The sequence below is a fragment of the Capsella rubella genome, unplaced genomic scaffold, assembly GCF_000375325.1.
Source record: "Capsella rubella cultivar Monte Gargano unplaced genomic scaffold, Caprub1_0 scaffold_7, whole genome shotgun sequence".
NCBI classification, from domain to species: Eukaryota; Viridiplantae; Streptophyta; class Magnoliopsida; order Brassicales; family Brassicaceae; genus Capsella; species Capsella rubella.
In genome coordinates, this window is record NW_006238917.1 from 13,328,678 (window position 1) to 13,400,372 (window position 71,695).

Here is a 71,695-nt window from a genome sequence, read left to right on the forward strand (position 1 = left end):
TGTTGTGAGGTTGCAGTCTTTTGAAGGTGAAGCAAGCAAAGTTCATGTTTTTCCAAATGGTTACGAAAATGATCCTTCTTTGGATTCAGTGAGGTACACTGTTTCTAATGCGCATTATGTCTTGAGATGGTTTATTTAGTTGACTCGATGATTTCTTATTGTAAATCTTTATCAATGATCCTGCAGGTCAGAAGATGTTTCTCTGAAGTATGAATATAACCCCCAGCTCTCTGGTAGTGTTAATGACGGTTCGAGGCTCAAGATTGGTATTGTCGGGTTTGGCAATTTTGGACAGTTTCTAGCGAAAACAATGGTCAAGCAGAGTCACACGGTGTTAGCATATTCCAGAACTAACTACACTGATGAAGCTGCAAAGCTGGGTGTGTCGTATTTTTCAGACCTTGATGATTTATTTGAAGAGCATCCTGAAGTTATTCTTCTCTGTACGTCTATTCTTTCGACTGAAAAAGTTCTCAAGTCACTCCCATTTCAGAGACTGAGGAGAAGCACTCTTTTTGTGGATGTGCTATCCGTAAAAGAGTTCCCGAGGAATTTATTTGTTCAAGTTCTCCCACAAGATTTTGATATTTTGTGCACACATCCCATGTTTGGACCAGAGAGTGGTAAAAATGGATGGAACAATCTTTCCTTTGTGTTTGATAAGGTTAGGATCGGGCTGGATGATAGACGAAAATCGAGGTGTGACAGTTTTCTTGATATTTTTGCCCGTGAAGGGTGTTGTATGGTGGAGATGTCGTGTGCTGAACATGATTGGCATGCTGCTGGATCACAGTTTATCACACACACAGCGGGAAGGCTTCTGGAGAAGCTGAGCTTGGAATCTACTCCTGTTGATACCAAGGGTTATGAAACATTGCTAAAATTGGTGGACAACACTGCTGGTGACAGCTTTGATCTTTACTATGGACTATTTTTATACAATCCTAATGCAATGGAACAGCTTGAGAGGTTTCATCTGGCTTTCGAATCATTGAAGAAACAACTCTTTGGACGACTACATTCTCAACATTCTCATGAGCTCACTAAATTGCCTTCGCTAAAGCTGACTACGCTATAGTCAAAATATGGTGTTCTCTCTTCAACTTCGGTGTAGCTATAAAACTTACACCGAAGTTAATGTTCTCTCAGTCTTGCTCCTTAACTACTAATTTTTTTATTCCATCTTCGCGCATTACTATTCTACACGAAATATGGTGCTTGGGAGAAATTGTCTGGTCTTTGAAAGGCTTTGGTGTAAGTTTCTCTCGTTTTTGTAGCTTTATTTGACCCTTTAGTGTCTGTTGTGTCTTTTGTCCTCCATAGGGGCATAAATGTTAAACAGAAATAAAATGTAAACAAAATTTTGGGATTGGAAATTGTTTTACTTATTTTATTTAGTTCAAATAATTTGAACTCACAGATTTCAATGCCCAAAGGTTTATGAAAGAAAGGTACACTTCTTTCTTTTTCTCTAATCAAATAACTGAATGAAGGAACTGTCTTAAGTTCCATATGCAGCTACCTAAGCACATGCAGGTACAACAACACTCGGCATATGCACAAACACAATGGAATATGGAGCTATTGTTATCGGCTCTGTTGAATTTATATGTATCGGCTCTATTGGAGGTATGTCACCCATTGAATTAACCTGAAGAGCATTTCCATTGAGTAGCATAGTCTGACTGTGTAAGTTTCCATCCTTTGCTGTCAAATGATACTCTTCTCTTTGGACTTCGCCATCGCTATCCCAAGAAAGTTGGGAAGTTGCTCTTTTATAAGACTTCACATGCTTTGTATGTCTCAGACTGAAAGTGTTATTTAGCTCTACTTTCGCTAAAACCGTTGTAGTGTTGTCAAGGTTCATCAGTAAAACTGTGATCCCTTTCTGCATGATGAAACTTTAGAAGTTATATCGGGAAGTCATCGAGAGTAATGCCGTTTTTGTTTCTTGTATGGAAATTTGGAAACTCGACTTACAGATTGTCTTGCACAATGGGCGTATGAACGTATCTTTTTGGTTCCGGAAAAGCTTGTGAACAATGCCTTTCTTCCCATAAGTTTTCGCCAGATCAGAGCACTGCATATTAACAAGTAGCATAATTTGTAGTTAGTGTTAAACACCAGTTTTATGATGACATAGCAAATTCGTCTGATTGTTATTTTGTTACCTGTAATAGTCTGGATTGGGTGTGAAATTAGTAGTATTTAGCAGCCCGTAGTTTCCTCCGATCAGAGACTGTCTACAATATGTTTTGGTATCATACACTGATGCCATACCAAGCTGGTCCAAGTACCTACCATCACACAACATTGTCATTAAAAATGTTTTAACTATATTGCTTATGATAAGCTTGTTATCTTGCTGGTTTATCTATTTCTTACCAGAAACTATACACGAAAGCATTAGAGACAAGATTCCGCCCGCTGTTGTAAGCACCACCAGACTCACCAACCCATGACACGGCCTTAGTTGAGGACTTTTTGATTACGTTCTTGAGGCTGCGGAACGTGTTTGCCTCTTGGTCCAGATACGAAGGGTTTAGAATCTTTTCTATCAGATGTTCATCTACACCTAAATCAATCAAAATTCAAGTTTACTTTCCATTCAGGTGATTGAAAGGGAAATGATGAACCTGTGGAGTATTCAAGTTACCTGGACCGAGGTCGTAGATGTGGTGAGTGGTTGCATTGAGAGAGTTTCCTGCTTTTTTCAGGTATTCGGAGAACCAAGCATCTTCAAAGAAGCCACCCGGACCTATCACCAACGGCATGGGACTCACATTCTTGTAAACCCGGTTCACAACATTCCTTAGATTTATGGTATCTATAGCATACTGATTCGCCGCAACTCGTGTACCAACACCACCTCCACACAGCTCATTGCCTATTAACAAAAAGCAAAACCAGCTTGAAGATGTGGAGAGAATTCAATCACGCTTATGCATTCTCTCTATAGCGTTGTCATATCACTTACCGAGCTCCCAACCGTCGACGGTGTAGTTACTCTGTGCTGTATACCGTATAAACGATTCAGCATTAGTCGAATCCCAGGCTCCTACGGCTTCACCTTTAGGATTTATCGAACGCCCGGAGAGTGCATTCAGTCCAAAGATGATTTTAGCTCTGATTCAAACCATAAGTAGGTAAGGAAAGAAAGATAGAGAGAGGACAAAACAAAGTTGGAAAGAAGAGAACGTGAATGTACCCAGTTTTACTAAAGAAAGCATTAAGCTCTCCCCATCTATGCATAGGAAGACATCCTTGTGTGTAACCAAAGATAATTGAAGAGTTTTGGGTAAAAGGAACACAAGGTTGCTTCTGATCTGGTGTCTCATATATCACCAAGTCTTGTAATGTTCCTCCTATTCTTATTTTCAATGGAGCAAATGCTGTTTTTTTTGGGAAAATTGGGAAAACAATAGTCAAATTCTGACATAATACATATACTATAGTAGGAATGTAATTTTAGATTTTCTTACCTTTAATTGCATTCTGAAAAATAATGTTGTTCAAATCCTGCAAAAAAAAAAAAATCAATAGCTACATAAATAAAATTGAATATAATGAAAAAGACAAGGAAATTTTCTTACTTGGCACATAAATTAATTTTGACTTCTAAATTCCATAAATGGTAAAAACTAATACTAAAACGAGTTTTGTATTTTCTACAATTGGTTAATTCTATTTTCCAAATGCAGAGTACCTAAACAATTTGTTTATTTTTTTTTTGGTTTCATTAGAAACAAAACACAAGTTGCAATGTTGTTATCATCGAGAAAAAAACATCAAATAAAAATTAATTATAAAGAAAAGAAAGAAAAAAAAAAAAACAAACCAGATTGAGAATGGAAGCATGGTCCCAACTACAAGTGCCGTAGTCACATTTTTCCGGTGGCCACCAGTCTAAGGTGGCGCAAATGAAGTCTTCGTCTATAGTTCCAACGGCGGCTCTTCCGTAGACAAACACTTTCCCGGTATTATCTTCTTCCACGGCGGAGCTAACAGTGTAGTCCAAGAACTGAAGCACACAACAAAGGAAGAACAAAACCTTGAAGAACCAGATTTGACGACAACACTTTTCTCTCATTTTATTTTCTTAAGAAAAATGAGATCTTATTTTGGGTGTTTATATTATGGAAGACAGACATATATACTGAAAAAGAAGTTGAATTGTATTTATTTGTTTTTGTTTACTTGACATTTAATGTAAAGTGTTTTTTTTTTTTTTTGTTAAGTCCTTTAATATAAAGTTTGTTAAATCCTTTAATGTAAAGTAATATATTAAAAATAAATAAATAAAAGGGGAACTAATTAAATGAAGTATATCTCTACCTGCACAACTTTAAACTTTTATAAAATTGTTGCTTTTAAGTTACATGAATCTCTTACTTACATGCAAAGGCTTTCACGGACTAAACTCTTTTTTTTGTTTTTGTTAAATGATATAACCAAATTAATGTGTGGCTACTAAACTCTTAATATTATTACTTCTTACCTATTAATTATTTCATAATATTTGGATTTATATTAATAAATAATTATTTCTGACCTATTACTTATTTTATAGTAAATTATTTAAATTTAAATTCTTTTATAATTTAATACTTAATAAATATATATATTTATCTTATTTATTTATGTGTGGGAACTAAACACTTATTCATTTATTTGTTTTAATCTTACCAAAATTAATGTGTGGCTACTAAACTGATCTTAATTTATCCATCAAAACTAAACTTTGTGTTTATGAATTATAAAAGTCATACAATTGTTTTGAAAGCCAAATCGGCATAGTAAAAGTTAAGCTGCATGGAATCGGAAGAAGGTACGCGGAAACAGAAACGTTTAGAAACAGGTAGAAGCAGGTGGAAGCGTCTTTTCCCAGAACCGTGTTTCCACTGTGATTCCTAACGATTTTGATTCCGTTCTCGCCTTTGAAGCGAGAATCGGGGCTCCGACGACGATTCCGTGCAAGTTAGAGTCTGTAAAACAATCAGAATAAAAAAACTAAAAGTAAGATACCCATGCTTAGTGAGAAGATGTGCTACACGATTACAATTTCTTTTAACAAAAACGAAATCAACATTTTGAAACCATGAGGCCCATAAAAGTATATCATGATAAATGCCATCAATCGAAATATCGCACAACTAGCCATTTAAGATATTTGTAAGTACTTCACAATCTCTTCAAAATAAACAGATGTGATTCCCCCTACTCCATGTATGTTGCTGCTAAACTCTTACAGGGGTTATTGGATCATTGATTTTGAGGATTTGGAAATCCAACAAAAATTATATGTTATTCAATCATTGATTTTAAAATAACTATCAAAATCATGTGTTATTGGTTGTATGATTTATAAATACTAGTTAAAATCCTATGTTATTCGTTTAGTGATTTGTTTTTAGATTTTAAAATCCGTAGTATGATTTAAATGGATTTGAAAGAATTTGATAGTGTAAAATAAAAGGATTCAAATCCAAAGATAAAATGTGTTATTTCAAAATCCATGTATTTTGATTTCATAAATAATAAGGATTCACAAATTCGATGTGGATTAACAAATCAATAAACCAATAACACCCAATATAACCAAAATTATCCAAAAATTGAATTTTACTATATTAATTGTGAAGTACACAAATAAAAATAACCTTATAAATTGTAAGAATTAATTTACACTGAAATGTCACTAGAAAAAGTTTTAAAAGAAAAGAAAAAACTGAGGGTAATAACAATAACTAAAAAATAAATAAACAAATTAAATATATAAAATCGCAAGATAATCTATAAACTATAAACAAAATCGCTAAATAATCAAAAATATATTTTTTTGTGTGGATATACAAACACAAATACATGATACATAAATATTCAGTTAAATAATAACAAAATAATTATTACAAATTTATATCAAACAAAGAGTTCAACCCACAGTTTATTGTGGCTTATTACCTATTAACATATTAAAAAGATGAAAAAATGTCTTGTATATTTTATATAATTTTGATTACCTTTTCTATGTAGTACTTTATTTTTAATTGAATAACTTACACATCTCTACGTGAGCAATACCGACGAACTTAGAATATGTACATTAGTTACATTATTCAACACCCATTCCTACCATTTTTTTTTTTATGTTTTTTTTTTGTTATTTGAATTGCCTTATAATAATCTTATAAAATTTTATAAATATCTTATAAAATCTTATAAACTTATATTTAAAATAACGTCTTCTTATATATGTTCATACAAAAATAGGGATACTTATTACTAAAATAAATAAAAAGACAAAAAAACTTAAAATTGATAATTTGGTAGGATATGTGTACCTAAATGGATAATTAGTAAAAATTTGGTGTTAGAAAACGGTTTCAGTCCAAATTAAATGAAACAATTCTGTATTTATAGATTATGAAAATAATAAGTTTTAGTATAAAACAATTAAAAATTAAAAGTTTACTATAAAATATTTAACATTTAATAGTTAAGAAGTAAAAAAATAAATTTAAATACACACGCGGCATTGTCTCTTTCCTTCCATATATGACTCATCATTATTCAACATGTTGGATCAATTCAATCTACCAAATAATTCACCTCACATTTAACACTTTTGTCAGTTGAATTAAAATATTCAACACCTTCATTGTAAATAGGGGAAAATACAAGTTTTAACCTTTAAAATATCACTGGGTAACACTTTAAACCTCGAGAAAATTTAAACTAAACAAACAAAATTTAACTATTTCATGTCCACGAATGACACTGTTATAACTATTTCATGTTGACTGGCAACACTTTTTTCTCATTAAATATGATAGCCCAAAAAAAAACTAATTTAAGGTTTAAAGTTTTAATAAAATTATTTTGATGGTTTATAGTGTAAATGAAATTCTCTAGAGGTTTAAAATGCAATTTTCCCTTGTAAATAGTATTAGGTTGTAATATTTTACGGACTAAACTCTTTTTTCTTTAGTTAAAGAACAGAAAAACTTATATATAATATAACCAAAATCAATGTGTGACTAAACTCTTAATATAACCAAAATTAACCAAAAAATGTATAACTAATTAAATAAAATTAAAAAATGTTCTCGTATATTTTAAATAATTTTGATTACAATACTTTCTTTCTATTTGAATAGGTTATATATCTACTAAAGCAATCATTGATAAACTTAGGTAGTAACGTGTGGGGGTGGCAGGTGCACAACCATGAGGAGACTTAGGTAGTGACTGCTTTGGTTTGTTATTTCTTTATCTATTTTTGACTCAAATATCTCTATATATGTATAAATCTTAACTTGAATTGAACAAAGTTATTGGAAAATTATGAACTATTTAGTCTAAGAGCTTTAGTAAACATTAGTAGCAATACATAGTGAAAAATATCACCTATATATTATATATTAGAAATACAAATATTTATTAAAAATGGATTTGTTTCTTTTTTTTAGTGGTTATCTCTTTTCATTTGGAATCTTCAATAGCTTAATATGAGCATATTAGGTGAACGAAAACAGAGTTGTTGATATTGACATTAGACTGGTTATAGATTTCAACTGTTCTAGTTTTTTGGAATACGACTACATTAAACAACTAAATGAGTTGTATTATCATTTACCAATAAATGTCATATTAAATGTCATTACATAAATAGTATATGAAACTTAAGATAAGATGTGTTTGTATTATTACGGCTTTAAAACGTACTTAAGAACAAAGAAAATTAAATAACCACATCATAGTTATTACTAATAGAATTCGGTTTCAAATCGAGTACAATATAAGATCCATACGATTTCTAGTCAATTTCGATTTGGTTTTAGTTTCTCTATTTTCGGTTTGGTTTATTGGCACCTTCCATTCGGTTTTTCCACCTCAAACTAGTTATTATGATTAATCTTTAAGGGAGAATAGGGTTTCCATGAGGCTATTTGAGAGATGCGACCAGTTGCTTAAGCGATGGACCAATTGGGTTTGCTCACAATTTTAGGAGAAAAACATAGTTTCTTTGAACACACTCTCTTTATTAAGAATAACTCTCTTAATTAATTATGTTTAGAAAATAACTCAAAACTAAACACAAAGCTCTCAATGTTCTCACATCTAATTGTCACAACTCAAAAATTATATTTTTAGTGCTAGCACAACTTTGTTAATGTGGAAACAGGATTCACACAAAGGGATTTAACCGTGGTTTGGATAAATCCGATTGAAAGATGATCAGGTTTACAAGATCTAGAAGATATAGAACCTTGGAGATGAAGAACTAGGGTTTCGATTAGGGTTTATTAGAAAGAGAGAAATTGGTGGATATGAGAGAATTGTGTCTTTTCTGTATTAATGTTTCGATCCAGCAAAATAAGGGACAAACCCCCTATTTATATGAATTACAAGATATTATTTCCTAATATTATTAGGAAATCTAAACTTATTCTGATTAGAAACTTGCTTTTCACGCTTCGTCGGCGATCTATTGGGTCGCGGCCCAACGGCCCATATTCGAATGGAGATCTGGCCGGTATAATCGTCCGGTTCTTATCCGGTTAAATGTGGTTATGTCGTTGGTACCAAACCATGTACCAACAATAAGTCCCCCCCAGTCTTTGAATTCGAATGTTTATTCGATTTCAAAACTTTGAAAAGGGTATCTACATTTATCCCGGACTAGCATCGAATGGTTATATTTAGCGGAATGTCGTTGATCTCGACACGTGGAGATTTCCTGTGGTGCAGCACGTCAGGTCGGAACAAAGCGGCGCCTAGGTCATCATTGCTCTTCATAGGGTTTGTCGCCTATCTCTTTCGGCTATATATACCAGACTGCTGTCTTCGACTTCTCTCATTTACTTCCATCCTGTTGACAAGGTAATCTTGCTCCGCTCCTCCTCCTTCTTTGTTATTTATTCACTTGTATCGCATTTTTTTCTTCGTTCCATACTCTTCTGCCCAAGATGCCGCCGAGGAGAGAGATTCGGATTCCATCGGTGAGAAGGCTAGCCGATGAGGCAGAAACGTCGGGGAACCGGGGGCATCCGTCATCTGGTACAACAGGTCACGTCAATCGCTGCAACTCTGGAAACGCTCCTAGGTCAAGCGACTTAACCGCTGGACCGTCGAGCAGATCGTCAAGATCCATAAACAGGTCGCCTGTTGCAGGAGATGGATTCGTTCCTCTCAATATCTTTGAGGAGGACATCAGTTCCATTCTTGACTTTAACGGGCGAATTGGAGGGGATCCAACAAGGAGTGATGAAGCCACGGTGAGAGCAACGCTGAATGTATGCGGTCAGGCAAATAAGGGGGTGACGTACATAATCCCGCGTCCAAACCAGCGCCCATGGAATCTGCCTAAGGGGTACATATGCATGTACGAGGCGTACTTTAGAGACTGTCACCTCTGCTTTCCGATCTCGTCACTGCTGAGCTTGTATGCTCATCGCCGAAACTTGGCGATCTGTCAGCTTACGCCAGCTGGGGTGTGTAACTTCACTGGCATTCTGACGATAGCTGCTGAAGTCGGATGCCGTGTTGGAGTATGTCTTTTTAAGGTTATGACTACCTTGAAGCAATCAAAGGTGGCCGGAACATGGGTAGTGAACATGGCCCCGAGACATAATATTCTTCCAGGGAAGAAAACAAGTACTTTCATGACTGGGGGGAGAAGTATTTCTACGTCCGGGTCGACAATTATTCAATGGAGAGCCCGATGACTGGGCGTAGGAGATAATGGAACGAAAAACCTGGTAGGTTGTGTTTTACGTGTTTTGGAAAATTACGTTAGGACTGACCTGACCTTTCCTTCCATTATTTCAGCTCGTCCCGTAGCCTACGGACCCTTGACCGCAGAAATTCAAGCTGTGAAAAACGCTCTTTTGAGGGGTCCAAATCGCGAGTGGAAATACTTATCCCGACAGAGAGTAGAGAGAGCAATGGAGCAAGGAAGAAGACTTTTTCCGAACATCGCCGACGTCCTGCGCGAGTTCAGCCAGGATTCGCAGGTCGCCTCAGAGGCTGACCAGGAGGGAACTGAGACATTGCCGATCTCAGTTCCAATTGCTCCTGAAATGGAGGATGTACCTGACGGAGGGTAACCATGACGAGGTCAACATCCCTGATGAGACCGCGGCACCTGCCCTAGTCGAAGAATCCGCTCTTGGCGATGAGACGAGGGCTGCTGAGATTGTTCCTGCAGGGGCGCAACAGGAGGGGAGGAAGAAGAAGAAGAAAGATAAGGGGAAGGGATTGCCTGCCTCAGAAGGCGATCAGAGCCGTAAGAGGTCGGCGTCTGATGCCGGTCTTGACTTCGTCGACCAGTCAGTCGAGCCTTTCCGAGCGGTTTGGAGGAACGAGAAGACTGACAAGTTCACCTTCGACTACTTCGGCGAAGGTCCTCTTTCAATGAATTCGCTGGCGTCGGCTCATTTGTGCCGAAACATCAAGATTTCTTCCAAGGTCCTGCCTCCGCCGGAAGAGATGCTTTTTAAGGAAGACTACATGAGGATGACCCAAGGTAGTCGCATGTGTTTGTCTATTCGTCTTGTTTTAGCTATGGGCCAAAACATTTACCGAACGTTCGACCTTTACGCAGATGGTCGCCAATCCTAACACCATGCTCTTCAAATACCACGTTTGGGATGAGAGTCATGCAACGTCGGAGCAAGTTTTCGCTAAAATGAAAAATTGCTATGAAGACGGTAGGGCGAAGATTAAGGACTTGGCAGCGAAAGTAGCTTCCTTGGAGAAGGATCTCGAAGTGGAGAAGAAAAATGCGGCAGATCTGATGGTAGTGGCTGCGTCCGCTGAGGAGGATAGGAAGAAGGCGCAGAGCGATCTGGATGACGTCTGTAACAAGCTTGCGTCCGAAACGAGACGGTTTCGGAAGGATCGCTGGGAGAAGGTCGAGAGGACCAGGATCAAGGCGCAAGGTCGTCTGGATCGAGTCAGAGCCTATCTGACCGAACAGGGGGAGAGAGCTCGCCCTCATGAGGACAAAATCAACCAATCCATTGGTATTGATGAGATGGCTAAGGATTTGGTGAAAGAGGGAATTGTCATTCCGGAGAAGAAGATGGCGGAAATTGCTGGCTTGAGTAGGTATCTACAGGGACTTTACGACAAGATGTCGTCCCTTAAAGCTTCGGATCTCGAACTGCAGTGTCGTCGGATCAGCTTGGCTATGGCCTCCCGAAGGATGACAATCCGCCAGAATCGGTTCGGGATCCGCATGGGTCGAATGCCTCTCTTTTTCGGGCCGATCTGTCTTCGGCATAGGACGACCTAGAGACCAACCTGGAGACTGCCTCTTAAATCTGATTCCTCTTCCTTTCTTTCCTTCCTTTTATTTTTTGGCTATGAACTTGTATTTGGGCCTCGGCCTTGTTGTAATATTTGGACGGGTTCCTCTCTTTTTAATTTGATGCTGTTTTGATCTATCCGATTTTGGATTTTGTTTATTTGCATGATAGACGGTTTCTATTGCTTTTTGGAAAACATCAGTCTGTTTCGCCTATAAATACACCTTCTGAGGTCTTTTCTTGCTCATCGGAAATCCTATCAGTGTTGAATCATGGCGAATCCAACTCTTTCACCCTCAAATTCCTGTATCTCGGGTAATGCTGGTATCGATGTTCCAACATTTTCTGATGCAGAGGCGATCGAGAGAGGAATGCATTTTTACCCGAGTATTAGGGTTCCGAGAACTCTTATGTTCCAGGTTTCGAAACGTGAGAGGGATCACCTAGAGAGATTCTTTTCTTCGATTTACGACTGCCATCGCCACTACGAAGCGAGTTTACGACGGATCGAAGCGATGAGATCCAACGTTTTGCACAAGATTGATCTTTTGGAGTCGCATCCGAGAGAATGGGTCGCGAAAAGTTCTATAGGATTTCGGCTATGCCTATGTGTTTGGTTGACTACTGCGACGATCTGGCAAGGGATGGAGTCTCAGGATTGCGGAATGGTAGGGTCCCGGGGATTTTCGAATGTCATGTTTTCGTTCCGGGTTCGGTAAAGCCATTCTTTCTTCGTCCTTCCGCCAGTGATGACGAAGTCGAAGCTGCCAGTCGTTCGCGGATGAGGTATACATGTAATTTAGAGTTTGTCTTGTCCTCTTTTTGAAAAGTTTGGTTTATCTTGACAGATCGTCCTTTCATTTTTCGTGGTTTATGTAGATCGGGGCTTTGCACTGGGGTGAGTGTCGAGATCTACAGTACTACCGGTTGAAAAGGAGGAGGATTGATGCTCGTCTTGACGAACTGCGAATCGAGACTGAAGAGCTGCGATTGAAGCGCAGGAAAACGATGTCGCTTTTGGACGAAATCGAGCAGAGGACGAGGGCGCTTGAGACTAGCCCGGAGGATTGGGAGCGTACTGGGATGCAGCTGCTTTTGCCGATGCCAGATCGCCTTAGAGAAGATACGAGAGAAATTGCTCGTAGTAGGCTTTTAATTTGATGATTTGTATTTTTCCGGTTACGCTGGGATGATAGTGTTATTTTGTGCCTTCTTGGCGAACTATGCTTGTAAGATCATGTATGTAGGCGATTTGTGCCCGTTATTCATTTTTTTTTTTTTTTATGAGGATGTGAGTTCGGTTTATTCGGATTTGTATGAGTTGCGGGACGTCTCCCGGCCTATGTATCATAATCGAACGAACGTAATAATTGGTTAGGAGGTGACTCTGGGCTCCGTAAATAGAGTTGTTCAACTCCTAGCAGTAGTGTGCATAGGCAGGGTACGAGAACATACTCTGGGCTCGGTTTATCCCCTTGATTTATTCCGGACGACCTGCGAAATAGTCTCTGGGTTTGGCTAATTAGTTGCTGTGGAATAAACTTTAAGAGTGGACTTGATCGCTAGATCCTCTGGGTCCGGCTTTGTTCTGTTTTAATTGTTTTTATTAAAATATGATTATGATGGATTTATCAAAAGGAGACGATCATCTGGCCAGGATGTCGTGGATGTTTTGATATCTAGGGTTGGATTTATGCGTGTGTAAGTACACCTACTGCTCACCCCTTTAGATATATATACATGTGTATTTGTGTATATATATATATAGTTGTATATATATTATTTTTATTTATATACATATATATATATATATATATTTTTTTGATTGGACGTGACCTTCTTGGGAAGGTGCGTATTTTACGGTAAACAGAGCCGTTACGTTTCCCAAGGGAAAGTCGACTGTTGTGTCTGATGGGTCATTCAATGGCGCCTGATGGGTCATTCAATGACACCCCCCTTTTTATATTTTGGGGAATTGAATTGCACCCTTCGGGGTAGTATAAATACCCCTGCAAGGAGGGCATTTGTCATTCATTATCATCGTTTTCAAGTTGACAATAAAGAGAGAAAATGTCGGCTTACTACCGAGTAAAGCAATTAAGGCTAGATGATCGAAGAATCGATCGTTACAAAGACTGGGCGGTCCGTTTGAGCATGCACATACGGGGTGCGTTGGAGCTGATTGAGCCCGAACGGGAGCTCAATGAATACCTAGGGGTCGCTGATTTTGCGTATAAGTATCCGAAAGGGGATTTGTATGTTCTGTATTTAAGGCATGAAAGGTTGCCTAGTCTTGAAGACCGTCTTCGGCGGGCGATTGCGCGAGTGAACGTTCATTCGTTGGGTGGTGATGATCTTAACCCTTTGGACGACTTGGGTTTAGTTAGTCTAGAGCGCCGGGGAGAGATAGAGGCCCTTCGGGCAAGGATAGCTTGTCTCTCCGACTATCTATGGGCGTTTTACCGAGTAAAGGAAGTTCGGCGCCAAAAGTCGCAGGCAGAAGGGGCGGAGGCCTTTTTGCTGAGGATGGTGAGGGAAGGGGAACAAGTTCCGCAGAAGGCTCTTAGTACCGCCACGGACGCTCGCGCACACTGGGTGGTGGAAGAGACGAGGGCATGGTTGCCTCGACTGGAGGACGGCGATTTAGATCTTCTTCCAAGGATCGTTATGGATGATCCCTAAGGATGGGGGTCCCTGATTGTAGGCGACTTCCTTCCCATTATGGTTTTTGTTTTTGTTTTTTTTTTCTTTTTTTTTTTACATATGGCCGATGGCGTTTGTGCAATCGGTTCATAGAACGGTCGTTGTATCGAAGGTAGTATAGGATACCTAACGTAATTTCATGTAGATCTGTTATGAATGTCGATGGTACGTCGCAACGTTATGTTATAACAATGGGATTCCCCTTTTATTCCTTTGCCTTTTTGTTTTATTTAAGAATAACAGCTACACCAAATAATTGGTTGCCTACGTACCCTTTCGAGGATCAAGCCGATCGTAGTTCACGTTTACATGTTTTATAGTCGAATTTCCGACTTAGTAGTAATACTTTTTTAAATGGGAGGCGTTCCAAGCGTTCGGGATTTGTTTTCCTTCGAGACAATGTGTGGCCCTTCCCAATGTGCTCCGAGTTTTCCGGCGTTAACCTCTTTAGTGTTTTCGAAAAATTCACGCAGTACGAGATCGCCTTCGTTAAACCGTCTTTCGCGAACTGATCTGTTGTAGAATGTTGCGGTCGCATTTTGATAATTTTGAATCCGTATTAGGACTTGATCTCGTAGTTCTTCGGCAAAGTCGAGTTGATCGTGGAGCATTTGGTCGTTTAATTCTGGATGCTGGATCATCATCGTTCGGCGGAGTGTGGGGCAACCTGCCTCAGATGGAGCCATCGCTTCTACTCCGTATGCGAGAACAAACGGGGAAATGCCGGTAGCTCGCCTTGGGGTTGTTCTATAAGACCATAGGACGCCATCCAACTGATCGGCCCAGAGACCCTTTTGATACCATCAAGGATAGTTTTGTTGGATGCCTCGGCTTGGCCGTTTCCTTGAGGATATCGGGGTGTTAAGGTGCTCAGCCGTATTCCACACTTAGCCAGGAAATGCCTGATGGCTGTGGATGTGAATTGGGATCCATTATCCGTGTGGATCTCGTAAGGCAGTCCGTGTCGGCAGATGACGTTTTTCCAGATAAAATTGGTTACGTCGATGGATTTTACTGTGAAAAAGGCATCGGCCTCGATCCACTTAGTGAAGAAATCGGTGAGGACGAGTTGGAAACGCTTTCCCCTTGATAAAGGGAGGGGTCCGACAAGGTCCATTGCCCATCTCATGAAGGGGTACGGGGCGGTGAGTGCGCTTAGTTGTTTGGGAGGAACATGTTTCATGGGTGCGTGTCGCTGGCATGGTTCACACTTGGCGGTAAAGAAAACACAGTCGGCAAGCATGGTGGGCCACTAGTGTCCGTCTTTTTTTATTTTCAATGCGAGAGATCGTCCGCCAGTGTGGTTTCCTCCTTCCCCTTGGTGGACCTTTTGCATTATTCGATCTGCTTCATCACGATCGACACAGGTTAGGAGGGTGTCGGCGGATGTGCGTCGGTATAATCTGCTGTTGTCAAGGACGTAGCGTGATGCTCGTGCTTTGAGGCGACGTGCTTGCCATCGATCATCAGGTAGTGTTCCATCGGAAATATAGAGTTTGATTGTTGTTTGCCAATCGGAATGGAGGGTTACTGAAGTTGGGTTGGCTGGATCGGTGTCGATCTCCATTGGCTCCGACTCGTCGAGTATGACTGAGACGGGGTTGATAAGGTCTATACTTGGCGAGTCGATTTTTTCGATGGGTATGGTTCAGCGAAGGACCGGGTCAGAACTTGACGCTAGGGCTGCGAGGGCGTCGGCCGTAGAGTTGTCGCTTCGCGGAATTTTTGACAAATTGAAAGTGGCGAACTCGCTAGCCAGTGTTCGAACCAAGCGTTGGTAGGCGATCATTCGATCGCTTTTAGCATCATACTCCCCGCTGAACTGGCTGACGACTAGTTGAGAATCGTAGTAGACCTGGACATCTTGGACGTTGATTCCTTTTGCCAGGCGAAGTCCGGCCAATAGTGCTTCGTATTTCGTCTCATTGTTTGATGCTTTAAATCCGAGTTTGAGACTTTGTTGGAGGATTTCGCCAGTTGGTGATTTGAGGAGTATGCCGACCCCGGATCCGTGTTTATCAGACGAACCGTCAACGTACAGGACCCAACTTTCTATTACCGGTTGATCGTCTAGGAGTTCCGGTGAGAGTTCGGTGATGAAGTCGGCGAGCACTTTTGATTTTAAGCTAGAGCGAGTTCAATAGCCCACTTCGCCATCCGTCCCGACTGGACATGGCTATGAAGGATGGTCCTCTGAGGCTGATCGGTATAAACTACGATGGCCTGAGATTGGAAATACGGTCGCAGTTTTCGGGCGGCAGTCACGACGGCCAGAGCAAGTTTTTCTAGGGTCGGATAGCGAGTTTCTGTATCGTTCAGAGATTTGCTCGTGTAGAACACAGGCTTTTGGTCGCCGCGGTCATCTCAGACGAGAACGCCGCTTATGGCCGAAGTCGAAACTGAGACGTAGAGATACAATGTTTCTCCGTCTTCAGGTTTGACCAGGATTGGGTGACTGGTGAGGTATCTTTTGAGATCGTTAAAGGCGATCTCACAGCGGTCGTCCCAGACAAAATCTTTATTCCCTCGAAGTAGTTGATAAAAGGGAAGACATTTGTCGGTTGACCTCGATATGAATCTATTGAGCGCAGAAATTCGTCTTGTTAGGCGCTGTACCTCTCTTTTGTTCGCTGGCGAAGGTAGTTCGAGAACCGCGGTGATCTGTTTTGGGTTTGCCTCGATTCCTCGCTCGGTGACGATATAGCCAAGGAATTCACCGAATGTACATTTTTCCGGGTAAAGCTTCATTCGATACTTATCGAGGATGTCGAAGCATTCTTCGAGATGGCGAACATGTTCGCTGACGACCAAGGATTTAACTAGCATATCATCAATGTAGACCTCCATAGTTCGGCCTATTTGTTCTGAGAACATTTTGTTAACCAGACGTTGATAAGTCGCGCCGGCATTCTTTAAACCGAAAGGCATGACTTTGTAGCAATAAGTCCCCCTATCCGTGATGAACGAAGTTTTTTCGCGATCTACAATGTTCATCATAATCTGATTGTACCCGGAGAAGGCATCCATGAAAGAGAGAAGTTGATTTCCAGCTGTCGCCTCAACCAGACGATCTATGTGCGGTAGAGCGAAACAGTCCTTTGGGCATACTTTGTTCAAATCAGTGAAATCGACCTAAACCCGCCATTTGCCGTTCTTCTTTTTGACGACCACCGGGTTTGCTAACCAATCGGGGTACTGGACTTCCATGATCAAACCTGCTTTGAGAAGTCGTTCGACCTCATCTTGGACGGCCTTTGCGCGTTCTGAACCAAGTCGCCGTCGTTTCTGTCGAATAGGTTTGAATGTGCGATCGATGTTGAGAGTATGACATGTTACACTGGGATCGACTCCGACCATGTCCTTGGTGGGCCAGGCGAAGGTGGATAATCAAGTTTTGAGGAAAGTGATAAACTCGCCTTTAATGTCATCGTCCAAAGAAACACCTATCCCAACCGTGCGAGAGGGATCTAGGTCGTCGATACAGACTTGGATAATTTTGCATTCCGGAGATTTGATCAGATCATGTCCTGTTTGCTGGAGAATAGGTGTATATTCTCCATCTTGTAATTGCTATGCAAATTCGTACTTTCGTTGTTTCTTCTCGATGATACAACACGTTCTAGCCATCTTCTGGTCGGCGAACAAGGTATGTATTCCTGCGGCAGTTGGAAATTTGACGTAGATATGATAGGTCGAGGGAACAGTCTTCATGGAATATAACCATGGGGATCCGAGTATGGCATTATAGATTGGGGGGCTTCAATGACGACGAACTTGGTGTTCTTCGTGACACCTCCTGCCCTAACAAGGAGTTTGTTGTCGCCTTGGGAAAGTTTGTAATTCCATCATATCCCGTGAGTGTTCGGGGATTTGGTTTGATGTGTTGCTCTGATATTCCCATTCGGGCAAGGGTTTGGAGAGAGATGACGTTGACAGAACTGCCGGTATCAATCAAAACCCGTTCAACGTCGAATTCGCCAATGGTGACTTCGACGACGAGGGCATCGTTATGAGGATGGTGGATTCCTTTGGCATCCTCTGGTGTGAATGTGATTGGATCGGTAGTTTTCGTATCATCATCGAGTGTTTAGATCGTGCAGATCTGACGTGCGCGTTTTTTGAGGGCTCTGACGGAACCGTTGCAGTCGTCGGGTACGGTGAGTATCATGGTGATTCGACCGCATGTTGGCGAATTCGAGCGTTCTGGTCGTTGTCCGCGCATCCGCTTGGGAAGACCAGGGAGATCGTCCTCTTGATGTTCCTCTTCCTGATTGTAGTTGCGTGGACCTCGACCGCCTCGCCCGTTACTACCTCTGCCTCCGCCACGACCCTGGCGATTCCTTTTACCGCGAAATTCTTTAGGTTGAAAAATTGCTTCTACTTCGCCAGACATGTATTCTTCGAGAAGGAAGTTAGAAAGATGTTTGCATTCTTCGGTTGAATGGCCGGAGACGCAGTGGAAAGTGCAATAGAGGTCTTTAGCCGAAGTCTGTTTCTGATCGCCTTTCTCTGCAATAGTGTTTATCAGCCCGTTTTTGGTGTCCTTGGGATCGTAATGTTTTCGAGGTTCATGATATTCGTCACGACCACGCTTTTTAGCTGTTTTTCAGCGATTCGTTCTCGATGCAAGTTTGAGAGCTTCCTCTTCGACGCGGGCGAAACGAGAGACGCGCTGTAAAGCGTCATCCAGATCTTTAGGGACTCTGATTGTTAAATCGTTTCGCACGGGTGAATTGGGTATCAACCCTTTTTCGAAGGCGGCCATGGCTGCATCATCCGGAATGGTTATTTTTGAAAGAACATTTTTGAACTTTGTGAGATGTTGGTTCAAAGTCTCGTCTTCTTCTTGTATGGTGCACCAGAGCTCGGCGCTAGAAGCGCCCGGCTGCAAGAAAATCCGGTAGTACTTGAGGAAAGCAGTGGAAAGTTGGGCGAAATTGTCAACCGAATTTGGTTCCAGGCATGAGAACCAACTCAAAGCGTTTCCGGATAAGCTTTCGACGAATAGTTGGCAATAACCAATATCTCGTTCTTCTTCGGAAAAATGAGCTTTAGAGGCTATGGCCATGAAGGAAGTCATGAAGTGCTTAAGATCTTTGTTACACTCATAGATTGGCAACTTCAACTTGACTTGTGCTATCTTGGCTTGCGTTATTTTCGCTGTAAATGAAGTTCGTTGAGTTTCTTGACCGTCGTCTCTTGGTAATCTGTTCGAGTCGGCTCTTGAAGTATCGACGTTGCGATCCTGGGGTGTAATAGACGGATTGTCGATTGCGGGCAGATCAGGATCGTGCTTTTCGCGACGTCCGGAGACGAGGTTTTCGCCATTGATCGAATCAGAGGGTGTATCCTCAAGAGGAGGAAACATGTTTTGGCCGTAAAGAAGATCGAGGTGTGAAGTTGAAAGGGGGTTTTCTTATGATCGTTCCCCACAGACGGCGCCAATTGTGGAAACAGGATTCACACAAGGGGATTTAACCGTGGTTTGGATAAATCCGATTGAAAGATGATCAGGTTTACAAGATCTAGAAGATGAAGAACCTTGGAGATGAAGAACTAGGGTTTCAATTAGGGTTTATTAGAAAGAGAGAAATTGGTGGATATGAGAGAATTGTGTCTTTTCTGTATTAATGTTTCAATCCAGCAAAATAAGGGACAAACCCCCCTATTTATATGAATTACAAGATATTATTTCCTAATATTATTAGGAAATCTAAACCTATTATGATTAGAAACTTGCTTTCCACGCTTCGTCGGCGATCCATTGGGTCGCGGCCCAACGGCCCATAGTCGAATGGAGATCTGGCCGGTATAATCGTCCGGTTCTTATCCGGTTAAATGTGGTTATGTCGTTGGTACCAAATCATGTACCAACAGTTAATCCTATTTCTATTTGAATTAGATAACTCATAATTCTTCTTAAGCTTTATCTTAAACTTAACCCAACTTGGTTAAGGTATCTTAGGCTTCAAGGTATGTTGAAGCTTATCAAACACTCACCCCCTTAAGCTTCAACTTGGACTCAAACATGTCTTGCACACCTATCAAGCTTCTCATTTTTCTAAACTTGATCTTTGCCAATGCCTTAGTCAAGATATCCGCATTTTTCTCTTCTCTTGGTATATGTTAAACGTTGAAAAGCTCTCTCTCAATACACTCTCATATAAAATGATAATGCTTATGAATGTGTTTGCTTTTATCATAAAATACGGGATTTTTGGTGAGTGATATAGCTGACTTGTTGTCCATATATATGCGAATTTCCTCTGTCTTTTTCCCTGAGATCTCACTAAGAATGACTTGAAGCCAAATCGCTTGACGTGCTGCTTCTGTTAATATCCAAGTGATGAATTTCCCATCCATGCGATGCCGCCAATCCAATCAACAATCATATGGTTTCAAGTCAAGCAACTGGTGAAAATACTTCATCAAAATCAATGCCAGGTTCTTGTATGTATCCCTTAGCAACAAACCTCGCCTTGTATTTGTTTATAATATCATCCACATTTTTCTTAATTTTGAAAATCCACTTATGACCAACCTTTGCTTCACTCGGTTTATCAACTAGAAACCAAGTCTTTTTTTATTGATTGAGGTGTTGAATGGTTCTCCCGCTCTCACCCACCTAGCAGTTGCTAGAGGACGTTTGCAGTTGTTAACGTTTGGCACCAATCATAAAAAACGCTCCGCACTGCTTCGGATCGCTCGAAATCGCTGCATTTCAAAAGCTCATTCCCGCAAGCGTTCGATGGAAAGTATCTAAAAATGGAAAATCTGTAAACTAAATTATATATTATCAAATCCTATATATATTCTCATTAATTTTCAAACAAAAATCATTCTCTCAATTTATTTTTCCAATATTATTAATTATTTATTTTTCACTATAAAATTTATTTGTTTAACATTTGAATAACTATTTAATATTTATATTTAGTAGTTATTTATGTTTTTATTATAATTACGTTTAATTTTAGTATAATTTTTAATAAATATATTTTACTTATTCTTTATTTTTAATAATAAGGTTTTTTATTAGTTATCAATCATATTATTTATCAATCATATTTATTTTTTGCATTTTAGTGGTACTTTGGAAAATTGTCCTTTAATCATCAATTTCATTTTGAGTTGTTTTCGAAAAATAAAACTAAAAATGGTATGTTTGGATTATACTGGTATTTTTTGAAATTGCCGTTAAATCAATTTCGTTTTGAGTTCTAAGTAGGTACTGAGCTACTCTCTCTTTTTTTCTGTCTAGGTACACAAATTGCATTGTGGCGAGTAAAGATTATGATGACGATGAGACGAGAACTTACCCAATTGAACTGAAGCAATTTATGGTGTATAGGGAAGACGAACCGAGCAGAAACTTTTACTACACGGAAGATATTGGAGATCTATGCATCTTCCTTGGCGATAGTGAATCCTTCTGTGTCTCAGCAAGCATGTACCCTGGACTCACGCCTAACTCCATCTATTACGTTCATTACTCTGGAGTTGGTAGGTACTCTATAAACTCTGCCAAGATCTGTCACATTGGCAGTTCAGTGGCTCTCAGTGGATTTCACCCTGCTGATCCTCCCATTGCTTAGGTTTTTTTTATCATCTGTTCTTTTAGTGAATGCTTTATATACACACACACTAAGGTGGACTCTAAATATATGAATTAGCTCAGTTCAGTGTCGTGGAGCGAGTTGTTACCATTGGATGGGAAACGAACGAGAACGATCTTACATTGCTAATTTTAACGAAATTTATGAAATGAAACATCAGCTCGCATACATTATTGTAACATGAAACAATGTAGTATATATGTTTATAAATTTGTGTGAATTCACTAGTGAAATGGGAACATATCTATGCGTCAATCGGAAACATCTGTGTCAATCAAGCATTGCCGTCTTTGAATCAAAACTAATTTTATCAGTGCTTTCAATAGTAATGCTGCTTTTAGTATGCAGAAATGTTACATAGAGAGAGTATCATCATCCTACCGGTAAGAATTCGCAATTATAACCATGAACATGACAGCAGGTAACACCGAGAATGTAGTTCTTATATATATATACATTCGCTGTTTAACTCTTACTCTTAAGCGGGTTTCAAGAATCAGCAATCATCTTAGGTGATTCGCCTACGACTTGTTCTTCCTTGTTTCTTTGTACGTCTTTTTCCACTGGAATTGGGTTACAATGGATCGTGTGTGACACTGGTTTCTCTAGCTGGAACAGCCTACAACCCCCAAGAACAACAAGCTTAACAAACTAAGGGAACATAAGCTTACTCGTAAAGTGGTGACTCGTGTTCCAACTAACGGTATGCCCCCATTTTAGGATATCTTTTCAAGCTTTTTTTGTCTTTGGTAATTACTAATTAGCATGCAAGATGAAACATATAGTTTCCACTAGTGTATCCATTCTGATGTGGATTTTTAATGGAGCAGGAAGAAATTCACTATGAAATTGGCGATAAGGGAAATAGGATTGCTTACGGATGCTTGCACAAGGTTGGGCACTGAACAGTTAGTGCGTACTTGCAAGTGGATAGCTCAGTGATCGAAGTGATCATTGCCCTGGTTTCTGCGCATACAAACCTAACCTGCGTAGAGAAATTTCAAGTATAATAAAATCGTAATGCAATGAGTCGAATGCAATGCAGAAAACTAGATTAGATACCTCGACTTCTCGAGGTGATCCAGTAAGATCACAGGTGGTCCCATTGGTGTATACATGAGAGTGATACCTGCAACAACAAAACCATAAGAGATTAGCTGAGATATATCTTTTGCTGCTATAATAAAGGTTATGTAAAACCTCAGCTTATACCTCTGAGATGCATCAGAAGCATCAGATACAGTTTGGTTAAAACCCGCAGTTGCCTCTGGGTCAAAAGTACCCAGTAAAAACTCTTGAACAATCTGAAGTGGTAGGATACAAGGGCCATAGGCATTAGACAGTGAGTGAGTGAGTGATTGTAGGATAAAAAGAAGAGAAACAAGTGATAAAGATAGAGAGAAATCAGAAAAAGCAAACCTTGTTTTCGTCATCAGTGTGTACTTGCCGTACATATTTCTCATGACAAAACTCATAAGACCACCAACCCTCTTGCTGCTCATATCCAAGGAAAGATTTAGTGCTAAGAAATTTTTGTTAATTAGTGAACTAGTTTTAGAAAATACTTACTCTAACAATGCATTTCTCAAGTGACTGAAGCAATTCATCAGGAGTCCTTAGCTTCACCTGTTTGTGTGTATCCATCATCACAGTACTAATATTCTGCTGACTAGAAGTCCATCCACTTGTTGCCTTTTCCTCCTTTGGTAAGTAACATAAAAATCTACCCCCATGCTTATCCATCATAACCATAGATTCCAAATTCTCACCCTATTAAAAACAATAATAGACTTCAAAACGCCGAAAAAGACCACAGAGGATCTCTATGTAACAACTATATACTCATTGTAACTAATGTCAAACTGCAAAAATAAGCTTCAAATGAATTAAAAAAATGTGATTAAAACGCCAATGCTTATCCATCATAACCATGGACTCTTGATTCAAAACGAAAAAATCAAAGAGGATCTCTATGTTACAACTAACTCTACACATTGTAACTGACTTCAAAGTGCACTCAAAAGCTTCAAAATGATCTAATTTGTGGTAAGAATCGCTCAAGCTTATTAACCATTACCATAGATTCCAGATTATGACCCTATAAACAACAATGTTAAAGATTCAAGAACGACAAAGTCAAAGAGGATCTCTATGTTAACGCTATATCTACTCACTGTAACTGATGTCAAAACTGCAAAAGTAAGCTTCAAATGAATCTTAATTGTGACTAAAAACGCCAAATCTTATCAACCATAATCATAGATTCCAGGTTATGACCCTATAAACAACAATACTAGAGATTCAAAATGAGGATCTCAATCTTATAACTATCTCTACTCATTGTAACTCAGTTCAAAGAACCAAACTAAGCTTCAAAATTATCTAATTTGTGGTAAGAACCCCCAAGCTTATCAACCATGACCATAGGTTCCATATTATGACCCTTTAAACAACACTACTAGAGAACCAAAACACCAAAATTTCAGATATTACAGCTATTTATACTCACTGTAACTCTAAATTGTGTTAAAAACCACCAAGCTTATCCACCATAACCATAGATTCCAGATTCCAGATTCTCAGCTTCATACAATGAGAATCATAATACAAAAATCACATAGGAACTCTATGTAACAACTATCTCTAATCACTATACCTAAGATCACAATTCAAATCTCAAGATTTGAGTTATTACCGGGTGAAAAGGTGAATCTTCAGGAAGGAACTCAATCTTGTACTTTGGTTCACGATTGTTTCTGCTGAATGTTCCAACTACACATAAGAAAAACATTGAATCAAAGCTTGAAGAGGCAAAACTCGAAATTTGATTGATGAAGTGATATAGACCTAGATGAGCTGGGAAGATCTGATCGGACCGGACATAGGAGATTGAAGACACTGCGACTATTACAAGACATAACACGATTCGCTTGATTCTCATTTTCCTTGTTAAGCTAAATTACCACCGGACGGTTACAGGCGACGGCGAAGTAGACGTAGACGATGAGATCGCTCGTCGCTTGTTATTTCGCTGCGGCGATGGTGTGTAATTAGAACGTCCACGTAGTTCATCCAATTAGAATTCGACACGTAGGTTATATAACCGAAATAAAATGTAATTTTGTTGGTTATCATTGTCGGAAGGAAATTTTACTAAACCAGGACTCATTGTACTGTGTTCTCGCTGAAAACCGGTTTAATTATCGGAAAATAAAAATGAGAAAAATATCATTAAATACGTGAACCGTAAACCATCAACTTTCACGCAGGCCATTTAAATCATATAAAGACATTAACTTACCGTTTAAAATAGGGAAAATTCTCAAAAAAACGTGACATATTTAATATTTGCCAGAAAAATACATGAATATTTTTCGTTGCCAGAAAAATACGCAAACTAATTTATAGATGATAAAAAATTCGTGAACTATTTCGATTTTCCAGTTTCCCACATATTATGGTCACGATTTTCAACAAAACTAAGACAACATTAAACATTGTTACTATTACAATTTCGTGAAGAAGTTTCGTTCTTATCGTAGTCATAATCATAACAATATCTCTCTTTCTTTATATTTTAGCTTTATCTTTCATCTTTGTTTTCTTATAGTTAAGTTTTTGTTATGATTAGAAATTTAAGAAAAATGAAAAATAGGCAAACGATGTTTATGATTATGTTAGTTTTGTTGAATATTGTGATCATTATATGTGGGAAACTGGAAAATCGAAATAGTTCACGTATTTTTTTATCATCTATAAATTAGTTTACGTATTTTTCTGACAACGAAAAAAGTTCATATATTTTTCTGGCAAATATTAAATAATTCATGTTTTTTTGGGAAATTTTCCCGTTTAAAATATGAAACAAAATTAACCAAGCCAAAACCAATATGTCGTAAGTCCGATAACGGAGTAATTAACATATATTAGTTAGGCGTTAATCTTTGTATCATCTCGGATTGGCCTAATATCATCTCCAAAATGATACAAAGATGAACACCTAACTAACACCTGTTAATTGTTCAGTTATCGGATTTAAGGACTAACACCCGTTAATTGCTCCTTTGTATCATCATAGAAGTTGATGGTTTAATTGGTCAAAATGACTCGGTTCATGCATTTAAAGATATTTTTCCTAAATAAAAATACCGTATTTATTTTTGAGTTATTGGCATTCAGAACCACTTTATGTATATGGTGTACTTTTAGTCATGTTAGACTAACAAGAATGTTTTACTTATTCAACACCCTCTTTTTCATTCCACATCAGCTTCTCTCACTTCCACCTAATCATTCAACACATATTCTAATTTTAACCTTTACAATGGTTTTGTTTAGTTAAATTCAACACTTGACCCCACTTTTTATTTCATATATTTTAATTTTTTTTTTGTTTTTTTTTTGTTTTTTTTGTTTATATGATTATATATTAATAACGATTAGCGAATATAATTTAAAAAAAATAATTAAAAGTTAAACGTTTTTCTTATTTTATATTCTTAATTTTTTTAAATAATATACAAAATAAATAGATTTCCATTATGAAAACAATTAAGTTACATAAAACGTAGAAAAATAATCGAATTGATAAAACAATTTTAGGGTATGGTGTCATTTTTTATGACGATAATACCCTTCGGTTGAGATGCTTTGGAGAAAAATAATCAAATTGATAAAACAATTTTGCTTAAATTATTAATTTTTTTAAATCAGTTTCTCCCTTCTTGTGTCTTCCTTTCTCCTCCTTTTACTCTTTTCTTTGTTGTTCTCATCTTAGAGTGTCATTTTGTGTATATAATATCAAAAAGTATCTATTTATTTTTATATAATACGTTATGATTATATTTTCTTTACATTTTAATATGCATATTGCTATAGTTTTGATAAATTTTTATTTTATACACTATTCATTTGTAGTTGAACATTTTTTCATTGATACATGGATTGTCAATTGCACTATAGTTTATAGCTATTTACTAGGTTTAGTCATATAAAAAATATCAAAACTTATTTAATCAAAGAATTTGTGTTTTGATAAACAAGCCACAAACCATAAACTCTATACTTTAAATCTTAGAGCTTAAACCCTAAATCATATACCGTAAACCAAAAACCCAAAACTCTAACTTTAAACACTAAACTTAGATGACAAAAAAAAAACACTAAACTCTATACATTAAACATGAATCTAAAACCTTAAACCTTGTCCAATTAAATTTAACCGTAAAACCAAAACCATAAATCATACATTACATTCTAGCCTATAAACATTTTAATGAACATCCCAGAATATCCACGTTATAGTAACCACATGGATATATATGGTCAACGTGTCTAGGTGAAAAGAGAAAACATTGGAAAATGATCATTGATAAGTGGATACTCAATTATAGTATTGTGTAACAACCCCGCGACATGACATCCTTATAGCGCTGCAGCGTATCGACCCTAACCTCTCATGTGGGCCCAATCTGCACAACCCTCTGGCCCGCATCTCTCTGGCCCACCAGGTATGTTATTGGTGCGTCTGACATTCCTCGAACCCAAGTCCTCACCTTTTAACAACCTTCCCACATGACAAGCTGTTACCAATTGAAAAGACCAAACCAGTTTTTTTTTTTTAATTCATTAATTAAAAGTCTCATACCCACTAATTAATCTAACCGAATTAACTTAACAATAAACCATCATGCACACCGGAAACATATTAAACCAACACCATTTAATCATAATATTAATAAACCAATTATTTAATAACCATAATTTACATCAGCAACCTAGCATGTCTCTAAACCATGTTCCAACAACAATTAAACATATCCATAAACATAACCACCGAGACCCTAGATCATCTTCCTCTCCTCGCCATGATTCCACGGATCACACTAAACAAATCCAGCCATCCAAATCAATCAAACACACATAAGAAGGGTTAAACATGCTTAGATTAGCCACAGTCACGCACTCACCTTGATATGGATTGAAAGAAGGACAAAATAAAGAGGAACAGAAAGAACAAGACCCTCCTTACACCACCAGCCACGAATCCAACCCTCTCCTTGCTAGAACTCACCAGAATTAGCCACATACACCTCCAGAAACCCTCACAATCCACTTCTTAAGCTTTAGGAGCAACCAACTCACAACCCTCTCACTCTCTTTTGTTTTTAAGAAGCGACAAAAGCCAAAAGTGAGAAATAAAGGCTGCTTCAACGAGTTTAAAGTCGTGCCTGGGCTTTCTCCAAACAATTCCAATTAAACCGACGGTTTGAAAGCTAAACCGTCTAACCCAATTTTGTTGGTGGCGATCGACACCCAACACTGGTGTCGGTCGATACCACCAAAATTTCAGACACGGGTGTTACAATTCTCCCCCACTAACATGGATTCGTCTTCGAATTCCTTTAACACCGTCCATCAGCCTAGGAGTCCATGCAACCAACTTCATAGTCCGCACTCCTACAGCTGACTCCTCTGAGGCCCCTATCTAATCAATATACTCACGTTTCTGACCCTATTTGCTCATATTCACCCACTTCCCCCGTCCACAGGTCGCAACCTATGAATCATATCGGCTCGTCCTCAGGCCTTTGCCTTAGACTACGGTATCCAGGAAGTCTCACCACTCCCTCCGCTCTCAGGTCGCAACCTTCAAGTCATACCGACTCACTCTTAGGCCACCAGCCTTCAAGCTACGGTATACGGGAAGTCTCACCACTCTCCTCGCTCCTAGGTCGCAACCTTCAAGTTATACCGGCTCACTATTAGGCCTCCAGCCTTCAAGCTACGGTATCCAGGAAGTATCACACTCGCTCTCGGGTCGTCACCCTTAAGCGTGCTCTCGAATCGTCATCCGAGACTATCACATAACACCCGAGCAAATAAGTATAACGCCCCCGAACATATCTCAAGGTTAGATATACCTCTCGTGGTTCCCCTATAGCATTGCAATGCTATACTAACCACAATCCTGAAACTTTCTAAAAATAGAATCGTCAAACCCGACACTTTCTATTTTTAGAAACTCACACATAATTCTCTTTCACAAGACACCAACAAGTCAAAAATCACCAAAACATAAAACTTACCATGGAGTCTCATTGAAGGCTCGAGAGGATAATCTAGGTCTCCATGCTCACACAATTGATTAAACACACAAATCAATCAGCATGCAATCCACATCATCATTTCTCATCAACAAAATTCACATATCACATTAAAAATCACCAATTTACACCCGCCCTAGAACCGTAAGGGCTCTGATACCAAATTGAAAAGACCCGACCAGTTTTTTTTATTTTCAATTCATTAATTAATAGTCCCATACCCACTAATTAATATAACTAAATTAACTCAACAGTAAACCATCATGCACACCGAAAACATATTAAACCAACACCATTTAATCATAATATTAATTAACCAATTATTCAATAACCACAATTTACACCAGCAACCTATCATGCCTCTAAACCATGTTCCAACAATAACTAAACATATTCATAAACATAACTACCGAGACCCTAGATCATCCTCCTCTCCTCGCCATGATTCTACAGATCACACTAAATAAATCCAGCCATCCAAATCAATCAAACACACATAAGAAGGGTTAAACATGCTTAGATCAGCCATAGTCACGCACTCACCTTGATATGGATTGAAAGAAGGACAAAACAAAGAGGAACAGAAAGAACAAGACCCTCCTTGCACCACCAGCCACAAATCCAACCCTCTCCTTGCTAGAACTCACCAGAACTAGCCACATACACCTCCAGAAACCCTCACAATCCACTTCTTAAGCTTTAGGAACAACCAGCTCACAACCCTCTCTCTCTCTCTCTTTTGTTTTTAAGAAGCGACAAAAGCCAAAAGTGAGAAATAAAGGCTGCTTTTACGAGTTTAAAGTCGTGCCTAGGGTTTTTCCAATCAATTTCAAATAAATCGACGGTTTAAAAGCTAAACTGTGTAATCCAATTTTGTTGTTGTCGATCGACACCCAACACTGGTGTCGGTCGACACCACCATAATTTCAGACACGGGTGTTACATTTGTTAATAGATACTTACTTCTGTTTAATCGTATAAAAAACATATAAAAAAACTATTTCATCAAGAATTTGTAGGTGGTATATAATTCATAATTAACTATCAAATTAAGATTTATTAAAAATCAATAAGTTTTATTTAGTTCAAAGCAATCTTATCTATTACACAATATCCACGAAAAATTGAACTAAAAGGACAAAATTTTGTGGATACAATACTGAAATAATATTTTATTCCTCCATTATGCACTCTAGTTTCTTACAACATGAAGTCCATTACTCATATTGATTAAATAGCTTCCTATGGACTTGAAACTTAAATAAAATAAAATAAAAACCTAAACCCGAAACTATATAAGTTAGGGTATAAGATTTAGGTTTTAAGGTATAGGATTTGGGTTTATGTTCTCTTGTTGTAGTTTTGAGTTCATAGGAAACTTTTGAGTTTATAATAGTAAAGAACTTCATGTTCTTGAATTAGGGATTTACTAAGATAATAGTAAGGAACTCGAAACTACACCAAGAGAACATAAATCCTAAATCTTATACCTTAAAACCTAAATCTTATACCCTAAAAACTATATGGTTTAGGGTTTAGGTTTTTATTTAATTTTATTTTAGTTTCAAGTCCATAGAAAACTAATGAGTCAATAAGAGTAATGAATTTCGTGTTGTAAGAATCTAGAGTATGTAGTGGAGGAAGATAATATTATTTCAGTATTGATAATGGTGAACAAAAAATGGTATCCATAAAATTTTTGTGGATATTGTGGAAGAGATAAGATTGTTTTAACATGTATAAATATTATTGACCTCGGAATAATTATTTATTTGATAGTTTACTATGAACTATTTACCGCCCATAGATTATTTGATGAAATAGTTTTTGATATGTTTTTTATCCAACTAAACATAAGTAAGTATTTACTAATAATACTGTAATTGATTATACACATATTAATGAACAATTGGTAAACTATAAATGGATAGTATATAATATAATATTTCATCTAATATATATTAATATGCATCTTAAAATGTACAGAAAAATAATCATAATTTATTATATGTAAGTAAATATACAATTTTTAATCATAATAACCTACCTAAAATGATAATAACAAAAGAAAGAATAAAAAAAAGTGAGAGAGAGGAAGAGAGATGAGAGACGAGAGAAAGGTGAAGAAGTGTAGAAATATGGTGAAAGGTGTTTGAGGACTGAATAGTCATTTAGTAAGCTGAAAATATACCTATAGGAAGAAGTGGGTTTTTGTGTGATAAAGTTTTGGAATAGTAGGTTATAGTGCTATTTTTCTATAATATATTAATAAACACACGACATATTAAAACACACAAACTTAATTAGTACAATCAACTTAATTCAAAAACAATAAAGCTTTTAAATCACACAGTAAAAGACAAATAACTTAATTAGTACAATAAATTCAATTCAAAAACAATAAAACTTAAAATCACACATAAATTAACTACCAAATTTTGTCAATATGTGTTTTACTAAATCTGCTTGCAACTCATGATTTACGTTTGAACCACGTAACTCAGATCTAGCACGCACATGATTTGCAAATGCAGGTAGCACCTCGGTCGAGAATGGTTGTGGTGTACTAGACCCACTTTCTTCAGATTGATCATAATCGGTCCAATGTTGAGCATATGTATCTCATTCATCCTCAACAATCATATTATGCAATATGATACATGACCTCATGATGATAGCCAAATCATCTATGTCCCACATGCGAGCTGGTTCATGAATTATTTTAAATCGAGCCTGCAACACTTCAAATGCATGTTCAATATCCTTCTGACATCCCTCTTGACATTGTGCAAATAGCTTGTATGGTTCACTCTGAGGAAGTCTAATTGACTTGACGAAAGTGGGATAAGAATGATAGCTTCCATCAGCTAGATAATATGCCATATTGTACGAACGTTGGTTCACAAAGAAGTTCACTCTTGGAGTATTTCCTTGTTCAACATCATCAAACACTAGTGAACGATCTAAAACATTTATATTGTTCAATGTGCCTGGAAACCCGAAAAATGCATGACAGATCCAAAGATCATGAGATGCAACTGCTTCAAGAATAACAGTAGTGGTTCCCTTATCACCTCGGGTATATTGACTTTCCCACGCCGTTAGACAATTTTTCCATTCCCAAGGCATGCAATCAATACTCCCAATCATCCCTGGAAATCCCCTCATCTTGCTAACATGTAGAATTCTTTGTAGGTCATCTTGAGTTGGAATTCTAAGATATACTTTCTCATACAATTGTATGATTCCTTTACAGAATCTTCGCAAGCACTCCAATGATGTAGTACCTTCTATTTTGATGTATTCATCGACAGCGTCAGCCGCAACACCATATGCTAACATTTGCATGGCTGTGGTACATTTAGCTAATGGAGATATACCTTCTTTGTTGGCTGCATCAACTCGATGAGTGAATTATTTTTCACTGCTTGATAGGTCCCCAACGATCCGAAGAAAAACATTTTTTTGCATCCGAAATCTCCGACAAAACATTGCATCGCCATATGTAGGTTGATCGGCAAAATAGTCTTCAATCAATCGTTGGTTTGCGGCTACATGATCTCTCTTTGATTTCAGACTGCCTTTTGCAAGCTTCAATATCAAAAGGAAAATCAGATGGATCCATTAATTTTTTTTTAGTAGGATGAGATTTGTGGTATTGTGGTACATTAATGAAAGATAGAGTCCTCATATATAAGTAATTGAGTGGTTGAAACCATTAGATTACGAAGCTGAAAATCCAAAACTCACGGATAAGGATTGGGTTGGATTGGATTCGATGTGATTCTCTCACAAGAAAGCCACAATTAGTCACATATTTTATTGTCGGAGAAAGAGCCAAATACACATTATTAAAACAGAAAGAGCCAAACATTATTAAAAGCGCAAGAAACATACACAAATTATTGATAAAGAAACAGACAAACACATTATTAAAGCAAAAGAAACATACACACATTATTAAAGCATAAGGAAACAAATTACAAACAGACAAGTGAAAACAGTTAATTTCCAAATAGATCGTCGCTCAACTTCACCATCAGTTTTTGTCATCGAGATATTCTTTCTGACCTAACTTCAAAAACATCTTCATCTTCTTAGATTCAGTTCTTTCTTTCATTAATTTGTTCGCCTCCTCTTGCCTCCACTCTTCAGTGACCACTTCCAAAGCTGCGCTTTTGCCTTTTTATCATTTTTTTAGTTGCATCTCTCCCCATTGGAGGAACAATAGATCCTACAGAGCTTGAGTAACTTGCATCACTCTCACGAAATCTCTTAGATCAACTGCTTCCATAGCCAGTATTGCCTCCTACAAACTACCATAATGTGGTTGATCACGAATAGCGTGCCATTCAGACATTAAATTGAATTGACCTTTAGAACTACTTGAATATAACTCATGCACTTTTGCCAATACATCATTCTCCGACCATATCCACTTTGTTGCATTCGCTTGGCATTATCATAGCACCAGTCCATTTGCCCAGTTTTTGGTACATGTAGTTGAAATGATTTCTGCATGAAACTCCATCAAGCGGTGGATGACATGAGCAATGCTCATTACAGCAGTCAGCAATTTTACCCCAATATACTTCTCCTTTTTGGTTTTTGCCACTAACGCTGTTAGTGCCATTTAATCCATCCACTTACTAGCACCAGATTTTGCTCAATGGTCCATTTAGAGTTTTTTCGGCGAGAAGGAGCTGAATCCTCTGCATTTGGAGTGACTTCCTGAACACCGCTCATATCACCAAGAGCCATTTGAGTTGAGAATTCGGGAAATTCAGTTAATCCAACGTTGTCATTACTCGTTGGAGTAGAAGAAAAAGGAGTTGTTTGAGAAGGATTTGCATCATTGGACTATAAAATGGAGGATAATTAGGAATACCTGAAGGCATGAAAAAATTTGGTGGAAATCCATAATTTGGTATATTTTGTGGTTGGTTGGAACACGGATTTTGAAGTTGATAATTGTTGGGATTTGGGTAGTTAAAATGGTAATTAGAAGAATTTTGGGTGTTAAATGGATTATTGTTGGGATCCATTTAACAAAATAATGAGGGTTTTTTCGGTGTCCAAATCAAATGAAACAAGTCTCTTTTTATAAAGTACAAAAAATGATAAATTTTCATTTAATAAAATAAATTTTAAAATAAATTTACTAAAGTATAAATGATTTACAATAATTTGGTAGAAAAAACCTAACAAAAATCTCTACAACCAATAGAAAAATAACACATATATTTATTTATATCTTAAATTATAATAATTATTTCAACCAATTAGTAAATGACACATGTCTAGTTTGTCCTCCCTTTCTAAGGCCATCATTATCTGCGTAAGCGTTTAGGTCTTCAGGCAATATTAATAGCCCAAATAATGAAAACAGTGTATTATTAAGGTCCATCCGCTTCTTATCGAACACTCGTTCGACTTTGATTCTTAAGCGACGTGGCACACTGGGAGAGGGTAAAAACATTGATTTTCTTTGGGTTTATAATTTTTTCTTTTGTCAAAAGAATGAACAATCCCAAATCGATTTTTTCCTCTTTCGAACCCTAGTTTTAGAGATAAACTCACCGATTTCTGATCTCTGCTCTGCCAAAGGAGAGGATTAAAACAACGAAAGGAAAATGAACTTGCTCTGAAGAAAAAGCTCATGGCAGAGCTTTTCTAAGTAGCTAAATTAGGTTTAATGAACCATGTCTATTAACATGTCTAAGTCTAAGTATCTTCTGTGTAATGAATAAGTTGTTTGTGTTATGTTCTTGTTTAATATCTATTCTAAGTATCTTCTGTGTAATGAATCAGTTGTGTTTTCTTTTTAATGAATCTGTTGTGAAATATGTGTAATGAATCAGTTGTGTTTTTTGTGTAATGAATCAGATGTATCTTCTGTTTAATGAATTATACAAGTTTTATGTATATTGATCAAGTTGTGTAATGAATCTGTTGTGCTATCTGATATGTGTTTGGATAGTATTGCATTAGTTGTATGAATCAAAATGAGATCCGAGAAGGTGATAATTATCTTGTGTATTGAACTGTATTGCTAAGTCATTCTGTTTTGGTAAGTCACTCTGTATTGCTAAGTCATTATAGCTTACTCATTGTGTATAGCCTAGTGAATGTGAATTGCTGGTTTAATCTGGTTGGTTTCTGGAATCATGTCTGCTAGGTTTAATCTTGTTGGTTTCTGATCATCTTCCTGTCTACTTGATTTGAACTTTTTGGTTTCTGGAATCATGTCTGCTTGGTTTGATCTTGTTGGTTTTCTGGTAATCTTCCTGTTTACAAATTCTTGAAATCGGTTTTACAAATGTGATACCAGTGTTTCATGTGATGATGTTTGTGATACAAGGATCTGATCTAATGTTTCTTGTCTCAATTCATAACTCTTATCTGATGTATGATGATATGTGTATGAATTGTATGAATGAAAATGAGATCCGAGAAGGTGATAAGATGTCTTCATCATACTTGGTATAGACATTTATGTTTAATGTTCATATCTTATTTCTTACTTCTGTATGATTGTTTTCAGGTGAAGCAATCAATGGGGCAAGATTATTCTTACTCTTGGGATTCATCAGACGAGCAAAGTCACCACAACACAGAGGACACTGTAGAAATGGAGACTGAAGCATACATCTTGATGGATGAAGGTCATAGTGCATATAACATGGTGGATAGAACTGAACCAGAGATTGAGGTTGGCTTCCCCAACCTCTATTATTGTGGTGGGCAACCTCTATTGAAGACATCTTACACCCGAAATGATCCGGGGAGAAAGCATGTGTCTGTTTCTGATTTTTGTTTCTAATTACATCTTACTTATGAGAGTTTCCAATAAATGAATGGTTTTGTGTTTCCCAGGTACTTCACTTGCGAGAATGTTGGTGATGGAGATATGCATCTGCACAAGTGGTGGAATGTGGCTGTGATGGAAGAGATGACTGAAAGGGCCAGAGTTGTAGCAGTGGACCTTAAAGAGATGAGAGAACAAGAGAGTAAAAGTGAGGAGAATGTTGTTAAGCTTCAGAAGCTAGTAGAGAAGTTGGGAGATGAGTTGCAGAGGAGTAGAGTAACATTAAGAATGGTTCTTGGTGTCAGCTTTTGTGTTTTGGCCCTTTTGATTTCAATAGTTGGTTTAAGTAGGATGTGAATTGTATTATGGCAAAGACTTTTGAGACTTGTTTGATGCTCCCTTGTACTATAGATGGTAAGAACAGTCTTGTTGCAATGAATCGATAGTTGTCACTTTATGAGTCACATGAATTTGTATTCTTCTGATAATTGAAAGTGAAGGAATCGATTATTGCAACTTTATGTGACTGTATTTTTTTGTTCTTTCTGTGTTCATATGATTTACTAGTCCACTACAAGGCCGAGTAACGAATCACATGTGTTTGTATGTTTCTGTCATGACATTCCTATATAATACGGGAATATTTTCAACACTTAAAACAGCACAAATCTATTATCATTTGCTTATGGTATACTCTCTCTCATTTCCTTTCTACTCTCTCTACTTTTTTAAAAAATCAAGTCAAGCCACAAACACAATCTATACTTTTTATATCGTTCTCTTCTCGTTCGTCCTCATCGACATTATATACTTTTTATAAATTTCTTCTTTACTTTTTATTATGGCTTCCTCGTCAAACAATTTTCATTATCATTATAACTCTAATAATGATGATGATTTTGACAAATATTATCAAGACCTATTTGATAATCAAGTAGATGCGATATTGGAAGATATACCACCGGAAAGAAAACAACGGACGTATATCGAAAGAAATCGGGAAAAAGGCCACGAACGTTTGTGGAACGATTATTTTTCTGATAATCCTACTTACCCGGATAGGCTATTTCGAAGACGGTTTCGAATGAACAAACCATTGTTCCTCCGTATTGTCAATCGTCTCTCAGCAGAAGTTGAATGTTTTCAACAAAAAAAAGATGCAACATTCCGAAATGGTATATCACCCCTCCAAAAATGTACTGCAGCAATTCGACTTTTAGCATACGGGGGTGGGGCAGACACTGTTGACGAATATATACGTTTTGGTCAAACCACGGCTCGTAAGTGTTTGGAAAATTTTGTCGTCGGAATTGTTGACTTGTTTGGCGATGAATACCTAAGGCGCCCTACAGAAGAAGATCTCGAAAGGCTACTTTATATTGGAGAACAACGGGGTTTTCCAGGGATGGTTGGGAGCATTGATTTTATGCACTGGGGGTGGAAAAATTGTCCAACCGCATGGAAAGGTATGTATTCTCGAGGAACCGGAAAGCCAACTATTTTTTTGGAGGCGGTTGCTTCACAAGATCTCTGGATATGGCACGCGTTTTTTTGGAGCACCACGTACTTGTAATGATTTAAATGTTCTTGATCAATCACCGGTATTTAATGACATTATACAAGGTCAAGCCCCTCAAGCAAACTACTATGTAAACGGAAGGGAGTATAACATGACTTACTATCTTACGGATGGTATTTATCTCGACCAGGCGACATTTATTCAATCCATCCGACTACCACAAACCCCGAAACATTCTTTGTTTGCAAAACGTCAAGAATCTGCACGAAAAGATGTTGAGCGTGCATTTGGAGTCTTTCAAGCAAGATTCACCATGGTTAAGAATCCATGTCTTCTATGGGAAAAAGGAAAAATCGCCTATATTATCAGAGCATGTCTCATACTTCATAATATGATTGTTGAAGATGAACGACATTCATACACTCTCTTTGACGAACAAGAATTCGAAGAAGGTGCCCCGGATATAACGTTTTCGAACAATATGGCTACAAATCTCGACGGTATAGGTGACCGGCGAAGAAGAATACGTGATAAACAAGCACATCACCAATTAAAAGAGGATTTGATTGAGAATATCTGGACGAAATTTGGACATCTTCCAAATGATTAAAAACGTTTATAAACTTTTTATCATTTAAATAAAATGTTAAGTGCTTTCATTTCTGTTTTTGTATCTTTTTAAGTTTATGTTTTTAATTTTTAAGTTTGTATCTTTTATGTTTCTAATTTGTATCTTTTTTTTGTTATATATTTTTCTTTTTATAGTTATTAAATTAATTAAAATTATTAATAAGTTTTACATTATTTTTTATTATAAATTTAAGAAACTACAGGTTCAACCAATAACTATATAATTTTGTTTGGTTCTTAAAATTAACTATTACATTATTAATATATTAAACATACACTAAGATGCATCTTTGGGGTTATGCCCATAATGATGCTCTAACCCATTCAACATTGATGAATCCACCTCAGCTTCTCTATTTTTTCAACGAGCCATTGCATGCTATTAAACTGTTGAATTTTTTTTTAAACAGGCCATTGTAAATAGTCTTACAATGGTTACTTTTTAAGCTGTTGAATAAATAATTCAACTGTTGAATCACTACAATGGTATGTTGAAAACAAAAAAAAAAAGATGACATGGCCACATCATAGTTGAATACTTTCAACACCGTTGAAAGCAAATAAAGTGGGTCTCACACGCCACATGGCAGATAATGAATGAATATGTTTTTTTAATTATATAATAATATTTAGATAAGGACATGTGTTCTGTTTTTATTGGATGCTGCTATTTTAGATATTTATTATCCAACCCTATTATTTGAGATCAATTATAACATATAATAATTACTTTTTTATTTTTTATACTAAAATTCATCATTTTCATACTCAATAAAAAGAGACTTGTTTCACTTAATTCAGATAGACAAAAAAAAAACTATATTTTCTTAAGTTGAGTTTGCAAAATAGTGTTGACCACTATACCCTCGACTTGTGTTTGCTTGGAGAAAAAAACAGCAGAATTAAATTATGGTTGAAGCAAGACTAAAAGCTAGAGAATTTTTCTTTTTTGTAATCGATTTTTCTCCCATTCTCTCTTTCTTTCCCTCACCTAGCCTTATTCCTCTTTTTTCTTTTTCCTTTTTTGTTATTGTCATTTTGGGTGGTTATTGTCACTTATATATAATAAGTTATGATTATATTTTTTTGCATTTTAAGATGCATATTGATATATTTTAGATGAGTTGTTATCTTATATACTATCCATATGTAGTTGAACATTTATTCATTGATAAGTGGATGTTCAATTACAATATTGTAATAGATATTTCGTTGTGCTTAGTCATATAAAAACATATAAAAACCTATTTCATCAAAAAAATTATGGTTTGATAAATAATTCATAAATTAATATCAAACAAAAAACTATTCATGATCAATAGGTTTTATACATGTTTAAGACAATCTTATCCATTATACGATATCCACAAAAATTTAAACTAAAACGAAAAACTTTTGTGAATATAATAATTCGTTCACCAATGTCAATACTGAAATTAATTTTTCTTCTTCCACTATTTACTCTAGTTTCTTACAACATGAAGTTCATTACTCTTATTGACTCAATAGCTTCCTTTGGATACCCAAGTCATTTGGTTAAGAGTAAACAGAGCAATTGCATAGCAAAACCTTGAGTTTAATGGATTTTTCCTTTTCTTTCATTGTTAATTAGTCATCATCCACAAAATCACGTTCATATGGATACCCGAGTCACCTGGTTAAGAGTAATCAGAGCAGTTGCATAGCAAAAAATTAGTTATTTGTTTGGTAGGTTCACTTGCATTTACTTTTGAGATATGGAGCTTACCATGAATCAGACCCTTGTCCCCTTCTTCTTGTTCGTATGAGGTTCTGCTATGGTATTATTTAGATCATTGAGGTTATACATGAGGATGAAGCTTTTCTCGATGAAATTGCAGTAGAGGCGAGTAGGAGTAACAAAGGAGGATTAAAAGATATAGCAACTTAATTTTTTGTTGGTTTGGATGATAACCAACAGAAGGAAATTAGCCAAAGAGAGGATGATGATTTGTTTGAAGACATTGGACACGAAGAATTGGGTGAAGGAAGGGGTATCCACTGAGCTAAATCCATGAGGATAATGACACATTATAAAAGTGAAAAATATAACATTTGAAAAATATATTGTATGTTTCCAAGAAAATAAAAATAGTTGAATGTCAAGGTCAAGGTGGCATCAACATGACTGATGTAATATACTTAGAATTAAAGTTTTGAAATTCGCAATGTATGCTAGTTTGTAAAGTTGGATATTGCGATTCAATAGACAATGTCTTTTCTGTGTTGATTTAAGGGTATCCATGACAATCTAGAGATCCAATCATTGAATATATGTATGATGTTTGTGCAAGGTTATGAACTATTTTTTATGGTTGATTTTAATACGTAAACCTATGCCACACCCACACATAGTGGTTATGAACATCATGATATTGAAAAAACACAACAGTGATTTAAACCCTAAATCCGGAAGAAAATAGAAATATATACCCTAAAACGTCAATGTATTCACATGGACGTATATACTATGGATGGATAGGCCATACATATGAAAGCACAAATAAAATTATTGTTCATCGATTTTTCTCCCATTCTCTCTTTCCGTTCGGTCGCGAAGATACAAGGAGGAAGAAGGTTATCTCACTTAGCAGATCTTTCTTGAGATGAATCAAGACGCGACGACTGAATCGATGACGAAGGGTTGTCGTGTGAATTCAGATCCCAAAACCAGATTCTCACCGTTGTCGGAAAAGATTCACCGGTGGGAGACTGAGTGTGAGCAGGCGGCGGTAGTTGGATTCGATTGTTCCGGTGGGGGTTGGAATCGGTGATTCCGATGGTGTTTGCGTTAGAAATTGGGGGATTGGTTTGATTTTTGAATTGTTTTTATTTTTTACTGTATTTATTTAAAAATAATGATCGTAAGAAAATAACACAATTAAGAAAAAAAGGAAACGCTGAAAACAAAAAGACTAAAAAGGAAGAGTTGAGAAACTAGTTAGATAGTTAGAGAACTATATCGACATTTCATAAGATACAAGTATAGCAATAGTTGTAAGTGGGTATACGTGTAATAAGAAGTTGCCAAAGTGGTTCTAAGTGTTATTATTTCTTTATTTTTTTAATTAGACGTTTAATACTTGGTCTTTTTTGTTGGAATAATAATCTCTAAATCAATAAAAACGTGTAATTTAATACCCAAAATATTTAATATTGTTAATTTCATACATATGTTCTCTTAACCAAAAAAAATATTCCAATTTTACCCTTATTCATTTCTATTTATTAGTAATACATAAATAACATGAAATTAATTTTGATTTTATTTTAATAAAAATAGTATTTTTAGTAATAATACATTGTATCATCTTTAATTCAAAATATATATTATATTTTTATTTTACTATTTCATTGTATCATTACTTTATATATTTATTTCAAAATATAATTTTTGGATAAAAATGAAATACAATTTTTGGATATGAAATATGTAATTCAAAATATATCTTTCATTGGATCTCTTAAAAATATTTTAGATAAAAATGAAATATCAAATATACATTTCAATTTTGGATATGAAATATATAATTCAAAATATATCTTTCATTGGACTTCTTAAAAAACTAGATATGGACCCGTGCGTTCCACGGATTTTGGTTATTTTCTAATTTATGTATTCTTATTTATTTCACTTTTTTTTTGTGATTCTTCCTTTTTATGTTTATAGTGATTTGTGCATTGTTTTATGTATAATTGTTTTTAATTGACATTTAAAATTTCCGGCTATAAATAAGAATACTATATTATCAGTTAATTCCATAGTTATTTTTTGAATTTTTGCTATTCAAATATTGAATATTTTTTATAAATAATTATGAAATCTAAAGGTTATTATTTCTGTAATCTTAACTTTGATATGATAGTGTTATACACGTATGTTTCTGATGGTCAATCGAGTCGATCAAAACATCATACACTTTCTTTTGCAGGTTATTTAATGTTTTTATTAACATGCTGTATTCTTTTTCTTCTTTATCAATATTGTAACTCGTCTCATCTTGAAGCATGGAGTTTTTCATTTTCTTCAACAATTCTTTGTCTGATTTTGGCATATCCTCAAAATCAGTCAGTGATCTATCATTTTGTGCTAGAATCCTCTCGATTTCAATAAGTGTATAACTCTGTAGCTCCTTGTCCGAGAATTTTTTATTAATGAAGTTGAATGTCTTTATTTGATTATTAGGTATGTCGTCAGCTAGATGATGCCAACAATGCTCCCATTAGTGTAAGAGGACTACTCACTTCGCAGTAAAGTAACAATGTCACGAAGAGATGGTGTTGCTGAAAAAGATATGCATATTGTGTTGCTTCATCCATACTCTCCTTCCATTCAGAATCACTACTCAACATCCCTCTAGCATAACATGCTTCCTTGAATGTCTTGTATTTTACATGATCAAATGTTTGTAAATCATCAAAGCTTGTAGGCCCTATTTCTGTATTCAGAAGCATTCTAAGTAATATAAGTCTCCTGATGTTGGATGACTGTTCACTATTCTTCCTATAGTGAATCCTTACTTCCTTTCTGACCACATTTTCCCATCTGAATCTCATACGTAATATGAAGGGAATTGGATATAAGTATATTTTCTCGCTTCTGGACACCGTTTGTTCATCTCAAACCATTCCGTAAGCATTGTTTTCTTGATTCCATCTTTTGATAAAATGTATTCTAGTTGATCCACGATTTTGATGAAGTAGTTGATCCTAAAGTTCTCTTCTGCTGATAATATCACATCTTCCCCAACCTTTTCAGCTTCTTCGTCGTGATAGCGTTTTCTTTTACATATGCGTTTTGCTTTCACAGAGGATACATGATCAATATCCATACTAATAGCAATCCGCTCAGCTTCTACTTTTGCTGCTTGAAAGCATGGTTCTCTATAGTTTCGGAAAAAAGAAACAAGTACTTTTAACTGAGCAATAGCAATATCAATATCCATATCTTCTGACTACAAGATCTTACTTACTTTGTTGACAACAAAGAAAATCTCATACCAAATTACCATTCCAAACAAAAATTCAAAATTCTCAATTCCATGTATTTCACTCATTGCAATAGACTCTGCTTCGCTTTTTTGTTTTCGGATTATAACTGTTTTCTGCCAAGTAAAATAGCGCATCTCATATCTGAGGAGCTTGAAATCGTATTGCTTTGACACTTTTAACACGGCTCTCACAGCGAGTTTGTGACAATGGCTTAACTGTAATACCATTCACAATATCTCTAAAAACTTTGCTCTTATTTGTAGAAAATGCAAACAAACAATAGATACACTGCACAATACCAAAAAACGACACTATTATCGTCGAAGAGGAGGCTATATCTGAAAGTGCTAGATTCAAACTATGACAACCACATGGTGTGTGAACTTTGATCCTTCATGTTTGATCCATTGTCATAACCTTGCCCTCTAATGTCATCAATATTCAACCCAAGAGTATGCAAAACATCTTGCAAAGTGTCAAAAAGCCCTTCTCCAGTTTTGTCTTTTACTTCCAAGAATGTCAAAAAAAAATCTTCAATCTTAGGTGACATCTCAGAAATATCCACACAACGAATAATTAATGACATATGGTCCCGGTAACTGATATCAGGAGTAGTATCAAGAATAACTGAAAAATATTTTGCACATCGAATCTTCTTTAAAATCAGCTGCTGGATCTCAGTACCAATCATCATTATCAACTCATTTTGAATACCAGGACTCAGATAATGATGATGTGTTTCCTGTTTTTCAATTCGTCTTATGTGTTCTTGCATTATAGGATCAAAATCTCCAAACACCTCAACCATCCCCAAAAAATTTCCATTATTATCTTCATCAATCTTATCACTGCTTCCACGAAATGCTATATTCTTTTTTGCAAGACCCTTTACCAAAGCAATTATCCTCAACAATACATCTCTCCAGTGTTTTTTCTCTTTGTTAATCTTTACTTGCATATGCTTATCGATTGTTTGCTTCTTTTTTAGCCTGACCTCTAACTCCATCCAACGAATCATGCATCTCATATGATTAGGACCTTTTTCATGCTCTCTTAGCATTCTTGAAACGTTTCTCCAGTCACTATACCCGGTAGTTGCCAACTGATTGATATTTTTATCTTGTGTAAATAATTTACAGCAAAAACAAAAGAGCTTATCTTTTACTTTTGAGTAAACTAGCCATTGTCTATCTTGCCTTTCTCCAATTATTATCTCTCTCGTTTAAAACGAATGAGAAAAACATCTGCCAATAGAATCTCTTGGAAAATGAAAGTCGACGGGAAGTCTTGCGATTGGACCGTTATCAACAAAAAAATATCTCAGTCTATTATCTATTTCTCTCCACTTTTCCCGGATCATTGAAATCTCCATCTATATGATATTCCTTAAAATCAAATGTTTTCTCCTCTTCATTCTCAATCTCAGTTTCAATCCCCCTATCATTCCTATTCACATTCTCATTCTCTTTCTCCATAGACTCATGTTCATCGTCGGGTTCACCAAAATTTCTACCTTGGGTATTTTCTGAAATACCAGATTCTTCACTACTCACATTGCTCTCTTTTTCTAAGGGCGCATCAGTTTTAGAAGGTTCAGATTTTTTTACGTACCTCAACATCGAATTTTCCATTGATTTTGTTAATGCCTCTTGTCTCTTTTTTTCCTTATTTTTGATGCTCCTCCTGGCACTATCTTTATTCGATTTGAAGTCATCTTCCTGCAACCAAACTACTAACTAATAAATAAAATCATTATGCATAAAATAATACACCAAAAAATTGAACAAACTATATGACTTCTAACACAAGAAAGAGATAGAAAACAGTTCTTGTCTCTAAAGTTTAGAAACTAAGGACCAAACCAATATCTCAATTATTTAATTGGCATGAAAATTGATCATGTAATCATTGGAATTAACTAAAATTATTTTACTTCATAATTGTTTTGATAAACCTGAATTGATAAAAGATTTAAAGCCTCCACCAAGCTTCAACCAAAAGCAAAATAAAAAGAAAAGAGAGATGATTCTAAACTTGTTGAGATTGAAAAAAATTGAAAACAGAATTAGGGCTGGGGGTTTGACGATGAAGAAGAAGAAGAAGCGGAAGATGTTTTAGGTTTATAATTTTGTTTCTTATTTTTCTTTATTCCTATTTTTTATAATTTTCATTTAAGTAAATTTTTTTTTAAAATCTCGAAGTTATATACATGTATATATATATTCGTTTTATTAATTTTGGCTACGAAATTTGGAAAAAAAAAAACAAATTTGCTTAAAAATGGAAAAAGAAAATTTTTGACATATTGGGGAATCGAACTGCAGAAACGGGATGATCATGCCAATCTTATTAACAATAGGTTAGGGAACAACTATTGGGAATAAGGGCCGAAAAGTTTTTATTTAATGAAGGGCCATAAGCTTATGCTTCATGGGCCTAGCCTTTGGGCTGGCTCTGGTTACTATAGGTTTGTGCTCATTTATATCGAATGCAAAATTTCGCCAAATAGCTTCACATGCAGAGAGGCAACGACATTCCAAATAGTTTTTTTTATCTCATTTTCCATTTTAGGATGCACTATTATATCTTTATCAGAATTTAGGATAGACATGTCACCCATAATCAATCCAACAATCTCTTCTCCTTGTGGAAGGTCAAATTGTCTGTCTCGTTCTTTATTTTTGATTAATCTAATTGAGCATTCTTCATTTGCTCCAGACTCATATCTGTCTCTAGCCATTCTAAAAACTTTAGCTAGCTCATTGTATTTGTCGAGCATTTCTATTAATCCGCTCAGAATTGTTTCATCTAACTCATAATTTTTTCCTTTGGCAAGAGCGTTGAGTTGGTTTTGAACTTTATGACCAGTATCATATACGTATAACTGTGCTAAACGTGGTATATCTCCTTCGACCGGTAGAAAATATCCAATCTTATGGTAATTCTGACCATGCATACGAAAAGTAAAAGGACTATTTCCTGAATCGATATCATAATCGATTTTCCCACCTGTATATTAGTCCAAAACAGTGTTGACCGTGATAATAAGTCATTGAAGTAAGTTGGAGTTTTTCGAGATCCTTGTAGGCCAACTCGTCTTTGTTGACAGCAAATTAAAATTTTCAATTCCTTTCCACTCTGTTTCAAACTTTCTGATTCCCACACCAAAGCCTCGCAATAATTACATGTCACAATATTGTTTTTTTTTCATTTATTGTTTCCTAAATAAAAAAGGTTGTAGTAATTAACTTATCAATACACTTTTGTACACATATATAAGTTGACGTGATTCTATGAGATATATCAATTGATGTTATTTCATTTAAATAAATAATCTATAACATATTAATGTGAAATTACCTCAATTGATATATCTCATAGAATCACGCCAACTAATATATTTGTACAAATAAATCATCTATAACATATTAATGTGAAATTGGATGATAACTCAACTACTAACGTGACGATGCATAACTCAACGATGGAATTTTTACCATAATTCTTTGTCTTTTTAAATTTTAGAGATCTTCTTTTTTGGTCTAGAACATGATTCTCCAGATTTTCATCAACACTTAAATTTGATGGTTTTGATTGATTGCTAGTTCTAGCTACCTTTGATCTCGTTCTTCTATGGTAAATCCTGCAATTTATTTTTGGTTAGATAGAAGTTTTTTTAATTTTCTAATATAAAAGATAGAAGTTCTTACCAACTTCTAAGTTGCGTAGGTGTAATTTAAGGACCCTATATTTTGGAAAATTAGGTTAATAAATGAAGGTAGGAAAATAAATATTCATATGTACAAATCATAATATTAAGCAAAACATGAGTACTTTACTTACATATTGATTCAGGTTGTTTACTCATGTCTGAAGTGTAATTAAGTTCAGCCGTATATGAGATTCATTTGCTAGTGTATTCTCCACCATAGCAATCTGATCATCATTGATAATACCCTGTTTTCTTTTCCTTCGAAGGTTTTCGGGTTTTTTATAGATTGGATTTGCGACTTCGGTAGTCATTGTTTTAGTAGCCTAGTTAAGTTTTAGATTTTTAAAAGTACCTCTTAATAGTCATATTTATATACATAGTGTAACTTTCAATTTTCTTATCGCCTTAGGTAAAATTCCTTTATGTTACTGGATTATAATAAGATATTTCTTTATTGTCAAAAGTTAAAATTAAAACAAAACATAACTCACTTATTTTTGTAATCTCATGTACAACTATTTAAAATGAATCTCAAACACAACTCTCTTTAAGGTTTAAAATGGCTTGAAGACCAAAAGACCCATATCAATAATCTTTTAAAATATTTAGATTTTTGATCCTTGTAGACCAAAAGGCCTTTATCAATAATCTTTTAAAATATTTATATTTTTGATTCGGAATTTTAATTTTCCTTTTTATAAATAATTTTCTTTTAATAACTTGGCACATGTCAAAATCTCAATAAATTACTTGCCATGTGTCACAATCTTGTTAATGGCTAACTTTTTTTTTTTTTTTTTTTTGTCATCAATGGCTAACTTTGAAAACCAAGGTTTATATAATAAGACATTTGGATAAAAATGAAAGATATAATTTTGTTATGACATATATAATTAAAATAAATCTTTCATTAAATATATTTTTGAAATCCAGAAGAACCCTAACTCGAATTGAAGCTTTGTTTTAGCGACCATGAGCAATGTTTCAGGAGCGTATTCATCAAATTCCCGAGTAAGAAGTCCTTTCGTCTTTGGCATACCCAATAGTTGTTGGGGTGGAGAATAAATTGTAGCCAAAACTTCCCTCTCTGAAACAAATTCGGGTCGTCACTACTTTCGATGTAGTTATGCACACGTAATTCGAGTATGTGTTTATTTAAGGATGTTGTGGTGTTTATTTTGTGATGTCGAATTTTTTATGCACTAAGCTTTTTTGTTTGTTTGATTACATGTAGCTTAATAACGACAAGCACACATTTAAGTGGGTCGATGAGGCACTGTTGGATGAGGTTGCAACATTGGGTGATAAATTTAGGAATTTAAAAGAAGCGATTGCTGACACAATTAAGGAACAAAATATGTTATTTGGGAAGATGCAAATTGAGTTTGAGAAGGAGCTATGAGAGGCTGGAAGAAGTGATGGTGGAAGCAAAAACTAAATTCAAAGCTAGGATGAGAACAACTGTAATTGTGTTTGCTTTTAGTTTGGTGATCATGTTTGATGAGTGTTTAATTATGCTATTCAAACCTTGTGATCATGTTTGATGAGTGTTTAATTATGCTATTCAAACCTTGTGATCATCTTTGCTGCTTGGTAATTGTGTGTGTTGTTATTGAATGTTATTCCAACCTTGTGATCATGTTTTGGAATTGTCTGTGTTGTTATTATGTTAAGGAAAAAGACTTGTGATCATGTCTGCAATTCATAAGAAAAGGTCAATTTCTACATTTGACAAAGGCATAACATGTTCCGAAAACAAGAACTTTGACATTTTTTCTAAAAACATCATTAACAACAGACAAAGTACACCCAAAAAAAAAAAAACCATTCCTAAACTATTCTTAAGTCAAACATCAGTTTTACATCTTCCATCTTCATGCTTGAGTCAGTCCTCATTTAGAAGGTTCACCTTGATACAGTCTTTCTACTCCATGCTTCCTTTTTTTTTATCAACCTTAGTGATCTTCTTTGCACCAGGCTGTGGAGGTTCATGTGGGGCATAAAAATTGCTATTTATGGTTGAAGGCCAAAACCGAGCACCTCTCTATGGAATTATGCCTTCTGTGTACAGTAGTTCCCACATAGCCGTTCTGAACCATTCTTACATATAATCCTCATGAGTTAACTTCTTCTTGAGAATCACCCCATATGCATGCTCACAAGGAATTCCATAGATCTTATACTTTTTGCAGGTACAAGTCATATTCTCAAATGAGACTCTGTGAGTGTCTCCATTAAGCCTAACTTCCCATATCCCAATAGTGCTTCTACTGACCATGCATTATGAGGTTGTCTTATGCTCTTTTGTTAGAAACTTTGCCACATATGAAGTGCATGAACTTGAAACATCAAAACCCACTACATGAAAAATGAGTTTTAATAGCAGATTAATATAACGCTTTGGGTCATTATGCTATGGTAACATGATCATATTACGCTGCCATCGACTTTGATCTTTTTTCTCTAACTCTCTCGCTCTTTTCTGAAATTTCCCAGCTCGATGTCACGGACTTGATCTTTGGTGATCAAACAGTGCAGCCCTAGACCCGCTTTGTCTTGAACAAATGGACTAGGTAGCCTAACTCTCCCAAGATTTTCGACCCTTTGTGAGAAAAGAATCCGGAAAGAACGAAAAGAAAGAGAAAAGAGAAAAGACTGAATTGCTCTAGTATTGATAAAAATGTTGGATGATTACAAATGAGGGATCTCACCCCTATTTATACAAAATACCTCCTTAATGGACGGTAGAGATAAAGTGATCAAATGGCCGATATTGAAGATATCGCCATAAATACAAGGATTTGGCTTGGTGAAAAAGTCTTCCGAGAATCCTCTCCAAGTCTTTCCTTAAGTGGCTTCGAATCTCTTCAACGAAAAAGGCTGAAAAATGCTAAGTGTTCGGTGGCTTTCTCCATAGTCCGGCCCGTATGTGTGTTCAAGTAAATGGGCCGTGACATCCTCCCCAACCTAATTCGGCGACGTCCTCGTTGTCGTGACTGCCTTGAGTTCCTCTCTGAATTGCCATAGCTCGTCTTTTGGTTCCCATGAAGCCTCTGCTTCCGGTAAACCCTTCTATTTGATGAGGAAATGTGTTCGTCGAGGAACACAATGTTTCCTAACTACCTTTGACGAGAGTACTTCCTCAATCTCCTTGTCGTAAGACTTCGTCATAATGGGTGGTGTTCGAGACGACTCTCCACGATCTTCGTCCTCGACGTCTCCGAGATAGGGCTTGAGCATTCTCACATGGAAAATCGGATGGATCTTCAAAATTTCCGGTAGATCAAGTTTGTATGAAACCTTCCCTATCTTGGCTATTACTTCAAACAGCCCCTCATATCTCCGGAGAAGCCCCTTGTGCATGCTCCGAAAAACCTTGAATTGTTGGGGAAGAAGTTTCACCAAGACTCGATCACCTACTTTGAAATCCAATGGCCGTTGTTTCTCGTCGGCCCATTTCTTCATACGCTTGCGGGATTTTTCCAAGCATACCCGGGAAAGTCCGCATGATCTTCCCATGTTTTTGCCATCTTCTGTGCTCCCGGACATCGTGTTTCGTTGTTCAGTATGGCCATGGAATAGGGAGTCAGCGGTTGCTGTCCAGTCGCCAGTTCGAAGGGACTCTTGCCTGTCGCTTCGCTCCGTTGTAAATTATAGGAGAATTGGGCAGTATCGAGCAACTTTGCCCAATCTTCTTTGTTTGCACTTACGAAGTGTCGTAGGTAGCACTCCAATAACGAATTCGCCCGTTCTGTTTGATCGTCGGTTTGGGGATGAAAGCTTGTTGAAAAAATTAGCTTAGTTCCGAGATTCTTGAACAACTCCGTCCAAAGCTTCCTGGTGAATCGAGGATCCCGATCGCTCACGATATTCCTCGATAATCCCCATTGCTTTAATACGTTCTTAAAGAACGATCGAGCTGCCTCCTCCGCCGTGCAGTCTCTTGGACAAGCGATAAATGTCCCATACCTAGAGAAACGATCGATCACCACAATGATTGATCCGGACTTCTCTGAATCTGGTAAGACACTTATGAAATCCAAAGAGACAGACTCCCACGGTCTCTCTGGTATTGGTAATGGCTCCAACAATCCCGCTAGTTGTCGGTTTTCGGACTTGTCTTGTTGGCACACCAAACAAGTCTTCACATAAAGCTCCATGGTGTCCCGCATCCGTGGCCAATAGTATATTGCTTCGACCAAGGCCATCGTACTTTTTTGTCCCGGATGCCCCGCCCACTGAGTATCATGACACTCTCGAATTGTCTCTCGTTGTAGCCTCCCCACATTTGGGACATATAAGCGTCGACCCTTAGTGTAGAGTAACTCATCCTATACCCAAAAGCGGACAGTCTTCCCCTCCGACGCCAATCTCATCAACTCCCTGGCTGTCGGATCATGCTCGAGACTCTCCCGAACACGACTCAAGATTGTCCCCTCGGCTTGACTAATGTTTGCGAGTTCGTCCTTCCGACTCAACGCATCAGCCACGACATTAGCCTTCCCCGGCTAATACTCCAACGTGAAGTCAAACTCAGCTAGAAAATCTTGCCAACGAGCTTGCTTCTATGACAACTTCTTCTTTGAAAGTAAGTTGTTGCCACGTTGTCTGTCTTAATGGAGTAATGGAACCCGAATAGATAATATCGCCAAACACGCAAGCAAAGCACAACGGCCGTCATCTCTTTCTCTTGAACCGTATATCGCCTCTCGGTATCATTCAGCTTGCGGCTCTCAAAGGCTATTGGGTGTCCTTCCTGCATAAGAACGCCACTGATGGCAAAATCAGAAGCATCGGTTTGTAGCTCAAATGTTTGACTGAAATCCGGAAGGGCAAGTACTGGTTCCTGGCTGACCGCCAACTTAAGCTCCTCGAATGCCTTCTTACACTTCTCGGACCACTCCCAAAACTTTCCCTTTTTGAGGAGATCGGTCAACGAAGCCACCCTCATGGAGTGTTCCTCGATGAAACGCCGGTAATAATTAACAAAACCGAGAAAAGACCGTAGTTCAGGTACCTTAGTTGGAGCTTCCCAACTCGTAATCGCTAAAACTTTGGCATTCTCCATTCTCAGTTTCCCTCTCCCAATGATATGCCCCAAGAACTGCACTTCTTCGGTGGCAAACGTGCATTTCTCCCGCTTCAAGTATAACTCGTTCTCTCGTAGAACTTGGAATACTATCTTCAAATGCTCAACGTGCTCCTCCATAGAGTTGGAGTAAATGACGATATCATCGAGATATGCTACCACAAACCGATCCAAGTAGGGCTGAAGGATCTGGTTCATGAGTGTGCAGAACATGGCTGGCGCATTTGTGAGGCCAAAAGGCATCATTAACCATTCGAATGAACCGTACCGAGTAACACACGCCGTCTTGGGTTCATCCCCCTCGGCTATCCAAACTTGGTAGTAACCCTTCTGTAAATCCATTTTGGTGTAAACCTTCGCACCTCCCAGCCTATCCAACAAGTCGGCAATTAACGGAATCGGGTAACGATTTTTTATGGTTACCTTGTTAAGTGCCCGATAATCCATGCACATTCGGAGTGAGCCATCATGCTTCTTATGAAACAACAATGGTGCGCCGTAAGGAGCCTTTGATGGTCAAAGCATTCCGGTTGAGAGCAACTCGTCGAGTTGCTTTCGTAGTTCAGCCAATTCGGATGGAGCCATGCGATACGGTGCCGTGGCCGGCGGTTTCGCTCCAACTTCTAGCTAGATCCGATGGTCCACTTCTCTCCTATGTGGTAATTTATCAGGTAACTTAGGCGGCATGATGACTTTGTTCAGCTCCAAGACTTTCTCTATCACCGGTGGGATAACAAGCGCTTCTCCAAACTCGTCATCCAACTTCAAGAAAGCGAGATACGTCGGATCTCTTTTTTTCACTCCTTCGAGAATTGCATCGCCGAAAGTTGCCGAACTTCACCATCCTTTTGAGCCTCTACGGTAGGCACCATACATGGTGAATTCTCCTCAAGGATGCACATCGTACTAAGGGCGGACATAGGTATCGCCGAGAGTTGCCTTTGGAATTCGAGGCCAAGCACAACCTTGAAGTCGTCCATGGATACCACCATGAAATTCACGCTCCCCTTCCATGCCCCGATACTAAGCTCTACCCCATGTGCGACCTCGTGAAGTGGTTGAGATCTGGCGTTTTCAACTATCCATCACCCTTTGTCCATGTCAGACCGAGCCTCTTCGCCTCTTCCTCGGACACAAAGTTGTGGGTTGCACCCGTGTCCACCATTGCTTGCGTGGTCTTGAGGGCGTTGATTAACTGCAAGGACCCGATCATTCCAGTCTCTTCTTGACCATCGGCCTCCGTTTGTTCAAGAAGAGCTGACAATGACCCCAGTTTTGGGCAATCCCTTGCAGGGTGTGGCCCTTTGCACACTTAACAACCGCTCCTTGGGACAAAAGAACGCTTCTTTGCCTCATACTCTTTTTGTCCCGAACTCTTCCCCGGGTTCCGAGTATATGACGATGACGGATGGTCTCGCCTATCTCCATTACCCCTAGGCGCTACTTTCTCCCTCTTCTTCTAGGAATCGGGTTGATTTTGGGTGACAAAATCGGAAAGCGACTCAGCTGCAGCAGTTCCCTCATCCACGGTGCTTACATTCCGCCGTTGCAACTCTTGCTTCGCCCATCCTTGGAGTCTATCAATGAAATGGAACACCAAGTCTTGATCGAACAATTTTGGGATTTGCAACATGAGGGTAGTGAACTCCTTCTCATAGTCCCGCATCACACCCCTTTGGCGAAGCTCTCTTAGCTTTCTCCGTGCCTCATACACCATATTTTCAGGGTAGAATTGGCGCTTGAGCTCCTTCTTGAACTCCTCCCAAGTGTCTACCAGACATGTTCCCCGCTCAATGTCTGCATGACGCCTCCGCCACCATAACATTGCCGTATCGGTAAGGTACGACATGGCAGCTTTTATCTTTGAGCCTGAGATTGTCAAAGTACTGCTCCATTTACCACAAGATATTCTCAAATTCTTTGGCATCCCATACCCCATCTAATCGGGATGGTCTCGGGTAATCCACTCTACCCGAACTTGCATTGCTAGTCCCCCCACCGGCAACAACCTTCTTGCACAAGGTAAGGTCTTCTTGCATCGCCTCGATGCTCACCTGGAATGCTTGAACCGCCCCCATCATCTTCTCTTCCAGTCGGACGAATTGACTCTTAATTCCCCCCCCCCACGTTCTCCTTGACTCCACCGAGCTCGGAGAACACAGTTTTTTCGAGTTCGGAGGCCAAGTACTCAACACGCTCGACCCTCTCCCCCAACTCGTTCACCACGAAAACCAGAGACCCGAACTCATCGCAAACCCTGCTCTTGTCGCGCTTACTCGCCTTCCTCGGAGCATGGACATCACCAGTCTTCGTCACCAGGTTGATGTCGTCTCCGTCAGCAACGATTTTTCATCATGACCCATCATCTTTCAGTAACTTCCTTGTCTTTGAACGAACTTGGCTTTGATACCACGTGTCACGGAATTGATCTTTGGTGATCAAACCGTGCGGTCCTAGACCCTCTTTGTCTCGAACAAATGGACTAGGTAGCCTAACTCTCCCAAGATTTCCGACCCTTTGTGAGAAAAGAACCCGGAAAGAACGAAAAGAATGAGAAAAGACAAGTGATTACTGAATTTCTCTAGTATTGATAAAAATGTTGGATGATTACATATGAGGGATCTCACCCCTATTTATACAAAACACCTCCTTAATGGACGGTAGAGATTAAAGCGATCTAATGACCGATATTGAAGATATCGCCATAAATACAAGGATTTGTCTTGGTGACAAAGTCTTCCGTGAATCCTCTCCAAGTCTTTCCTTAAGTGGCTTCGAAGCTCTTTAACGAAAAAGGCTGAAAATGCTAAGTGTTCGGTGGGCTTTCTCCATAGTCCGACCCATACGTATGTTCAAGTAAATGGGCCGTGACATCGAGCTCCCCTCTGAAAAAAACAGAAAGGACCATGTTAAATCGAAGGTGATAATTGTCTAATTTGTATGGGTTATTGTATTGATTTATTTATGGGTTATTATATATATTAACCTAAGTCTCGATTTGTTAAAGTTTTTGAATATGAGTTTAATTGATTTATTATTATCATCTTTTGTAGTTCGGAATCATGAAATAAGCAGACACGAAATCTTATCAGGTATCTTACCTGATGAGATTTCATTCTCGCTTCAGATTAATGTGATAGTCTGTTTGATTTGGTTTAATGTGACCGTCTGTTTAATTATTTGTATGTCACTTTGGTCGGCGCTGTTGTGTTATTGCTGCTAACATGGATAAGGCTTGAGTTTGGTTACCAAGGTACGATTTTTTTTGTGTTTACATCGCTTCCCTCATTGCATAAGTGATCTGAACTTGCAGGGCTAGCCTTGAATATGAGCAAGGAGCCACTAAATTTGTGTATGAATCAAAAAGACTATTGGGTAATGTTGGGCATATGTTATGTCCTTGTATCAATTGCCACAATGTTTGCCATCAATCAGTTGGGGCAGTGTTGGATCATCTTGTGATAAATGGGATGGATCATATGCACAAGAGAAATAATGTTGGAGTAAGCATGGGGAAACAAGGACAGATAAGACGACTGATGTACGTACAAACATATGAATTGTCGACTTCTCGTCTCTCATCACCAAAACTCAAGTTGGAAGAAGAAGAAAGAAGAGAGAAGAGATGGTTTGTTACGAACAAAAAAAAAGAGAGATGGCAAGATGTTTAGATCTATTTCTCTTTTAATTCTTTTTTCAGTATTTTTTTATTTTGTTATTATTTAGAAAACTTTTGGAGGCAATAAAATTTTACTTCTCCGGTTATCCCTAAGATAAGGTTTTTATAGTCATTTATGCTATCGTAGAAATACAAATAAGAATTATCAAAAACGCTATTACGTACTGCTATTAATACCCTTATTTCCTGTAGTGTATAACTTGGTTAGGAATGCTTTTTTGGCGACTGAATGCAGTGAAATGTATGAAGATCATAATGAAGATAAGAGGTAAGAGGATGCTGAAACTCCACTGTACTCGACGTGTATGAATTACACCAAAGTGTCTACAATGATGGGACTTTACCACATCAAAGTGAAAAGTGGAATGTCATAAACCTACTTCGTTCAGCTTCTGATGCTAGTGCATGACATGTTACTTGACAACAATGTGCTACCTAAGTCGACATATGAGATGAAGAAATTTTTGAAGATGTTCGGTTTTGGTTATGAAATCATCCATGCCTGCAAGAATGATTGTATCCTTTATCGAAATCAATATGAGGATATGGTTAGTTGTCCAAGATGTAATGAGTCAAGATGGGAAAATGATAAACACATCATTGATAATCATGGGGCTCCCCCACATGCTGCATCAATAATCATCGGCTGGATCGATCGATAAATTAAGAATCAGATTCATGTGATACGACGAATGGGAGATAGGCGGTATGACGAAGGATTTACTCGGTGGCTCCAATCTCGTACTTAGTCAATCTCTTTTCAAAATGTTTTTATTAAGTTAGAAACATTTAACATTTTTTTTCAAATTTGGCTGCACTAGTTGTAAAAACTTTTATTTTTTCTTTGAATATAATTTAACATTACATTAAAAAAAAAAAAAAATGACAAACACAGTGGTGATTAGAAGAAAGGGATTCTAGCAAAAGTGCTTATATATTTTCCTATTAAAGACAGGTTCAAAAGGATGTTTAGATCAAGACAGTTGGCTGAGATTTTGCAATGGCATTTCACTAATTCTAGTGGAGATGGTACAATCAGGCATCCTGTTGACTCATTAACTTGGGTTCAAGTGAATGATAAGTGGCTAGATTTTGCAGCTGAAGCGAGAAACCTTAGACTAGGCAATAATATTGATGTCTATTTACAAACGTTGATAGATGACTTGAAGGATTTCTGGAATCAAGGTATGGAAGTTTATGATGGATATTTGAAAGAGAATTTTATTCTTAAAGCTATGTTGTTGTGGACTACTACTGACTATCCTGCTTTGCGAACATTGGCTGGATGCAAAGTGAAGGGGAAACAAGCATCTAACGTCTGTGGAAAAGATACACCACATAGGTGGTTGAAATTTAGTAGAAAACATGTGAAACTTAGAGTTTATTTAACATTTTACAGTTAATACTGATATTAATGTATAATTTTCTATTTTGAGACATATACCAACTAACTCAAATGATCATTCGACTAGGTTGAGATGGCTTGGTTTTGGATCAAGACATATTGCACAAGTTTATAAGGGATATATTGTTAATGGACATCGATTCCATACAGAAGATGTAAAGAGGAAGACTCAAAATAGTGGAGTAACATATGAAGCATTCTCTATGTGTAGGTCTAGTGCTAGAGATTCTAGACACATGGCAAACATAGTTTCTTTTTATGGCGTGATAAAGGAGATCATATTGTTGGAATACCACATGTTCCAGGTTCCATTAAAGTGTAATTGGGCCAACAAAGGGAATGGGGTGAAAGAGGAAGACGATTTTACACTTGTGAACCTCCATATGAACCAGTCATCGTTTCTCCAAGATCCATACATCCTCCCATCACAAGCTAAACAAGTGTTCTACTGTAGAGAAGATGACTCTTCTCCTTGGTATGTAGTTATGAGGGCGTCACCAAGGGGATACCACGAGTTAAAGACAGAAGAGGAATTCGAATATGCCCCTCAATCTGCCCAAGAATTTGAAGATTTAGGGAATCAAACAGATGAAGATGAGAGTTTTGTGTTAGGGATGATTGTGAAGGAGTCTTATTAATGAATTAGATTTTAAGTATAATTGACAAAGTTGGCTCTATTTCAGGTGATCAATATGATGGCCAAGACTGGAATCTGTTTTAGCAAGCGTCAGGCAGGCATGGAGGTGACCCCTATGGTTGAAACAAAAAAGAAGAAGAACAAAAAGCCTAATCATAAGAAGGATACTGTTACTGATACAGTGGCTGAGATTAATCAAAATGCATGTGAAAAGATTTATAAAGGTGATGAGCTTGGTTCTCAAAAATGTGACAATTCATTTCATGAAGAAGAAGATGTAGAATCTTCTGAAGCTATTGAGAAGAACAAAGAAGTTGAGGTAGAAGATGCAGAATGTACACAACATGTGGAAGAAGAAACAGTCAATCCTCCTACTGAACGTGTTGACATTTCTACAGAAGAGGTTCAAACCCAACAGTTAGAGACAAGAAAGAGGAAGACAAGAGGACCAACAAAGATGCGTAAAGTCGCCAAACACCACGACGATAAGGTGGTTGTTGAGTTTACATCTATTGGAGAACATGTGGGAACTGGATCAGTAACCCTTTCCTAATTCCTCGGTACTCTTGTAAGAGAGCACGTACAAGTATTACTTGATGACTAGAGGTTCAATTTGATAGAAGAATGGCAAAAACAATGTGTTTTAAGGCAAATGGGCTGTATTTGGAGGTCTTATAAATCTAGACTGACTTCGAAAGTTAGGTCTACTAAATGTACGCTGGAACTACAAAAGTTAAAGCTAATCAACATTCAATCTGTCCCAGCTTGGAACAATTGGGTTAGAACAAGAACTAGTGCAGCCTTTAAGGTATGCATTAATTATATTGATTATAATTTAGTTCATTTTTTTTTTATGTTAATTAGTTTTAAGTTAACTTTGTTAAAACGTGATGCGTGCTAGATCTACATACTTGTATGATAGATAAGTATGAGCGATACTCAACAGAGATAGAGAGTATATAACAGAGACGACACAAGAGATTTGTTAACGGGGTTCGGATAACCTACATCCCCGGTACTGAAACATGTATTTTTGTACCCTTTGGAGTTCAATTCCCCTTAGCGATGTAGCATAAGAGGTATCGATCCAGATGGATGAATTGCAAACAATCAAGATATAACAGATTAATCAAGTCAAGCCAAGTAGTTCAGGGGTTGGTTTAATAAACTTTAAAGCATAAAAGTAAACTAAAGAAGCAGAATTGAAAGCAGTAAATAAAGCAGATAATCAATCAGATAAACAAAGGATCTTAAAGATGGGCTAATGGGGTGATGAATCCTCTTAGTATCTTTGGGATGCTTAACATGCTCAGATAGATCTAATCCTAGACAATGAACCACTTAACATAATCAGTCTAATCTCTTGGCAAAGATTATCAGATCTATAGCACTTCCTAATCTCAACTTTCATTGATGAAACATACTATAAATAGGCATAAAGAACAAGCTCATTAATGTCAATCTATTTCTTAACAACCAATCTCTTGGGTAAGTAAATAGATCACTTGCATTAGTTGATCAGACATTCCATTTGAACACTTTTTGAGTGCTGGAATGTCTAAGATCTAATCCTGCATGGTTAATGCTAAGATAGGATTAAGATCTCCTAATCCAGAAGGTATCTACCTAAATCTATACTTAAGCAACCCTAGAAACTAAGATTCCTCATCACCTAACCCATACTATAAACCCTAGAAAAACTACTCAGATCTGGAGTTCATCATGAAGAACACAAACCCAGAAATCTTTGAATCTTTCATAACTAGATAGATAATGATCTAAGGAGCAAGATATTGTAAAGAAACAACTCCAAATTCTCAATAGATCAAAAGATATAAAGATTACAAGTTTCTGAAAATGTTTGATGGCTACAGAGAAAAACCCTAATGAAAACTCGTTTTTAGCTTAATGACCCAAGGGGTCTATTTATACTAAGGGCAGGAAACCCTAAAACACAGAAAGACAAATTACAAAGTCGGTTTAAGGTGAGCTCGGTCGGGTGCTTGTTGGGCTCGTTCGGGTCATCCCTCGGCTTGTCCGTGTTCAGCTTCATCTTGTGAGTCCGGGTGCTCGATCGTGCTCGCTTGGTCGGGCTGGCCACACTCGATCAGGTCCATGCTTTGCAGTGTGCGGGTGTACCTGTTTTTGCTCTAAAATGCAGATGATATGCAAATCCCTATGCCGAAGATCCTAGATGCGAAATATAATGCAAAGAGACTAGAAACTCTAAGAAGTAGAGACCTAAACATGTAAATAATGCACAAAACATATGCTTAATAGTATAAAAATATAGGGTTATCAAGGACCAAGTCCAGAACGATTTACTAGCTTAAAAATGCAAAAGTCACATTTGCCAATGGTATCTAACACACACTTGTGCCTACCACTCTTAACTAGATAAATCAAGGCAATCACCACTCATTGTTTTTTCGAGAGTGATTCCTTTACAAAACCATCAACAAATTTCTTTTTTGTTGATGTGGCAACACCACACACAAAGTGTGCATATAAAAAGAAACCTTAGGTGTGCAACCTTTTCTTGTGCCCACCTATTCCTTTTTATACTCTTTAGATTTCTCCAAAACCCTAAGTTACCAAACTCACCCTTTTCTCCTCTGGATAATACCTTGTGCTCTTTTGTTGCTAGATCTACATACTTGTATGACAGATAAGTATGAGCGATACTCAATAGAGATAGAGAGCATATAACAGAGACGACACAAGAGATCTGTTAACGGGTTTCGGATAACCTACATCCCCGGGACCAAGTCCATAATGATTTACTATCTTAAGAACGCAAGAGTCACATTTGCCAATGGTATCTAGCACACACTTGTGCGTACCACTCTTAACTAGATAAATCAAGGCAATCACCACTCATTGTTTTTTTCGAGTGTGATTTCTTTACAAAACCATCAACAAATTTCTCTTTTGTTGATGGGACAACACCACACACAAAGTGTGCATATAAAAAGAAACCCAAGGTGTGCAACCTTTTCTTGTGCCCACCTATTCCTTTTTATACTCTTTAGAGTTCTCCAAAATCCTAAGTTCACAAGCTCACCCTTTTCTCCTTTGGATAATAGCTTGTGCTCTTTTGTTGCTAAATCTACATACTTGTATGACAGATAAGTATGAGCGATACTCAACAGAGATAGAGAGCATACAACAGAGATGACACAAGAGATTTGTTAACAGGGTTTGAACAAGCTGCTGTCAACTTGACCCGTCTCTGTTTGAGACTTCACCGTCTCTGTTATGGAACACAGCCACTGACACTTTGAACCTTGTCTGTTCTGTCACAACTGTTCCCATGATACTCGTTCACTCCCTTGTTTGCTGCAACTTGAAGCTCTTCCGTTCTGTTGCACTCCACAGCCACTACACGTTGACTGCTATGTTTTCTTCTCCGCTTCACTTCAAGTTTACTCAACTAGAAAACATATTTCTGCTCTGGTATAACATGCAGCTGCTTCCTTCATACTGCTATGAAGCACTTTCAGGTTTACTCGGTAGCTTATGCATGACTTGTTCTTATGAGCTTAAAACATGATTGGTTGAGCTCTTACTTCTTGGATCTTCTCAGTAAGACTCCAATGTTCAACATGTCACTTCATTCCATGTGACCTTACATTGAGATGTCTTGGCTGTCTATGATTCTCTGAATCTCTGGCTCATGAGTCAATACATCATTCTCTGTACATGAAGCTGTACCAGACTTGTTCACTTCACAGTGTTTGTATCTGGTTGCACAACCAACAAACTTGTTCATTGTATCACTGCTTCACTGCATCTGTATTTGGTTGCATATACACCAAACTTGTTCATTGCATTTGTGTATGCACTTCTGGTTGTATTAGACATGCTCGCTGCTTCTCATCATTTCTCTTGAGTCTAATAACCAGTGACAACATCAATACATCTTCAATCTCTCCCTTTGTTACTGAGTTATAGAACTCAAGCTTTCTTGATTCTTCACTAGATGATATTCAAACTTTCAAGTTGTAACTGAATCGTTTGCAGCTTCATTGCCTTTGAGAGGACTCTTCATTGTGATCACTCATAGCTGTCAGTCTTACAATTCTATCAACACAATATATCTTCAAACTTCTGTTTTAATTATCTAGGAACAAAGTGACCTCTACAGAAAATTGAGGAGGGCTCAGATTCCTCACACCACCAGCCGCGAAGGAATGGGTCGCTTAGCTCATGAGTTTGTATGTGTCCTAGTTAACGAATCTTTCTGTAATTTGTAATATTGTAAACATATATAGATCACATACATTAAGACAAGAATATATGTTGTACTTATAGAAGAAAAAAAGTTCAATCCTAATAAAGTGACTAGAAGTAAGGTGTGGGTATAGGACACACCCATGCTGATGGAACACTTGTGAGGGAAGAATTTGCAGATACGATTGTAAGAGCTAATGCAAATACTTTAACTGACTGATTTTTATTTTTTGTGTGATATAATTAATTTCTTTTGTGTTTAAATATATATGTCAGGAAAAAATGAAATCAATTGATAGTGAAATGGAGTCCACAGCCACTGCTAATATCAGAGAAGATGTTGTCAGCCAAGTTTTAGGTAAAGAAAAACCTAGGAGACTGAGAGGGTTGGGCAGAGGGTTTACTTTCACCAAGCTATCATTTTCACCAAGCTATCATTTTTACAAGTTAGGGACTCACATGTGCAAAAGCTGGAAGCAACACAAACAGAATTAATCAACCAGATTAAAGACTTGCGCAATGTAGTTCAAGACTTGGCTGGTAAAAAAGTAAGTTATCACTCTTATATTTAGTTGCTATCAATTTCTTGGTTTATCATGATTCCAACTAGATCTTTCTTTTTCTCTTTTTCTTCAAAAACTTGTCAAAGACAAAATAATGATGTTTTTTTCTTTTTTCCTCTGAATGTACAAGATTAGTCGTATTCCAATTGGACCAAACGCTTTAGATGTTATAGTGAAATCTATAACAAAACCAGAAGCACATCTATGGAGGCCCACCACAACCATTGAAAAACTTGGGGACTGTGTGGGAGTGAAGATTCCATGGCCAGCTGAGAAAGTGATAATTAACAATACCGACACCCCTGGAACAAAAACTGATGGATCATCGGTAATATTCTTGCCTATTATATACCTCTATACGTTAATTTGTTATAGATTGATTAATATTTTATCTTTTTTCATAACTACTTAGGCTGCAAAATCATCAGCTGGAAGGGTTTACATTTTCAATTATTGGAATTTAGATGATGAGATAATTGGTGAGGGCAATTATTTCAATTATTGTGTTCAACTGATCCAAAATATTTGATCAACAATATACTTCTGGGTACGAATGCCTGCATTGTGAAGGTTAACCAGGTTGATGAAAGTGATGCTTTCTTGTGGAGACCAACTCCTGAAATTTCAAATTTAGGTGATGCATTTAATGAGAAAATGGCATGGCCTATTGAGAGGCTAAAATTAGTCAATCTTGATACACCTACAAAATACAACAAGGAAATCACCGGCAGTAATTTTCTATCCCTCATGATGATGGTTGCTTGATTAATATATATGCTTTGTTTATTGAGTAATATGTTTGTTTAAATGGGTGCTAGTGATATCCTGATGATGGTTAACTGATTACTGTGTTTTTAAATTCTTCATGATAGAGTGCAAGTAACAGTACAAGTAGTAGCAAAAGTACAAAACATAAGTGCATCTTGTTAGACTGCAATGACTCTGGAGAAAGAGTTTCACATGGCCGAGTATCTTCAACTTATCCAACAGAGAAAGTCCATTTCGTTCCGTTAGGTCCCAATGCTAGCAAAGTCTGAGTAGAAGTTTCTAAGGTTGATAATGCAACAGTTTGTAGACCCAATTCAGAAGTTGAGTTCATATCAGATAAAATCATATTTATGTGAGAACAAGTATCAATCTTAACTTTGTTGTTTTGTTTTAGTACTTTCAGTATTGTGACAATCTATGGAGTAATGAACATCTATCTGCTAGTTTCTTTGTAATATAACTTGTGTGTTAGACATAATTTTTTTGCTTTGAAGTTAAATATTTCTACAAGTTCTTTCCCTTAACCAATTTACTATTGGGCCTTTAATAATGTTCAGGAAACAAACATATTTATTGGGCCTTACACTTGAAGTGAAAGAGGAAAACGGTTTTACACTTGTATAAAACAAACATATTTACACACTTTCGTATTTGACGATTCGTTTATCCTCTTTAATTCAGGATTCAACATATTTACAAATTCCCTTAGCCTCTGAAAGTTGAATCTTTCTCGCTAATCTCCCAATGGTAATTGACATGAATTCTTGATTTTTAGTTCAACTTTATGCTCTACTATGCTCTCTCTCGAAACATCCGCTAAAACCAAATTCAGTGTTGGTTTACGTTTTGATTCAGAATGGAAGCAAGGAAAGGCATAGTATGTGGACTCCCGGCAAAAGAAATCATACTAAAGATCCACCAACAGCAACCAGAAGAAGCACATGATGATCAAGGAAGTGATGTGGTGAAGCTCACACCAGTAGAATACCAAAGAAATATTGGATACTTTATACGGGTTGAGGAAGCTGAAGAAGATATCGAACCTGAGTTCTGAAGACTTGTCCAAAAATTAAAAACGAAGAACAAAGGCTTAGACACCAAAAACTCTACCCTGCAATGAAACGACTAAAACAGGAACAAGGAGACTTGTAGCATCCGTGTCCGGGTATTCTAGTCGAGCTTGTGATCGAGGATTGAGATCAATGCTCGAAGGATTATCGAAGGAAAAGCTATGGATCGAAGGTTTATCGATAGTGATCGATATTCATCGATGGAAATCAAGTGTACCGAGAAAATCTATGTAAGCTGAAGAGTTTATCGAGTGTTCCGTGTTTTTCGGAGAAAACTGACGGTTACTCGGTCCGAGCGTGATTTTCGGACAAGTGTGGTCGGTAGCCGACAGGTCTGGTCGAGAGTCCGACAATCTTGGTCGAGCAATTATCGATGTCCGAGATGATGCGTGTGAATTGTTCGAGAGAATTGGCGGGAACGGTTACTTTCTTGAGAAAACACGCGGATCTGAGTTAAGTGGCAGTTACTTGACGGTTTCTGAAGGAAGAATCGATTAAAAAGGAAGTTACTCGATATTCTTCGTCACTTATGTTATGTCTGCGAGAGAGTCTCGAGAAAAAGGGAGAAACGAGGAGATTTCTTCGAGAAAAGGTTGAGAGATGGTGATTGCGAGTCGAGTATGAGTGGTTATCGTCGAGAATGAAGATTCGTTGATGATCCTTATCGATCAACGAGCAGTTTATCGAGGATGTGGTTTCTGGGATCGACTAGGGTCGATAGAAGTTCATGTATGATGAAAGATCTGAGTTTCATCGAGAGTATTGAGCAGTTTATCGTTGACAAACAGATGGAGTATCGTCAAGAACAATTCTGGATGCCGAGTTCTAATAGAAATCTGTTGAGATCGGTCAGTTCTGCCTAACGGTTACTGGATACTGTCGTTGTAATCGTGATCAACTGGCGGTTATCGAGATCAAGTAGAAGTGTTCGAGATTCTGGGATGATCGGTTAGTTTTGTCGAGAAAACTGTTCGGAGATCGAAGGTCTTAACGATGAATATCGAGAGTTTGGTTCCGTGAGTGAGATTGAGGAGTGAAAGTACGGATCTGTATATGGATCAGGATTATGAGTCATGATCGAGAGTTCTGTCGAGTGTTGATTCATGATCGAGAGTTTGCGGTTCGATGATCCAAGAAGATCATGTCCGGATGTTCTGTTGGTCGAGGAGGGTCGATCATGTGTGTCTGTTGATCGAGAGATCAAAGGTTCTGATCGGAGTGGTGTTGATCTGATTAAGTGTTCTGTAAGTATGTTCGGTGTGATGTTGATTCCGGAAATCTCTCTTTGTACTTAGTCATGTGGGGATGGTTGGCTGAGTGACTATGTACCGATAGAGATGTTGGACGACTCATCGATGGCCGAGCGGTTATGGAAGCTGTTTCGGAAGCTGGAGCATTGGAGTATCGAGAAGACTCGTGGATTCGTGTGCATTGGTCGGACGAGGTTGTTCGATAAATGGCCAAGGTACGATTGAGTTAAGTTTAATTATGTCTGTTGTTGATTTTAATCCGCTGCGTAGGTTGTTCTAGTTATGTTGATAGCTAGAATCGGTCTGTTTTGGGAAGTTTGTGAAAGTTGAATCGTCGTCGGAAGTTTATCGGAATTTTAGTCTCCTGCGAGGTAGAAATTCTGTGTGTTTTGTGGTCGGAGGTCTAGTAGCGAGGACGGGGTGTTATAAGACTCCTCAAGAGGCAAGTCACATCGTTGAAACTAAGAGGCAGAAACTGACGGTTTTAGTTAATCTGCATATGAACTTTGGTTAAATTATCTATTTATATGGTTTAGTTTCAACTTTGTATTTTGGATTTGAAAAATGGTTTGTGAGGGTCTCCTCAAGTGTCTGAATGGTCCGATCAGACTGGCCGTCTGTCTGAGGATGGTAAGCCGTGCTCAAATGCACCTTAGTACCCATCTCCTTCTGGAAAGCCTTACAGAACGCCGAAGTGAACTTCGAATCCCGGTCTGACACAATACTGGCTGAACTCCATGAAATCTCACAATCTCCTGCACATTCTTCTTAGCTAAAATTGCAGCTCCATCAGTTTTCATGATAGCCAAAAAATGTGCAGACTTAGTCAAACGGTCCACAATGACCCAAATGGCATCGTTGAACCGAGACACTGGCAACCCAACCACGAAATCCATCGTGATCATGTTCTATTTCCACTCTGGAATAGGGAGACTCCTCAATAAACCACTCGGTACCTGATGCTCAGCCATCACTAGCTGACATACATCGCACTCAGAGACCCACTTAGCCACGTCCTTCTTCATCCCGACCCAATGATAGTACCTCTTCAGATCTCTGTACATCTTGGTCGCTCACGGATGAATAGAGAACCTGCTCGCATGAGCCTCACTCAAGATCTCTCGTCTCAACGCCTCATCCTTGGGCACACAAACCCGCTCATGCACAAGGATAGTACCATTGGCTGCAACCTGATACTCCGACCCAATATCCTTAGTGGCATTAAGCAACCCTGCATCCAACTCCTGAGCCGCTCGCACTCTGGTCAGAAGGTCTGATCGATTAGCTGCTTCTAACCCTAGTGGCTCCTAAGGAATAGCACACAACTACAAGGTGCTAAGTTCTCCCACCAAGGTCTCCATATCCTGCCGTCGAGCTGAAGCCGCCCGCTTCCTGCTTAGAGCATCTGCAACTAGATTAGCCTTACCGGGATGGTAAGCTATCTCCAGATCATAATCTGCGACAAACTCCATCCAGCGCATCTGCCTCAAGTTCAACTCAGGCTGCGTGAATATATACTTCAGACTCTTATGATCTGTAAACACCTGAACTTTCGCTTTATACAGATAAGATCTCCAAATCTTCGGAGCAAAGACCACCGCTGCCATCTCCAATCATGAGTAGGGTAGTTGCCCTCATGCTTCTGCAACTGCCGCGAAGCATATGCAATCACCTTACCTTGCTGCATCAACACACAATCCAACCCAACTCCCGAAGCATCCGTGTACAGCACATACGGCTCTCCCTGCTCCGGTAAAGCCAAAATCAGCGTACTCGTCAACATCTCCTTGAGCTGAGCAAAACCCTGCTCACACTCGGGAGTCCACAAAAAAGTAACATCCTTCCCTGTCAGCTTGGTCATCGGCTGAGCTGTGCTGGCAAAACCCTTCACAAACCGTCTGTAGTAACCCGCCAATCCCAAAAAACTCCGAATCTCTGTGGCATTCTGCGGTCTAAGCGAATCTCTGATAGCCTCGATCTTCTGTGGATCCAAAGAAACTCCCTCTGCAGACACGATATGACCCAGAAAACCCATCTCTCTCTGCCATAAACTGCACTTGCTAAGCTTAGCATACAGTTTCTGCTCCCGCAACTTCTCCAACACTGCCCTTAAGTGACCCTCGTGCTCCTCAGGACTCTTAGAATACACCATAATATCATCGATGAAGATGATAACGAACTCATCCAGAAACGCCTGGAACACACTGTTCATCAGCTTCATTAACACCGCTGGTGCATTAGTAAATCCAAAAGGCATCACCACGAACTCATAATGCCCATACCTCGTCCTGAACGCCGTCTTACAGATATCCGTCTCGTCGATAGGAATCTGATGGTACCCCGACGCCAAATCAATCTTAGAGAACCACGTAACTCCCCTCAATTGATCTAACAACTCGTCAATCCACGGCAAAGGATACTTGTTCTTCACCGTGACTCGGTTAAGTCCCCGGTAGTCAATACACAGCCGGAAACTCCCATCATTCTTCTTAACGAACAACACCGGTGCTCCCCACGATGAAACACTAGGACGGATTAAACCCTTATCTAGTAAATCCTCTGACTACTTCTTCAGCTCAGCCATCTCGGTTGGAGCAATCTGGTACGGAGCCTTAGACAACAGCGTCGTCCCAGGCTCAAACTCAATCGTGAAAAGATCAGACCGAGATGGTGGTAACCCTTTCAACGACTGAAACACATCCTCAAACTCCTGGACCACTCGGATCTTATCCACTGCTACCTCTCCGACCGTGTCTGACATCACAATCGTCGCCAAGTAGGCTTCCCGCCCCTTCCGGATCATCTTATCTGCATGTATTACTGAAATCACTAAACTCCCCGAAATCGGTCTCACCCCCTAGTAATACATCTTCGGTCCGGGCCGCTCGAAGTAGACTCTCCCCTGATGACAATCCAGATGAACTTTGTGCCGATCCAACCAATCTATGCCCAGAATTACATCATACAGCTCCATCGGACTATTGTACAGATCTGCCGGCATCGACTCTCCCGTAATATGTACATCCACACCACTAACACGTCCTGAATCACTAGCAACGCGCCAACTGCGACTCTAACGGCTCCAAAACAACCATTGGGATCTCCTCGGATGATACCACCCGCCGTGCACTCCGGGGTAACGAAGCTATTCGTAGCTCCATAATCGAACATAACGTGGGACAAGAACCCGCCCACCAACAAGGTCCCTACACAAATCCTTTTCACTAAGACCGCCATCATAAAATCACAGGAAAACAACACGAATTCTAAAACCACATAAGGAAAAAGACTGACCTTAGAATTAAACCTGTGATCGGCTTTCCAGTGCTTGGCTCTCCCGTCTCCACGGTCGTGTACCCCCGCGATCCCTTAATCTGTGCCACCGGCGGTGCTCCCAACTGAGCCAAAGACTGCCCTCCCAGCTGCAATCCTTGCTGCACCCAATGCTGCACCACTGGATGTATCACCTGCTGCACCGCTGCTACCGCCATCTGCTGCAACTTAGGACAGCTCGTCTTGATGTGCCCCTTCTCCCGGCAGTGGTAACAGACTCGGGTATCCACCCACGGCTCGCCCTTCTTCGGACAGCTCGCCACCCTGTGATCCGTGCTCCCGCACCTGAATCACCTCCGATCACTCTGACTCGCCCTGGAAGTGTCATCCCACTTCCTCTTATGCCCCTAAGCAGGTTTGCCACCTCTGCTCGGAACCGCCTGCGGTTGGGTCTTTTTCGGCTGCACCGACGGAATAGGAATCACCCCGTGACTCCTCAACTTGTCCTCGATCCCCGCCGCCACCTCAACCAGCTCCACACGCGATGCATAAGCCCGCACCTTGCACCGCAACCTTATTTCAGGACTGAGACCCTTTATGAACCGACGCACATGCATCTGCTCAGGATCTCCCCCACGCCCCGAGTACACCAAGAGTCGGCTGAACTCCGAGTCGTACTCCCACACCGACCGCTCGCCCTGAGTAAACTCCAAGAACTGCGACTCCATCCGGTCCAGTGCCTCCATCGGGAAATACTTGGCATTAAACTCTGCCAAGAAATCTCCCCATACCGCCAATCCCTGCTCCCTCTTGACCAGCACACTCCGCCATCACAAATGTGCATCACCAGCCAAGTAGTGGGCCGCTAGGTCCACCCGATACGCCTCCGGGCACCTCATCGACTGGAAATACCGCTCCAATCACACATGCCACTCATCCGCTACAGCCGGGTCGGAGCCTCCGAAAAACAAAGACATCCCGAACCGCTGCAGCTGCTCCAACATCCGCAGGTAGTATGGCTGCTTGACTACCGCACCTACCCCTACGGGCTGTACAACCCCGACAACGGGCTGCACACCAGGCCCAACAGGAGCATGCACCTCAGGCCCAACAGGAGCATGCACCAGCGGTACCGTACCCGGTAACCGCTCCAAGAGCTGCGTCAGCAGATCCGCAAGTCGATCATTCTGACCCTGGGCTCCACCTGCTGGAACACCCCCAACCGGGTTTCCAACCACACTAGTACCGCTCCCGTACGAACCGGCTCCCACGGCACTCACATTCTGACCACCCAAGGGTCCCTCTTGATGCGACTGGGACACGCTAGAAATATCGGCCGTAGCCCTCCGGTCCACACTCGTATCGCTACCGAGGCAACACCACGCCCTCTACTGCGACCACGCCCACGACCACGACCACGACCAACAGCTCCACCTCTAACCATCTACATCACAACAGAAGCCTAAGAACACCAAACAAAAACACCAAACCACACAACTTACCGTGGAATCTCATTGAAGGCTCGAGAGGAAGATCTAGGTCTCCATGCTCACACAATTGATTAAACACATAAATCAATCAGCATGCAATCCACATCATCATTCCTCATCAACAAAATTCACACATCATATCAGAATGGAAGCAAGGAAAGGCATAGTATGTGGACTCCCTGCAAAAGAAATCATACTAAAGATCCACCAACAGCAACCAGAAGAAGCACATGATGATCAAGGAAGTGAAGTGGTGAAGCTCACACCAGTAGAATACCAAAGAAATATTGGATACTTCATACGGGTTGAGGAAGATGAAGAAGATATCGAACCTGAGTTCCGAAGACTTGTCCAAAACCTCAAAAACGAAGAACAAAGGCTTAGACACCAAAAACTCTCCGCTGCAATGAAACGACCAAAACAGGAACAAGGAGACTCCTCAAGAGGCAAGTCGCATCGTCGAAACTAAGAGGCAGAAACTGAAGGTGTTAGTTAATCTACATATGAACTTTGGTTAAATTATCTATTTGTATGGTTTAGTTTCAACTTTGTATTTTGGATTTGAAAAATGGTTTGTAAACTTCAAGTGAGGGTCTTTTATAATAATATGAACAGTGAATAATATTTAATTTATAATTATTCTTTTTAAATTACATGCATTGAAATTTTGTTTTTAAAATATGGTCTAAATTTAATTTAATTATGGTCTAATAAAATCAAAATATGTAATCGACAAACCGAATTAAATAACATTTGCATATTGCTATGATGACATTTATGATTGCTACGTTTGACATATACATGACATTTCCAAAACTCTATGTTAAAAGAATACATTGCATAACACAAACGCTATATTAAAAGCATATACCATAGCATCAGCCAAAACCGCTATCGAAAGTCTAAGACTTTCTATCGCGGTCGATGATATAGCATTTAACAAAACGCTATCGTATTGATAAATAGCGTTTTCTACACACAATTAATACGCAATTTTCCTGTAGTGAACCAAACATGTTATGAAACCGTATAACATGTAATGAAAATACACATAAACTGTTATTACCTGAAAGAACCCATCCTGTTTTTCTTTTTTTTTAAACATGCAAACCGTATTAACCCATTTAATTCAAACTAGTTAACCAGCTAAACCATGCAATCTCACTAAAACATACCATTCAAGGTAACCAGCGGAAGACTTAATAAAGATCCAATTAAAACAATTTCATTAAAACAACAAGTTCAACCAACATTATTCCAGAAACATAATCGTCCTAACATGCTTCTAAATTCCATTCTAACACCCTAACAAATCCCACAATAATCTAAGACACCAATGAGCGCCTAGATCATCCTCATCTCCTCGCCATGATTCCACGGATCACACTTTAGCTTTACATGCATCACAGAAAGAGATGCATAAGTATTTCATAAATACTTAGTGAGGCAATCATCCCACCACTGGCTATACACACAAGCACATTCAACCATTATCCAAAGAAAAGAACCAAACAACCAATAAAATATAAACCAGAATCGCTTCTGACTATCGGTGTCGATCGACACCCTCCACTAGTGTCGATCGACACTCGCTGTCGACCCTCGCGGTCGACACCGGCCTCGACACTCCGTTTGCGAGTCATAGCTATCCTCGCGGAACAAAACATTGGTGTCGAGCGACACCCACCACTGGTGTCGATCGACACCGACGCTCTGCAGTCGCTCCAACTAACGTTTCTCGCTGGATCTCCTCACCAAATCACCATCATGATATGAGCGAGTCTCCAAGGGGTTCCACAGGCATCAATCATCATATAAACAT

At 38.3% G+C, this 71,695-nt stretch overlaps 6 protein-coding genes and 4 pseudogenes across 8 annotated transcripts in view; 4 read left to right on the forward strand and 6 right to left on the reverse strand.

Moving 5' to 3' along the window:
• LOC17878621 (arogenate dehydrogenase 1, chloroplastic) overlaps window positions 1-1,369 on the forward strand; it is a 2,479-nt gene extending 1,110 nt beyond the window's left edge. The window contains exons 1-2 of the mRNA XM_006285759.2: window positions 1-93; window positions 187-1,369. The exon at window positions 1-93 is cut by the window's left edge and continues 1,110 nt beyond it. Of these exons, the coding sequence (XP_006285821.2) occupies window positions 1-93; window positions 187-1,078 (985 nt within the window). The 3' untranslated portion in view covers window positions 1,079-1,369. The remainder of the gene's footprint in view (window positions 94-186) is intronic.
• Window positions 1,362-4,130, reverse strand: LOC17879794 (heparanase-like protein 3). Its single transcript, XM_006283421.2, has 9 exons — window positions 3,839-4,130; window positions 3,483-3,519; window positions 3,209-3,392; window positions 2,978-3,126; window positions 2,657-2,887; window positions 2,386-2,575; window positions 2,172-2,297; window positions 1,981-2,080; window positions 1,362-1,888 (listed from the first exon to the last, which is right to left on the reverse strand). The coding sequence occupies exons 1-9, from the start codon at window positions 4,088-4,090 to the stop codon at window positions 1,523-1,525; spliced, it is 1,635 nt and encodes a 544-aa protein (XP_006283483.1). The 5' UTR covers window positions 4,091-4,130; the 3' UTR covers window positions 1,362-1,522.
• Window positions 4,131-8,969: 4,839 nt separating this feature from the next.
• On the forward strand, window positions 8,970-11,299 carry LOC111829441 (meiosis-specific protein ASY2-like). Its single transcript, XM_023778527.1, has 4 exons — window positions 8,970-9,657; window positions 9,832-10,016; window positions 10,105-10,470; window positions 10,565-11,299. The coding sequence occupies exons 1-4, from the start codon at window positions 8,970-8,972 to the stop codon at window positions 11,297-11,299; spliced, it is 1,974 nt and encodes a 657-aa protein (XP_023634295.1).
• A 10,602-nt stretch (window positions 11,300-21,901) lies between these two features.
• Window positions 21,902-24,666, reverse strand: LOC17877968 (protein OS-9 homolog). The gene is made up of 8 exons (XM_023778776.1): window positions 24,479-24,666; window positions 24,327-24,403; window positions 23,201-23,401; window positions 23,051-23,125; window positions 22,844-22,935; window positions 22,694-22,760; window positions 22,510-22,616; window positions 21,902-22,250 (listed from the first exon to the last, which is right to left on the reverse strand). The coding sequence occupies exons 1-8, from the start codon at window positions 24,570-24,572 to the stop codon at window positions 22,121-22,123; spliced, it is 843 nt and encodes a 280-aa protein (XP_023634544.1). The 5' UTR covers window positions 24,573-24,666; the 3' UTR covers window positions 21,902-22,120.
• Window positions 24,667-31,231: 6,565 nt separating this feature from the next.
• Window positions 31,232-32,376, reverse strand: LOC111829625. Its single transcript, XM_023779271.1, has one exon. It carries the CDS (start codon window positions 32,083-32,085, stop codon window positions 31,360-31,362), a length of 726 nt encoding a protein of 241 aa, XP_023635039.1. The 5' UTR covers window positions 32,086-32,376; the 3' UTR covers window positions 31,232-31,359.
• Window positions 32,377-33,046: 670 nt separating this feature from the next.
• Window positions 33,047-33,782, reverse strand: LOC111829442 (annotated as a pseudogene).
• Window positions 33,783-34,142: 360 nt separating this feature from the next.
• Window positions 34,143-35,986, forward strand: LOC111829626. Of its 3 annotated transcripts, none has more exons than XM_023779274.1 (3): window positions 34,143-34,206; window positions 35,282-35,535; window positions 35,614-35,986. In XM_023779274.1, the coding sequence occupies exons 2-3, from the start codon at window positions 35,294-35,296 to the stop codon at window positions 35,900-35,902; spliced, it is 531 nt and encodes a 176-aa protein (XP_023635042.1). In that variant the 5' UTR covers window positions 34,143-34,206; window positions 35,282-35,293; the 3' UTR covers window positions 35,903-35,986. The 3 variants fall into 3 exon arrangements, with proteins under 3 accessions (XP_023635042.1, XP_023635041.1, XP_023635040.1); XM_023779273.1 differs by lacking the exon at window positions 34,143-34,206 and adding an exon at window positions 34,243-34,427; XM_023779272.1 differs by lacking the exon at window positions 34,143-34,206 and having other exon boundaries at window positions 34,243-35,535.
• A 309-nt stretch (window positions 35,987-36,295) lies between these two features.
• LOC111829443 lies at window positions 36,296-37,674 on the forward strand (annotated as a pseudogene).
• Window positions 37,675-42,761: 5,087 nt separating this feature from the next.
• LOC17879302 lies at window positions 42,762-49,881 on the reverse strand (annotated as a pseudogene).
• A 15,585-nt stretch (window positions 49,882-65,466) lies between these two features.
• LOC111829444 lies at window positions 65,467-69,827 on the reverse strand (annotated as a pseudogene).
• Between the last annotated feature and the right edge of the window lie 1,868 nt (window positions 69,828-71,695).

Bases quoted from the DNA above. Each gene is read 5' to 3' on its own strand.
- LOC111829625 (XM_023779271.1), bottom strand. From the start codon at position 32,085: ATGCAAATGTTAGCATATGGTGTTGCGGCTGACGCTGTCGATGAATAC.
- LOC17879794 (XM_006283421.2), bottom strand. From the start codon at position 4,090: ATGAGAGAAAAGTGTTGTCGTCAAATCTGGTTCTTCAAGGTTTTGTTC. The intron at 2,081-2,171 runs GTAACAAAATAA...GTTAATATGCAG, and splicing joins CCCAATCCAGACTATTACAG to TGCTCTGATCTGGCGAAAAC. The intron at 1,889-1,980 runs GTAAGTCGAGTT...TTCATCATGCAG, and splicing joins CCCATTGTGCAAGACAATCT to AAAGGGATCACAGTTTTACT.
- LOC111829626 (XM_023779272.1), top strand. From the start codon at position 35,174: ATGAAAATGAGATCCGAGAAGGTGATAAGATGTCTTCATCATACTTGG. The intron at 35,536-35,613 runs GTCTGTTTCTGA...TGTGTTTCCCAG, and splicing joins GATCCGGGGAGAAAGCATGT to GTACTTCACTTGCGAGAATG.
- LOC111829441 (XM_023778527.1), top strand. From the start codon at position 8,970: ATGCCGCCGAGGAGAGAGATTCGGATTCCATCGGTGAGAAGGCTAGCC. The intron at 9,658-9,831 runs GTACTTTCATGA...CCATTATTTCAG, and splicing joins TCTTCCAGGGAAGAAAACAA to CTCGTCCCGTAGCCTACGGA. The intron at 10,017-10,104 runs GTCGCCTCAGAG...TACCTGACGGAG, and splicing joins AGTTCAGCCAGGATTCGCAG to GGTAACCATGACGAGGTCAA.
- LOC17877968 (XM_023778776.1), bottom strand. From the start codon at position 24,572: ATGAGAATCAAGCGAATCGTGTTATGTCTTGTAATAGTCGCAGTGTCT. The intron at 24,404-24,478 runs GTCTATATCACT...TCTTATGTGTAG, and splicing joins GATCTTCCCAGCTCATCTAG to TTGGAACATTCAGCAGAAAC. The intron at 22,251-22,509 runs GTAAGCAATCCT...TGGGGGTTGTAG, and splicing joins CCAACCTTGTGCAAGCATCC to GCTGTTCCAGCTAGAGAAAC.